Below are 72,089 nucleotides of genomic sequence, written 5' to 3'. Positions count from 1 at the left end.
TGAAGCAAAGTAGTCGCAAATCGCGACAACCAGTTGTTGATACCCCTTTGGGCCAACACTAGCAGTTGTTGCCATCACAAAGCAACGTCATCTAGACGTTAAGAGAAAATTTTGCATGCATACTTATCCTCCCGTGCACCCAGGTGGCCTTTGATGAAATAGGGATAAGAATGGATTTATATCCTTGATTGGGACTAGGCGAGAACAATGGATCCGCATTGGTGATCCATTCCTGGCATTGGATCGGAACTCCGTGGAAGCATTTCGCTCCTAAGCTAAAGGAGTATGCTGCTGAATTCTGGATGAGTACATCAGTTTCTTCTAAGCTGTTTATGTGGAACAGATATAATGCCACTGAAACAGTGGAGTAACAAATATAATGGAGAACAGATTATAGGCAGCCGCTGGCTCCTGGCTAGCTTGCTGCTTCCCAAGTACGCAGGTAAAGCCGCAACGCAAATCAACAATTGAAAACGCATGCTAACCAAGATATGGATGAGATTGCTTAACACTGAATCAAATGAGCCAGGGATTAGCACGTGAGATCCATCTCATTATATCAACAATCCGACGTTAGGGAGGTCCCAAGCTCCCATGCTTTTGCAGGGGACGGAGGAGACCTTGAGGCAAATACGTCAAGCAACATTCTCTTCTCCGGGCCGGGAACGTTCTTCTCTCCGACCGGCTCAGATCCCAGCAGCCCAACTTGTGACGGGAACTGAAATTCAGGTGGACGGACCGTGGGACAACCGATGCCATGGGGATGGGAGTACAGATGATCCCGGGAACACGACGGCGACGAAGCTTCAGGAGCTAGCCGGTAATCCGGCCGTGGCGGCGACGGCGTTGCGTACATGTGCCGGCCGGCCGGCGTGTCACACTCACACGAGATGGCCTGCATGGGCCGTAAGGCCATCCCAACGGGCCAACGTAAAACGGACTGTAATTCTATCCGCAATAATCCTACACTTACGGACTCTTTTGATTACAAAAATACCTACGGACAGACGTGGAGGAAAATGGTTGGTCCGGCTTTGATTCCTCCCGTAAGAATCGGGAACCTCCCTCCTGGCTACTGTGCACGATGTGAGTCCGTATGGGATTTCCGTAAATGATTTTTGTAGGTGTAGCATTTCCGTCTGGATCCATTTGGGGTGGGCGGCGGACAAGAAAGTCGCCCATGTCCGTTTGCGCGCTGGGAGGGAGGCCCAACGGCCTCGAGTCCGCAAAAAATAGAAACGGTGAAAAAAACATACATTTAGTCAACAAACCTGTTTAGATACATCCGTATGTAGATAAAATTGATTCTCTTTATTTAGATCGGAGGGAGTATATAATTTTGGGGCCCAAAAGTCCCTAGTTATAGACATAAAATAAAAGTGGGTAATCGCTCGCGTGATGTCGGTACTGTCAGCCGCCTAGTCCTCATCGCCGAGGTGGATGAAAACCTGCGGCGGCCACACACTGGCCCGCTGTGACGCATGTATGGCCTGGGAGATGGCCATGGTGCGCGCGACGGCTTCGTCCTCCGTAAGCTCGGGATCCCCCTCCATCGACTGGTAGTCCGCGTCATCGTCCTCCGACCGGTCCTCGCCTCCGGCAGGAACGCCGACACAAAGGGAGCGGGTCCACATAGTTGGTGTTTGCTCTGCATGGTGGTACTACAACCAGTCGGGGCAGCCTAGGCACAACATAGGGAAGATGTACCTCGGCCACAATTTTCTCTAAATCTTCATTCATGACTTGATTTTCGTCCAAAATCGATCATTTCCTAGTTTCGTAAGATCACAAGAAAAGAAAGGTTCACTGTATTTCAGCAGTTTTCCGGTTAGTTAGAAAGCGAAAACCAACTTCATTTTAGGAGTTATCACACATCCGCTGCTTAGGCACGGAACATGCGACTCGACAGAGAGTGTCCGTGTTAGCCATGCTAGACAAGTATTATGAGAATTGAGAATTAATAAACGATTTTGCTAATTTTAGTTGTTGGAGAATGTATGATTGTCATTTGACGCAAAGATAGTATGCCTGTTTTTTTTGGATGGAAGGCTTAAAATAAACCTGGTTTTGAATTAATGAAGCCATCAACTGGTTAGAAGTTACACAACACACACACACAGGGCACACACTGAAAAGAACAACAGAAGACAACACAAAAACATTATGAGATATGTTGATTCGAGAATAAAATCGGTGCAAGATAGTTTAATTTTCTAAATTCTATTAATAAATATATTTGCACCGCAGGACCAAATATGAAGTGAGTATATATGGACCTCCGTTTCAAAGAATAAGGCGCACGCGAATTCCAAGACGAACTTTGACCATAAAAATTAAGCAACAATTTTTTTATTATATTATATATAATTAGTATTGTTGGATTCGTATTGAAAAACACTTTTTGATGATACAAATTTTATACTAATAATCTTTATCTATTTGAAGTAATTTTTGATTAAACAAAAAACACGTAAAGTAAGGACGCCTTATTCTTTGAAACGGAGGCATTAGTGTACTCCACCTCTTGTACTGGATCGACGGCAGAGTCTAGAGAGAAAGAGAAGGCTACGGCAGACGCTGCTGCACTCGATCGCAGGCATGCAAAGGCTCGCGGAAGCAAAGGTGAGAAGTTGGGTTGGGAGACGGTGCAAGCAATCGACGGGACGGGTCGTCGTTAGTTTTGGAGCCTACGTCTGCGTGCGTGGTTGCATGGGGAGCTGCGAAAGGCCCACTTGCTAGTGTACTCTACGACAACACCATGAGCGTATTCATCGCTTGCAGCGTTCCACTTAATTCCTACTCTACGAGAGCAGACTTGCTTTTGCATGCGCGCCAGCCACAGTGGAGCAACGACACTTGAGCAGGCTCGGTGGCTGTAGATAGGGATAGAGCCAAGCCGTCGTACGGACCAGCCGCTAGCTGCGTGGTGCGTGGAGTGCGGAACGGGGTTTCCGTTCCGACCGATATTGCTTACCATGATCTCCTGAAATCTTCTCGCACAAGCACGAGCATGTGTACGCATTCGTACGAACCAAGTACTGGCACAAGGGACAAAACAGAAAAGCAATGTACCAACAGAACATGACGTGTAGACGTCCGTGGATAAGAAAACATGAAAAACAGGATGACACAAACGGAATGACGCACAATCAGCCCATTCCTAACCCAATTTTTTTTTAGAAAAACGAGGAGGGAAAAGTTTTGGCTCAATCTATAAATTAAGAAAAAAGAACCTAGTTAGTTAACGAAAAACCGATCAAAAACCATTACAACAACACCATATGCAAACTCAACCCAAAGTCCGCAACTCATCGATCGCCTAGGCAAAACAAACAACTCTCCCGACCTGCGTGGCCGCAAACTCTCAACAAGAAGATCACCACACACAAAGGAAACTCACTAGAAGCACAAGTGCAAAGATCAGGACATGTCAATCCTAAAAGATGAGATCATCCATCAAGCAGCCACGTATACCTTCTTTGTGGTTCCACTCTTCCTACTTTTGCCCTCGAGGAACTCGTTCACCTTCTTGGTTTTGTTACCCATATACTTCCCTAATAGAAGACACAAAATATCTTTGCTAGATCCAGGGATAGCTGTCTCCAAGCTACCGAGAAGGTCGCAAAGCTCTTTTGCAAAGATCACCTCTAAGTCAACGTTGGCAAGCGATTGACTAAGCTCTGAAGATGGTGGCATGGAAGGCACCGCCAAGGACCCAAGCGAGTCCACCTCCAAATGCTCCATCGACAAGGGAGGAACCAACTTCCCACACATCTCCTGCAACTCAGGCATGATTAGCATCAGCGGAGCTATGACCTCACTCTCAAATGCATCCAACACATGGAGCTGCGGCGGCGGGCAGTGAATGGCACGTGGGGAGAAACCACCAAAGAGGCCTTCTTCCCAAACTTCACCTGAACCGACATTGATCTCGGCTAAAGGAGAGGCTTTATGCGCAACATGGGACGTGCAAAGAGCAGTCCCCCTCTCTCACCAAGAAACACTCAACCCTCCTAGAGCGCAACAACCCGGCCTCCTCATCAAGGCTAGACCGCACATCTATTGTAGCAAGGTGATCCAGCTGCAACTGAGGTCGGTGAGGGGGTCGCTACGAGGGACAAGGAAGAACAACATTGGGCGTCTGCTCAGCATGGTGAACTTGGACCGAAGATGGACGAGGAGCAGTTTCCCCGTGCAACACTTCGTTTTGTGGCCAAATTGGGGGGAAGACTTGTATAGGATCTTCTTCTTAGGTGAGATTGTAAGATCAGATCATAAAAAGCATATTTACGAAACACAAAAAAATCAAACAAAATTATACAACATACTTATGGACTGTAGCTACAACTCCAAAAAAAATCAGCTCAAAACTCAATCTACTTTTAGAGAAACAAAAAAGATAAATTCTATTGTGAATAGTGTCAGCTTTGGGTGAATAGTATTTCACACTATTCATTCCCAGATTTATCTTTTTTGGCTCTCTAAATGTATGTTGAATTTGAAGCAGCGATTTTTTAGTGTTGCATATATAACATAGATGTATGTAGTCAAATTTTTTTGAGAATTTTTGAACATGTTTTTTATCTTCAAAAATTTGATCTCATTGATCCTATCTAAAGCAAGATCCCACCCAAGTTGTCCCCGCCAAATTGGCGACAATTGTGCACCTCAGCTGCTCAGAGCAGGTCAAAGCCCAGTGCCCAACTTCCGTGTGAATGGTGACATCTTCTGTGGAGTCAAGGAGGATGAGGAGGAGAATGTGTCTTCAAAGTTGGACATTTACGTTAAAAATACGTCTATGAGTGGGTGTGTCGCGAACAATTCGCTTATCCTCCGATCCGCCCCAAGCCAGCCTCACAGTGACCCAATGCCCGCCTTATGCATCGCCAGTAATGGCAGAGCTGTCGAGGATGTCCGCGACGATATGTAGGACGACATTGCCCTACTTGCCTACAGTTAGGAGTTGACGGTTGTAAGGGCATCTCCAGTGGCCCGACCCAAACGGATTTAAGTGACCGTTTACGTTTGCATGGCTACACCTCAGCCCAGCGGCCCAATGCAAACTGACCGGCCTATCCGTAGAGACGTATATGCGGCTCAAATTGGCACCACGAATATGTCAGGCGCTGCCGTCGGCGTAGCCTGCGCCTAGGGCTAGGCGTGGCTACGCCGAGGGCAGCCGGCCGTCGACATACGAGACCATTCCTGTAGTGAGCGCGGACGGGCCACCTGGCAGCGCCCGTGAGGCCGCAACGATTCGGAATCTTCGCTTCCGCACATGTGCGTACTGCAACCGCTCTCCCACTAGACCTCCGCGGTGACCCGCGTACGGCATCGACTCCCCCATGCGGGACGTCTACCGCCGGCACGAAATCGACAACAAGCGGCTAGTGTTGTTCCTCGGTGGCCGGGACTACAACTTCGGCCCGCCTCCAGGACCTCAGTCGCTGCCGCGTACGGCGCCAGCTCCGCTGCCCCAGGAGATGTGGGACGAAGACATATCGGACATGGTGGTTTGGAACGACTTCGACGGCTTCGTCGCTAGCGTGTTCCATGAGATTGAGATAGCACTGGAGGAGGGCGTATGCAAGGGTTAAGGTTTTAGCAGGCCATAGACTTTTTGTATTTTCATATTTTTATTTTTCACACTACCTAAATTATTTTATCAATGAATAAATAATTTTAGGAAAAAACGCGTCGCGTTGATTCGAGCACCTCCTCGGATGGAAATGGTCAGACGGTCCTTTTCAGCCAATTTTGCCAATTTTGTGTCTTCTCAACGTAAACGAACACAATGAATTTCTTTTAATGATTAAAATACATCAAATTGCTGGAAATGCCATAAGTCAAGGACGGATTGGTTTGCCACAAAACTTGTTCCACAGTCCCATACGCCAAGTCGCCCGCCAAGTTGTACTTACGTGGCTGTAGTCGACAAAGTACGGATCGATCATCGATGCGGATGCGCAGTGTGCGTACGTGGGCGCCACCCGCTGGTCCAGCGACCATGCATTGTTGTAAGGGCATCTCCAGCGGCGCGATGCAAACGGTCGCTCACTAGGGCCTGTTCCAGCGGGGCGACGCAAAGTGACCGGACCGTCCGCGGAGACGCAAACCTGGTCCAAATATGCGCCAGGTTTGCGTCTCCGCGGACGCTCGGCGGTCGCGGAAAATGTCCGCGTTGGATACATCCGGGCCCGGTCGGCGGTGACTAGGTAAGCAAAAGATTTTTTCATTACTATTGATTGGCCAAAAGGACCATCTTTACAGAGATGGTTAGTCGAGTTAACCTAAAACTACAACGGCCGTACCTACTCGCCGTCGCGCGGCCTACACCGGCCTCGGTTACTCGTAGTCGCGCGCCCTACTACTGGTCGCCGGATGGGCCGGCGCCGTCGTCGAAGCGGGAGCGCTTCTTGCACTCCGCGTGCCACGCACGCCGGCGAACGGACATCTCGTCCTGCCGCCTGCGGCGTTCGAGGGCCTCGGCCAGGGAGCTGTCCCACAGGGCCGTCACCGTCGCAACGGCCACCTTGGTAGCCGCCGCCTTCGCCGTCGCCGGGCCTCCTCCTCTCTGTCACCGCCTGGACCGCCGCCGCCGCTGGGCCTCCTCCTCCGCTACCGCCTGGACCGCCGCCGCCGCGTCCTCCTCCGCTGGACCGCCGCTCGGATCGCCGCCACGTCGGCGACGGCGGGCCCCCGCCCCTAGCCGCCGCCACGTATTCGTCCCTCGGCGGCGATGGCGACCTCCCGGCTCCCGGTTCTCTGCTCGACCCGCGCGGGAGAAGGGCCCCTACGCTGGAGCGAGTCCATGTCGGAGCACATTAACCCTCCGGCCATGGCCATCGCATAGTTGTGGGCTTCCTCCTCCGCCACCAAGCTCGGCGGCGCTGGCGTCCCCGCCCAGGGACTCGAAGGACGCGAGCGAACGAGCTGGTCACCGGCGCACTCGAAGCGCATGGGCACGGGGACGTCGTCGTCCGTGATGTCGTGGATGACGGCGTCGGCCGGAGGGCCGCGATGGCCGCCCGCGCCTCCGCGAGCTCGGCCCCCGGCGTCGGCGAGCTCGGCCATGGCGTTGGTGATCTCCGCTCTGGTCGCCGCGAGGCGCCCTTCCGCGCGCTATGCCGCCTCCGCCTCCGCCTCCGCGACCTCCGCCTCCGCCGCCACCACCTCCAGGTCCAGCTGCTGCGCCTCAACGCCGGCGGCGGCTACCTCGTCTTCCTCCTCCTCCGGGTGGAGCTGGCGGCACATCTGAACAACGTGCTCCCAATTCATGTGGTCGGCCATGGATGGATGGTAGCTTGAGGTGTGCCCGTCGCCCCCGCCGGTGTCCACCATATATAGCCACGGCGGGGCGGGAAACGGCGTTGGCGCAGGAGCGTTTCGCGCACGCGAACCGCCGCGAAACTTGCCAATGTATTGGGCGCTGCGGAACGATCGTCGCCGCGCGGGAACAGTTAATCGCCGGCGGCAGTCCTCGACGGGACGTAAAACGCCATTAGCGACCTTGACGCTGTCCCGGGATAAAATATGCGTCCGCACCGCTGGAGCTACCCCGACGCAAACGGTCGCCCTGGCCCACAGCGCGTCCGCGGGCCGGTGCAAACGGACAAATGTGTCGGCCCGCTGGAGATGCGCTAAGGAAAAGCCACACCATACCTTTATTCGATGCATGCATATGCCCGATGCATATTAGCTAGCTGCTAGCGTACACCTGCACCTGCATACAAGTATAAACAGTGCCCACATTATTCATACGCTGTACTGTGTCTGTGTACATGTGCATACAAAACTTTCCCGTGTGGAAGAAAATAGTAATAGCGGTCCGTCAGCTTAATTAACCCAGACGCAACGCAAAGGATCGACCTGCCGGCTGGTCGACCGCGCGCGACCGTGGATCGTGGACCCGGCCGAGCGGCCGGTTTCGCCGCATCGTGCAGAGTACCGGCGGGGGCGCGACGACGTACCCTCAAGCTAAGCTAACGAGCCGGAGTCCGGTGCATGAACCGGCCGGCCTGTCGCACTGATTAAATTAATTGCCGCCGCGACGCTTGCACGGCTCCTCCTCCGGTACATGATGCACCAGTCAGTCGCGATACCATCCACATCCACCCAGCATGCACGTCGCACTATGAGTCATGCTGGAGGGTTCTGGATTGATTAATTGTCGGTTTGGTTCGGGCCGTTCAAGCACGTATGGGTTGCTGTCGCCGCCTCCACGCCACCGTCGCATGCTCCAAACGGAAACAAAGGTGAGGTGGCTCACGCACACACTTGTTGCTCTAGGATTAGTGCCTACCCATGGTTCACACGGACTGACAAATTTGACGATGCTTTTTTTTTTGAACAGGACAAATTTGACGATGCGGACTATATATATGTATTCTAACCTACCCCAAAAATTTATAATCTATACTGAATAGGCACATTTCAGTGTGGAGATTTGCACGTGCACACTAGTGATCTTTTTTAAAAAAAACAAAATCATATTTTTAGTTTTATAAATTTTGAAAACGAATCCCCATGTCGTTGCTGATATATATCCCATAAACATGCAAAATATCAATTTCAAATACTTTATATTATAAGCTACACAAAAATGATAAAAGTGAAGATCTAGGTAGTACGTATATTTTCAAATCTCCAAAACATATCAGATTTTGTTATTTTTGTCTAGCAAAAAATAAAAAGAATTTAAGGTTGAAATTTTCCATGATTGTGAGATATCGATGTATCACTGGACAATCTCCAGAATTATTTTCAGATTTTTTAATAACTTGTATTTTTTCTTTTAGCTGACGAGAGCACCGGAGCTTGGGAGGCAAAAGCACTTTCTGCACATTTCAGCGCTATAGAGTTTATTAGATTTTTTGTGTGTAGTCTAGAATATAAAGTAGTTCGCATTGTGATTTTACACGTTTGTAGTATACATTATTGGCTATCTTTACGATTTTTCTTTTTAGAAATTTTGAAACTTTGAAATATGATTTTTTAATTTTTAAAAATAAAGTGTTAGATGTAGCTCGGCCCCCGTTTAGCCACTCTCTTCGACTGAGCACTAACACTACCATATAGACCACTTAGACAAAACCAGTCTGTATTTTACAAGAGTGGTTGCACCTAAGCCCACCGGGGTCAAACCCCCCATGTCTAAGCATATACTACCTCTGTTACTATGAATAAAACTTGTAAATTCAGTCAAAATCAAAGCTTACTATATATATTTGACTAAATACACGTACACACATGAATTCATTTTGAGTTTTAAGGAAGCGAAGCATGAGTAAAGATTATCCAAGAAGTGCGCCTTTTTGGCCACTGGGCTCCATTGAACATGAAATTTCTGAAGTAATATACTGAAATTGATATTTATAATTTTTTTTAGAAAAATTGTGGACATGTAAGTGACAGATGGTGCTCTTAGTGTGTATAAAGTTTGTAAAATAATACGTATGTATGTTTTGGGCTCCAAAGCATAATATAACCATGGCTGAAGAAGGCAAAAAGAAACTCAACTGTGCTCTTCATACATGGTTTGTTTTTATTTAGATCAGAAGTTCGGAACCAAGAAGATATGTCAATGAAAGATAGTAGTACGACATGTTACAAATCTTTTTGTAATTCTAAATTTGTTTCCCGGGGTTTCTTAACTTTTTTTATAAAAAAACAGAGCTCCGTGGACTCGGAATATAGCACAATATTTTATTGTTTATACCTTCTCAAGTTGGTACTGATTTTGCCAGTAGCTACTGCCAGTGTTGAAGTGTTGAAAGGGTATTCTTCTCCATGAATTATGTGAAGATTAAGCTAAGAAACAAGATGAGTCATGATTACTTGAATAATTGCATGGTTACATTTGTTGAGAGAATTATTCAACCAAGTGAAAGATGAGGATGTCATCAATCTCTTCTAAAAGAGTGCCTGCAAAGTTATATTGTAAGAGGTACTACCTCTTTCCATTGAAATTTGTTGTTGTATTTCGATTTGTATGGATTTATACACTTTAGTATTACGTATTGTACTGCAATAAATGTTATAGTCCTACTGAAAATATAGCCTATATAGCTTTTTTTTTGTGTCTTTCTAAACTTTGTAAAAATTATAGGCGTTTACTCCTGTTTTCCTTTGCTTTGAGAATATTTTTTTGGCTGGTGGGAATACTCACCAGCATTTTCCTCGCGCCGCCGTTGCATGCAGAACAAATTCTGTGATATGGTACATGCAAATGAACAGAGATCAATGTTCATCACCAGAACGTCGAAAAGTCAACCAAGATCTCGCGTGCCGGAATACGTGTATCTCCACAATGATGTTGTTTATGCTGGCATGCATGGAGTGATGGAGATACGTACGTACTCACGCTTTAGGACATCTCCAGCGGCGCGACGCATTTCGGACGCCCAAAAGTGGTTGCGAGCGTTCGTTTGCGTCGCCCCACGGACATATTTTGTCCGCGCGTCCGTTTGTGTCTGGGTGTGCTCCCAGCGGGGCGACCCATTTTTTGAATTGCAACATAGTTAAAAACATTGAAAGTAGTACATAAAAATGCATAAAAACTATACAAAGTAGATCTATAGGCCTAGAGTAGTTCCTTCCTGACGGGCCGGCACCGTCGTTGCGTCGCTCCGTCGCCTGCTTCTCCGCCTATGGCTCGGTGCGCCGTCGCGTCCTCTTGCAGGCACTGCTCCAGCCTCGCGTTGGCGGCGTCGTCCTTGAGCGTCTCGAAAGACTCGACGATGGCCCTTTGCTCCGCCGCCTTCTCCTCCGGCGTAGGCGCATCAGGGTCATCGGAGGACCAAGATATCTCCGAGTCGGAGTCCTCTGCTGCAGCGGCGGCCGCCAGCCTGCGCTGTTCCAGCTCGGCATCCAACGCCGCGTGGCCCGCCAGCTCCTCCTCTGCTTCCTGCCCCGCTAGTGCCAGGGCCGCGGCGTCCCTGACCGGGTGGAGGAGGTCGGTGCTGTCTTCGGAGTTGAACTCCTCGGAGGAGCTCGAGGCCGGAGGAGGTGGAGTGGGAGGTGAAGGTGGAGGTGGAGGCGCGGCAGCGTGGCCGCGTCCGGCGCTGCTCATGGTGGATCTGCTGGAGGCTGAGAGGAAGCGGCGCTACAACAGCGGCGGCTAGGGTTTAGTGGGGAGGAGATGAGATGCTCGCGCCTCTTTATATATAGGTCGGAGGCAGGGCGACGGCCGCGCCACGCGTGGCATCGCCATTACTACGTTCGCAGAGGTAGGCGACGGCCGCGCGCCACGCGAGGCATCGCCATTTACGCGGCCGTAGACTGCCGAAGCGACGCCTCGCTGCCAGTACTGGCGGAGAAGACGCATCGACGCTGCATCACTGCCAGGCGGGCCCGATGAAATGTCCGCCAGACGCGAGCGGACACTTTCCGCGTCCGCCGAGCCTCCGCCAGAGACGCATCCCAGGCGCATATTTGGGCCTGGTTTGCGTCTCCGCGGACGGCCCGATCACTTTGCGTCACCCAGCTGGAGGTGGTGCCAGACGCATTTCCGATCACGACGGACGAAAACGGTCGTTGAGCGACCGTTTGCATCGCGCCGTTGGAGATGCCCTTAGATGTGACATGAAATGGAAAGGGATAGTGGCTAAATGGCTTCCTGGCTACATGTAGCTTGTTTTTAAAATAATCGAAAATGTTATTTTAAAGTTTCCAAAAAAAATCGGAACAAAATTCTTGACGTATATAATAATGAAATCTACTAGTGTGCAAAAAATCAGTTAGAAATTCGTTAAATTTTTGTCTCAGCAAAAATGACAAATGTGTGGAATCTGCGTGTGATGAACACTACACAGTTTGAAAAGTTGAACATTTACCATTTTTGTGTAGCCTAGAATACAACGAATTTTTAATCGAGATTTTTCACACTGGTAGAGTTTAAAAATGTCTGCACCAAGAATTTTGTTTCCGATTTTTTCAAAACTTACAAATGCCATTTTCGATCTTGCTACATGTGTGGTTTCTGAATGAAAAGGCCCATATGGCCCCGATCAAAAACTCGAGACACGAAATCAGAAAGCACGTAAAGCAAAATCATGAAAGCTAGGATCAACCCACACCAAAGACCCATCAAACAGCCAGTCCAAATGATCGATCTGCAAGCAAATAAAGAAGAACGAAACAAGAATACATAATCTGTGAGAGATCTTCTTTTATCCAATTCAGCAGCAAAATCTGAATCCACATAGCCTACGAGTCCCTCACCAGTCTTGTCAAACTTCAAGCAAACTTTGGATGTGCCACGAAGGTACCTGAAAATCCACTGAACAACTTTCTAATGTTCTTTATCAGGATATGATTAGCCATGTATCGACTGACCAAATTCATGACATATGATAAATCACGACGAGAACAAACCATAGCATACATCAAGGAACCAACATCACTAGAATATGGAACTCGTGACATGTACTCAATATCTTCATTAGTACTAGAATATTGCAATGCTGACAATTTAAAATGAGGAGCAATATGTGTACTAACAATCTTTGCATCATGCATATTAAAACGATGAAGAACTTTCTGCAAAATCTGGAATGTTTCCCTAGACCAGAAAAATAGTAGCTTCTCAGCGGTCAAGGCAGAAGTCATACATAACCTAGCGTAGTAGCTACACCTCATAGTGATGACTTGCCCATTTTTTAAAGAAAGAGAACCAAGAAGAAGCGCTTTCCTATCCACGTGAGTGTAGTTTTGCTGACTAAGAAATAACACACTAGATTTTCTGTCTCTTGTAATTTTCATACCTAGTATTTTCTTAGCAGCGCCAAGATCTTTCATCTCAAACTCACTACTTAATTGTGACTTTAAATTAGTGATCTCTTTTTTGCTCTTGGTAGCAATCAACATATCATCAACATATAACATTAAGTATATTGGTGACCCATTAAAAAACTTGATAGAAACACAACTATCACCCCGAGATCTCTTAAACTCATGTGCAAGTATAAATGAATCAAACCTTTTGTAGCACTGTCTTGGAGACTATTTCAGGTCATAAAGGGACTTCTTCAACTTGCAAATAAGATCCTCCTTACCATGCACAACAAAACCTTCACGTTAGTCCATGTATATCTCCTCCTCAAGCTCACCATGCAGAAAATCAGTCTTTACATCTAGCTGCTCAAGCTCAAGATCATGCATAGCCACAATACCAAAGAATGAACGAATGGAACTATGCTTCACAACCGGAGATAATACATCATTATAATCAATACTTGAATATTGACTGAAACCTTTTGCAACTAACCTTTCCTTAAACCTTGGAGGCTGATTAGGAGATAATCCTTCCTTTGTTTTAAATATCCACTTACATCGGACATTATTCTTTTATTTAGGCAAGCGCACAATATCCCATGTGCCATTCTTGTCAAGCGATTGCATCTCTTCTTGCATAGCAGAAATCCACTTCACGCGGTCAACAGATGCAACAGCCTCTGCATATGTGGCAGGTTCAGTATCATGCTCCACCTGTTCAGCACAACTCAAAGCATGATGAACAAGATTCCACTCTTCAATTAAACGAGGACTTGGACTTTGTTACGCCCCGGTCTATCAGCAGCAATGGAACCATTTGTTTGCTGCAAAACAGGTGGTGTGTGCTGAACAACAGTGTTATCATTTTCAGCAACACGATTTGCTTTCTCTTCCACGTGCTCCACCTGCACGCTAATCCTCTGTTGCTCATCATTAGAAACATCAGAAACATCAATAGCATCAGAAGCATTTGTAGATGAATTTTTATAAAACATGACAGCCTCATTAAAGACAACATTCCTCAATAGGAGTTTTCTTATCAAGCGGAATACAAGGTGACCTGTTTATCAAGTAACAGGCGGTGGAGGCTGCTTCAACTGAGAAACTTCTATGCATACCGGCATTGGATAACATGCAATGAGCTTTGGACATGATGGTTCTTTTCATCCTCTCTGCCACATCATTCTGTTGAGGAGTGTATGGGATGGTGTGGTGCTTGACAATGCCTTCATCGCTACAATAATCATTAAAGATAGTAGAACAAAATTCCATGCCATTGTCAGTACGAAACAATTTAACTTTCTTTTCTATTTGCTTCTCTACCATAACTTTCCACTTTCTAAAAGCATCAAACACATCAGATTTATTGCTCAAAAAGAAAGGCCACACTTTTCTGGAGTAATCATCAATGATAGTAAGCATGTAATTTGCAACACCAAGAGAAGTCTTGCGGGAAGGTCTCCACACATCAGCATGCACATAATCTAAAATCCCTTTGGTGGTATGAACGGAAGCATTGAATTTAACTCTTTTATACTTACCAAAAACGCAGTGCTCACAGAACTCAAACTTACTCAAATTGCAGCCATCTAGCAGGTCTCTCTTGTGCAATTCTGCCATGACATGTTTACTCATATGTTCAAGATGCATATGCCACAGATTAGTTTTACCAGGTTCATCAGGAATAACAGTAGCAGCAATACCAGACAAAGTGCTACCTCTAAGGACATATAATTTTGCAGAATTCATATCACCAATCATGTGAACGAGAGAAACTTTTGATACCTTCAGAACTCCGCGAGAAACGGAGTGTTTGTACCCCTCAACATCAAGGGTACTGAGAGAGATCAGATTTCTGGCCATGCCAGGTATGTGTCTCACATCTGTCAGAATGCGTGTCATGCCATCTGATGCTTGCGCACAGTTGACGTGCCCGTTGGGAACCCCAAGAGGAAGGTGTGATGCGTACAGCGGCAAGTTTTCCCTCAGTAAGAAACCAAGGTTTATCGAACCAGTAGGAGCCAAGAAGCACGTTGAAGGTTGATGGCGACGGAGTGTAGTGCGGCGCAACACCAGGGATTCCGGCGCCAATGTGGACCTGCACAACACAACTAAATTACTTTGCCCCAACGTGATAGTGAGGTTGTCAATCTCACCGGCTTGCTGTAACAAAGGATTAGATGTATAGTGTGGATGATGATGTTTGCAGAGAATAGTAGAACAAGTATTGCAGTAGATTGTATTCGATGTAAAAGAATGGACCGGGGTCCACAGTTCACTAGAGGTGTCTCTTCCATAAGATAAATAGCATGTTGGGTGAACAAATTACAGTTGGGCAATTGACAAATAAAGAGGGCATGACCATGCACATACATGTTATGATGAGTAGTGTGAGATTTAATTGGGCATTACGACAAAGTACATAGACCGCTATCCAGCATGCATCTATGGCTAAAAAGTCCACCTTTAGGTTATCATCCGAACCCCCTCCAGTATTAAGTTGCAAACAACAGACAATTGCATTAAGTATGGTGCATAATGTAATCAATAAATATATCCTTAGACATAGCATTGATGTTTTATCCCTAGTGAAACAGCACATCCACAACCTTAGAACTTTCTGTCACTGTCCCAGATTTAATGGAGACATGAACCCACTATCGAGCATAAATACTCCCTCTTGGAGTTACAAGCAAAAACTTGGCCAGAGCCTCTACTAGCAACGGAGAGCATGCAAGATCATAAACAACACATAGATGATAGATTGATAATCAACATAACATAGCATTCACTATTCATCGGATCCCAACAAACGCAACATGTAGCATTACAGATAGATGATCTTGATCATGTTAGGCAGCTCACAAGATCCAACAATGATAGCACAATTAGGAGAAAACGACCATCTAGCTACTGCTATGGACCCATAGTCCAGGGGTGAACTACTCACACATCACTCCGGAGGTGACCATGGCGGTGTCGAGTCCTCCGGGAGATGATTCCCCTCTCCGGCAGGGTGCCGGAGGCGATCTCCTGAATCCCCCGAGATGGGATTGGCGGCGGCGGCGTCTCTGGAAGGTTTTCCGTATCGTGGCTCTCGGTACTGGAACTATTATCGACGAAGGCTTCTTATAGGCGAAGAGGTAGGTTTAGGGGCGACGCGAGGGGCCCACACAACAGAGCCGCGCGGCCAGGAGGTGGGCCGCGCCGCCCTGGCGTGTCGCCCCCTCATCGCCCCACTTCGTTTCCCTTTCGGTGTTCTGGAAGCTTCGTGGAAAAATAAGATCATGGGCGTTGATTTCGTCCAATTCCGAGAATATTTCCTTACTAGGATTTCTGAAACCAAAAACAGCAGAAAACAGCAACTGGCTCTTCGGCATCTTGTTAATAGGTTAGTGCCGGAAAATGCATAAATATGACATAAAGTATGTATAAAATATGTAGGTATCATCAATAAAGTAGCATGGAACATAAGAAATTACCGATACGTTGGAGACGTATCAGCATCCCCAAGCTTAGTTCCTACTCGTCCCGAGTAGGTAAACGATAACAAAGATAATTTCTGAAGTGACATGCCATCATAATCTTGATCAATACTATTATAAGCACATGTAATGAATGCAGCGATCCAAAGCAATGGTAAAGATAATGAGTAAACAACTGAATCATATAGCAAAGACTTTTCATGAATAGTACTTTCAAGACAAGCATCAATAAGTCTTGCATAAGAGTTAACTCATAAAGCAATAAATTCATAGTAAAGGTGTTGAAGCAACACAAAGGAAGATTAAGTTTCAGAGGTTGCTTTCAACTTGTAACATATATATCTCATGGATAGTTGTCAACATAAAGTAATATGATGAATGCAAATATGCAAGTATGTCAGAATCAATGCACAGTTAACACAAGTGTTTGCTTCTTGAGATGGGAGGAAGTAGGTAAACTGACTCAACATAAAAGTAGAAGAAAGGCCCTTCGCAGAGGGAAGCATCGATTGCTATATTTGTGCTAGAGATTTTATTTTGAAAACAAGAAACAATTTTGTCAACGGTAGTAATAAAGCATATGTGTTATGTAAATTATATCCTACAAGTTGCAAGCCTCATGCATAGTATACCAGTAGTGCCCGCACCTTGTCCTAATTAGCTCGGATTACCTGGATTATCGCCGCAATACATATGTTTTAACCAAGTATCACAAAGGGGTACCTCTATGCCGCCTGTACAAAGGTCTAAGGAGAAAGCTCGCATTGGATTTCTCGCTTTTGATTATTCTCAACTTAGACATCCATACCGGGACAACATAGACAACAGATAATGGAATCCTCTTTAATGCTTAAGCATTCAACAACAATTAATATTCTCATAAGAGATTGAGGATTGTTGTCCAAAACTGAAACTTCCACCATGGATCATGGTTTTAGTTAGCGGCCCAATGTTCTTCTCTAACAATATGCATGCTCAAACCATTCAACTCATGGTAAATCGCCCTTACTTCAGACAAGACGAACATGCATAGCAACTCACATGATATTCAACAAAGGGTAGTTGATGGCGTCCCCAGGAACATGGTTATCGCACAACAAGCAACTTAATAAGAAATAAGATACATAAGTACATATTCAATACCACAATAGTTTTTAGGCTATTTGTCCCATGAGCTATATATTGCAAAGACAAAGGATAGAAATTTAAAGGTAGCACTCAAGCAATTTACTTTGGAATGGCGGAGAAATACCATGTAGTAGGTAGGTATGGTGGACACGAATGGCATAGCTTTTGGCTCAAGGATTTTGGATGCACGAGAAGTATTCCCTCTCAATACAAGGCTTAGGCTAGCAAGGTTATTTGAAACAAACACAAGTATGAACCGGTACAGCAAAACTCACATAAAAACATATTGCAAGCATTATAAGACTCTACACTATCATCCTTGTTGTTCAAACCCTTACTAGAAAATATCTAGACTTTAGAGAGACCAATCATGCAAACCAAATTTCAACAAGCTCTATGTATTTCTTCACTAATAGGTGCAAAGTATATGATGCAAGAGCTTAAACATGATCTTTATGAGCACAACAATTGCCAAGTATCAAATTATTCAAGACATTCTACCAATTACTACATGTAGCATTTCCCGTTTCCAACCATATAACAATTAACGAAGCAGTTTCAACCTTCGCCATGAATATTATGAGTAAAGCCTAAGGACATATTTGTCCATATGCAACAGCGGAGCGTGTCTCTCTCCCACACAATGAATGCTAGGATCCAACTTTATTCAAACAAAACAAAACAAAAACAAACAGACGCTCCAAGTAAAGTGCATAAGATGTGATGGAATAAAAAATATAGTTTCACTAGAGGAACCTGGTAATGTTGTCGATGAAGAAGGGAATGCCTTGGGCATCCCCAAGCTTAGATGCTTGAGTCTTCTTGAAATATGCAGGGATGAACCACCGGGGCATCCCCAAGCTTAGAGCTTTCACTCTCCTTGATCATATTGTATCATCCTCCTCTCTTGATCCTTGAAAACTTCCTCCACACCAAACTCAAAACAACTCATTAGAGGGTTAGTGCATAATCAAAATTCACATGTTCAGAGGTGACATAATCATTCTTAACACTTCTGGACATTGCACAAAGCTACTGAAAGTTAATGGAATAAAGAAATCCATCAAGCATAGCAAAACATGCAATGTGAAATAAAAGGCAGAATCTGTCAAAACAGAACAGTCCGTAAAGACGCATTTCTAAGTGGCACCAGACTTGATCAAATGAAAATGCTCAAATTGAATGAAAGTTGCGTACATATCTGAGGATCACTCACGTAAATTGGCAGAATTTTCTGAGTTACCTACAGAGAATTCAACCCAGATTCGTGACAGAAAGAAATCTGTTTTTGCGCAGCAATCCAAATCTAGTATGAACCTTACTATCAAAGACTTTACTTGGCACAACAATGCAACAAAATTAAGATAAGGAGAGGTTGCTACAGTAGTAAAAACTTCCAAGACTCAAATATAAAACAAAAGTGCTGTAGTAAAATCATGGGTTGTCTCCCATAAGCGCTTTTCTTTAACGCCTTTCAGCTAGGCGCAGAAAGTGTGTATCAAGTAGTATCAAGAGACGAAGCATCAACATCATTTTCACAATTTATCCCATTAGGTATCTTAGATGCTCCTTTTTCTATAGTGGTATTAAGAGCTTTATCAATTTTAGGCCTATAATAGTTTTTTTTGGTTTAGGCACCTTAGAGACATACATGAACTTTTGCTCCTTACCCACATAAGCTTTCTCTCTAAACTTAATAGATGAAAAAGTTGAACCCAAGGTTCCCATAGCTTCTTCAAGTTCACTAATCCTTTGGGTTTGATTATCATGAGTAGCACAAGCTTCTAGGATGGCGATTCTCTCATTAATTCCACCTAGAGATTTGTCAAGTTTATCAGTGCTATTAAGTAATTCTCCCAGTTTAGTCTCAATACTTGGAAGGTTTTGCTCTATGGTTTCCAACTTTTTCATGACATCTTCAAGAGAGATTTCAATTTTAACTTCATTAACAGGTGGTATTCCAAATAGACTCTTAATAATGCAACTAGCTTCTAAGGCAGGAGTACCTAGGAAGTTACCTCCCGCGAGACAATCAAGAACATACCTATTCCAGCTAGAGATACCAACATAAAAATTCCTGAGTAGGATAGTGGTGGAGTGTTTCTTAGTGCACCTATTATGGGCATCACTAATTCTATACCAAGCATCTTTTAAACATTCTCCCCCTTGTTGCTTAAACGAACGAACTTCAACTTCAGGATTACTCATTTTAGCAATAGTAAATAAAGCAAACTGGATAAAGTAAATGCAAGTAACTAATTTTTTTGTGTTTTTAATTTAGAGATTGCAAACAAGACAGTAAATAAAGTAAAGCTAGCAACTAATTTTTTTGTGTTTTGATATAATGCAGCAAACAAAGTAGTACTCCCTCCGATTCATATTAATTGACTTCAATATGGATGTATCTAGAACTAAAATATGTCTAGATACATCCATATTAGAGTCAATTAATATGAACCGGAGGGAGTAAATAAAATAAAGCAAGACAAAAACAAAGTAAAGAGATTGGAAGTGGAGACTCCCCTTGCAGCGTGTCTTGATCTCCCCGGCAACGGTGCCAGAAAAATCTTGATGCTTGCGCACAGTTGACGTGCCCGTTGGGAACCCCAAGAGGAAGGTGTGATGCGTACAGCGGCAAGTTTTCCCTCAGTAAGAAACCAAGGTTTATCGAACCAGTAGGAGCCAAGAAGCACGTTGAAGGTTGATGGCGGCGGAGTGTAGTGCGGCACAACACCAGAGATTCCGGCGCCAACGTGGAACCTGCACAACACAACCAAATTACTTTGCCCCAACGTGACAGTGAGGTTGTCAATCTCACCGGCTTGCTGTAACAAAGGATTAGATGTATAGTGTGGATGATGATGTTTGCAGAGAACAGTAGAACGAGTATTGCAGTAGATTGTATTCGATGTAAAAGAATGGACCGGGGTCCACAGTTCACTAGAGGTGTCTCTGTAGGATAACGTTGCATAGAAAACAAAAATTTTCCTACCGCGAACACGCAATCCAAGCCAAGATGCAATCTAGAAGACGGTAGCAACGAGGGGGTATCGAGTCTCACCCTTGAAGAGATTCCAAAGCCTACAAGATGAGGCTCTTGTTGCTGCGGTAGACGATCACTTGCCGCTTGCAAAAGCGCGTAGAAGATCTTGATCACGATCGGTTCCGGCGCCACGAACGGGCAGCACCTCCGTACTCGGTCACACGTTCGGTTGTTGATGAAGACGACGTCCACCTCCCCGTTCCAGCGGGCAGCGGAAGTAGTAGCTCCTCTTGAATCCGACAGCACGACGGCGTGGTGTCGGTGGCGGTGGAGAAGTCCGGCGGAGCTTCGCTAAGCTACGCGGGAGATATGGAGGAGAGGGGGCGGCTAGGGTTTGGGAGGGGGTGGCCGGCCACTCAAGGGGGGGCGGCCAGCTTGTGGTCTTGGGGTGGCCGGCCTGTGGTCTTGGGGTGGCCGGCCCCCTCCCTTGGCCCCTCATTATATAGGTGGATCCCCAAGTGTTGGTGTCCAAGTCTTCGAATAAGACCCGAACCAAAAACCTTCCATAAGAGGGGGAAACCTAGCCCAACTAGGACTCCCACCAAAAGGTGGGATTTCCACCTCCCATGTGGGGGGTGGCCGGCCCCCTAAGGGGGAGTCCACTTGGGACTCCTCCCCACCTAGGGCTGGCCGGCCATGGAGGTGGAGTCCCATGTGGACTCCACCTTCCTTGGTGGTTTCTTCCGGACTTTTCTAGAACCTTCTAGAACCTTCCATAGAACCTTCCGCGACATTTTAATTCACATAAAATGACATCCTATATATGAATCTTATTCTCCGGACCATTCCGGAACTCCTCGTGATGTCCGGGATCTCATCCGGGACTCCGAACAAATATTCGAACTCCATTCCATATTCAAGTACTACCATTTCAACATCTAACTTTAAGTGTGTCACCCTACGGTTCGTGAACTATGTGGACATGGTTGAGTACTCACTCCGACCAATAACCAATAGCGGGATCTGGAGATCCATAATGGCTCCCACATATTCAACGATGACTTTAGTGATCGAATGAACCATTTACATATAATACCAATTCCCTTTGTCTCGCGATATTTTACTTGTCCGAGGTTTGATCTTCGGTATCACTCTATACCTTGTTCAACCTCGTCTCCTGACAAGTACTCTTTACTCGTACCGTGGTATGTGGTCTATGAAGTTCTTGACGAACACATCCTCGAAACTTTCCCAGCTGTCGATGGATCCTGGAGCGAGTTTCTTTATCCAAGATCGTGCGGCTCCACTCAAATGTACCTGGATGCTTTGCATAGCTGTTGCCCTGGTTCCTCCTGTCAGCTTCACCATCTCCAGATAGTCGACTAGCCAATCCTCTGGATCTTGGAGGCCGTCGAACTTCTTGAAATTATCGGGTAACTTGAATCCTGAAGGGACTCGAGTTTTTCGGACTCTCCTCGTGAAGCATGGCAAGCCGCACATATCTTCGTCGTTAAGCTCCGGAGATTGCCGATGATCCCTTCTGCTTTGTCGTGCTCTGTCGACTCTTGCTTGTGCTGCCGTATCTCTTGCTCCACTTGGTCCTTCAGGGGCTGCCGCCGTTGCTGCTGCAGGTCGTGGACTATTTTGCCTTGCTGTTCCTTCGGGAGGCGTTGAAACGAACGCTGTCCCCATAGCTCCAACTCCTGCTATCGCCATATTGTATAGTGTTTCCCTTGGATCACCTGGAGGTGGTTTAGACGCGAGGATAAAAGCTTGTGTCGCCATATACCCAGCTTCTGGTGTCTTAGGGATGATGTTTCCTCTTGTGTCTATCGACATAAAGGACATGTCGAGGTTTTGAACCAAGTGCTCTCTTTACGCCGGGTATGTGTTGTAACCTTGATCTTCCTCTGCTCCGAGAGCCTCCCTGTGGCTATCACCGAAGTTCTAGATTGTCGACTCAGATCTGCCCTTCTCCTGTTTGGATCACGAAGCTACTTCCTTTCTCCCTGTTCAACTCTTTGTCTGTTTTTCCAATTCCCTGGCAGCTCGTGCGAGCCTATATTGATATGCTTGCAATTCTTCTGGTGTGGCTGTGGTAGCCATTGGTTCTGTGCCGTTCATAGCTCTCGCGGCTCTGTCCCACGCTGCTTGTGAAAGTTAAACTCTATCTCGCGGCTCTGGCCCGACGTATTTGTTGCCCAGGCCTTGTCGCAGATTGGAGGGATCGACGTATGGATTTCCCAGACTGTCGAAAGCCTCAGATGTCTCCTCTTGATCTTCAATGGCGTAAATCTGATGATACTTTGTACTCAGATCTACGTTGGGTTTGGTGACATCATCGTTGAGATTGATGAAGACCTTGCCTTTGTGATAGATTTGTCGATGAAGTCGTAACTGTCGACATTGCTTGAGCCATCGCTTATATATGAGTCCGCAGATGACTCAAACGACATGTCGTTGAAGATCTTGGCGAGTTTCTCTCTTGTTCTGGTGCTGATGTAGCGTGTCGCCGAAGTTTCTTCTTCTCCTGGCTCGGTTAACGACGCATAGCTCGAAAAATCGGAATCGACCTTCGACGATCCCGACGAAATCGGAACCTCGACACGATACGATCCTTCCTTCTCGACGCGAAAGTGAAACCTTCCGAACGTCATCTCCATGGGCTCCGCCAGATACGCATATGCATCCAAACGGGAGGGTGGGTGAGGAACAAAATCGACAAGACCAGCAGCGATCTGTTTACCTCGATCCATTGTGTTGCTTGCGGTTGACGATGTCGAAGATCTTGAGCGTGCCATCGAGATCAGATCCTTACGCCTCTAATTCCCACAGACGGCGCCAATTGACAAGGTATCAACTTGTCAATGCCTATGGATTGTAGGCTAGGGTTTAGTTAGAAGTAGAGGGTAAGTAGATCTCGAAGGTTTCAGCCGAAAAGTACTCGACGATTATAAAAACTAGGGTTTGTAGACAATGATTCGATTCCTTCTTCGTCCCTCGACTCCCCCTTTATATAGGAGGTGGAGCCGAGGGATTCGTGCTATACAAGTTACAGAGTCCGGGACGGTTTTTAACTCATCCCGCCAGATTACAGATAACACTTCCTATTACAACTCTTGACTTTCCTTGATATATCTTGGGCTCCCGAATCTTCTTATTCTTCGGGTAGTGGGCCTTCAGTAAACCCCGGGTACTATCTTCGGCAGGCCCATTTGGGATGCCTATGTCACTTATGAACTCATTCATATGCTTGCAAGACATTAGACGACATTCCACCGAGAGGGCCCAGAGTATATCTATCCGTCATCGGGATGGACAAATCCCACTGTTGATCCATATGCCTCAACTCATACTTTCCGGATACTTAATCCCACCTTTATAGCCACCCATTTACGCAGTGGTGTTTGGTGTAATCAAAGTACCTTTCCGGTATAAGTGATTTACATGATCTCATGGTCATAAGGACTAGGTAACTATGTATTGAAAGCTTATAGCAAATAACTTAATGACGAGATCTTATGCTACGCTTAATTGGGTGTGTCCATTACATCATTCACACAATGACATAACCTTGTTATTAATAACATCCAATGTTCATGATTATGAAACTAATCATCCATTAATCAACAAGCTAGTTTAAGAGGCATACTAGGGACACCTTGTTTGTCTACATATCACACATGTACTAATGTTTCGGTTAATACAATTCTAGCATGATATATAAACATTTATCATAAACATAAAGATATAAATAATAACCACTTTATTATTGCCTCTAGGGCATATCTCCTTCAGTCTCCCACTTGCACTAGAGTCAATAATCTAGATTACATTGTAATATACCTAACACCCATGGCATTCTGGTGTTGGTCATGCTTTGCCCTAGGGAGAGCTTTAGTCAACGGATCTGCTACATTCAGATCAGTGTGTACTTTGCAAATCTTTACTTCTCCATCTTCGATGTACTCGCGAATCGAGTGGTAACGCAGCTTGATATGCTTCAGCCTCTTGTGTGACCTTGGCTCTTGTGCATTGGTGATGGCACCCATGTTATCACAGTAAATGATTAATGGGTCCAATGCACTAGGAACCACACCGAGCTCTACAATGAACCTCTTCATCCATACCGCTTCTGATGAAGCCTCTGAAGCCGCTATGTACTCTGATTCTGTTGAAGACTTCGCCACCGTGCCTTTGCTTCGAGCTTGCCCAGCTTACTGCAGCACCATTCAATATAAACACGTACCCAGATTGTGACTTAGAGTCATCGGGATCGGTGTTCCAACTTGCATCGGTGTAACCGTTTACAACGAGCTCTTGGTCACCTCCATAACAAAGAAACATATCCTTAGTTCTTTTCAAGTACTTCAGGATATTCTTGACCGCTGTCCAGTGCTCCATTCCTGGATCACTTTGATATCTGCTAGTCAAACTAACAGCATGTGCTATATCCAGTCTAGTACATAGCATGGCATACATGATAGATCCTCTTTGCCCGAGGCATAGGGGATATTACTCATCCTTTCTCTTTCTTCTGCCGTAGCCGGTCCTTGAGTCTTACTCAATACCTTCCCTGGTAACATAGGTAAGAACCCTTTCTTACTTTCGTCCATTCTAAACTTCTTTAGAATCTTGTCCAGATATGTACTCTGTGATAGCCCTATTAGGCGTCTTGATCTATCTCTATAAATCTTGATGCCTAATATATACGATGCTTCACCAAGGTCTTTCATTGAAAAACTATTATTCAAATAACCCTTAACAACTTTGCTTAATAGTTCTATATCATTCCCGATCAATAATATGTCATCTACATATAATATCAGGAATGCTACGGAACTCCCACTCACTTTCTTGTAAATACAGGCCTCTCCATGACCTTTGTATAAACCCGAAGTCTTTGATCACCTTATCAAAGCGTCGGTTCCAACTTCTTGATGCTTGCTTCGAGTCCATAGATTGAACGCTGAAGTTTGCATACTTTGTCAGCATTTTTAGGATCGACAAAACCTTTGGGTTGTACCATATACAACTCTTCCTCAATGTCTCCATTAAGGAACGCTGTTTTGACATCCATACGCCAAATCTCATAATCGAAAAATGCAGCTATTGCTAACAAAATCCTCACAGATTTTAGCTTCGCTACGGGTGAGAAAGTCTCATCGTAGTCAACTCCTTGAATTTGTCGGAAACCCTTTGCGACAAGTCGAGCTTTATAGACGAGTAATATTACCATCGGCATCTGTTTTTCTTTTGAAGATCCATTAATTCTCCACAGCCTGTCGGCTAACAGGTAACTCTACCAAACGCCAAACTCTGTTATCATACATGGATCCCAATTCGGATTTCATGGCTTCTTGCCATTTGTTGGAATACGGGCTCATCATCGCTTCTTCATACGTCGCGGTCCTCATCATTGTTATCCACAATCATGACATTTAGACAAGGATCATACCAATCAGGAGTGGCACGTTCCCTTGTCGATCTGCGAGGTTCGATGGTTTCCTCGTTCGAAGTTTCATGATCATTATCATTAGCTTCCTCTGTTGCCGGTGTAGGCGGTACAGTACAACTGCAGTGCTGCGCTACTCTGATCCAGCGAGTATAGATTCATCAATCTCATCGAGTTCTACTTTTCTTCCAGTCACTTCTTTAGTGAGAAATTCTTTCTCAAGAAAGGTTCCGTTCTTAGCAACAAAGATTTTGCCTTCGGATCTGTGATAAAAAGTGTACCCTATAGTTTCCTTAGGGTATCCTATGAAGACGCATTTCTCCGCTTTGGGTTCTAGCTTGTCCGGTTGTAACTTCTTTACATAGGCTTCGCAACCCCAAACTTTCGAGCAACGACAGCTTAGGTTTCTTATTAAACCATAATTCATACGGTGTCGTTTCTCACGGATTTTGATGGTGCTCTATTTAAAGTGAATGCGGCTGTCTCTAATGCATAACTCCAAAATGATAATATGCGGCAAATCAGTAAGAGACATCATACTACGAACCATATCTAAGAGAGTTCGATTACGACGTTCGGATACACCGTTTCGTTGAGGTGTTCCCGGCGGTGTCAATTGTGAAAGTATTCCGCATTTCTTTAAATGCATGCCAAACTCATAACTCAAATATTCACCTCCACGATCAGATCGTAGAAATTTGATCGTTTTGTTACGTTGATTTTCTACTTCACTTTGAAATTCCTTAAACTTCTCGAAAGTTTCGGATTTATGTTTCATGAAATAGATATACCCATATCTACTCAGATCATCTGTGAAGGTTAGAACATAACGATAACCACCGCGCGATGCTACGCTCATTGGTCCACATACATCGGTATGTATGATTTCCAATAAGTCAGTAGCTCGCTCCATCATACTGTAAAATGGAGTCTTTGTCATTTTTCCCATTAGACATGCTTCGCATCTATCAAGTGACTCAAAGTCAAGTGATTCAAGTAATCCATCAGTATGGAGTTTCTTCATGCGTTTCACTCCAATATGACCAAGGCAGCGAGTGCAACATATAAGTAGAATTATCATTCAATTTAATTCGCTTAGCATCAATGTTATGTATATGCGTATCACTACTATCGAGATCTAACAGAAATAAGCCATTCTTTTGTGGTGCTCGACCATAAAAGATATTATTCATAAAAATAGAACAACCATTATTCTCAGACTTGAATGAATAACCGTCTTGCATTAAACAAGATCCAGATATAATGTTCATGCTCAACGCGGGTACAAAATAACAATTATTTAGGCTTAAAACTAATCCCGAAGGTAGATGTAGAGGAAGTGTGCCGACAGCGATCACATCGACTTTGGATCCATTTCCAACGCGCATCGTCACTTCATCTTTCAGTAGTCTTCGTTTATTCTTTAGTTCCTGCTTCGAGTTACGAGATATGAGCAACCGAACCGGTATCAAATACCCGGTACTAGTACGAGAACCGGTGAGATAAACATCTATAACATGTATATCAGATATACCTTCTTTCTTCTTCTTGACAAGGCCGCTCTTTAGATCAGCCGAGATACTTGGAGCAATTACGCTTCCGGTGTCCCGTCTCCTTGCGGTAATAGCACTCGGCATCGGGCTTAGGGCCGTTCTTAGGTTTCATAGGAGGCGTGGCAGCTTTCTTGCCACCCTTCTTGAATTTTCCCTTAGACTTGCCCTGTTTCTTGAAAGCGGTGGTCTTGTTGACCATCAACACTTGGTGCTCTTTCTTGATCTCAATCTCAGCAGCTTTTAGCATGCCAAAGAGTTCAGGTAACTCCTTGTTCATGTTCTGCATATTGTAGTTCATCACAAAGTTCTTGTAACTTGGTGGCTGTGATTGAAGGACACGATTAATCCCCGATCTATTAGGAATCACTATTCCCAAGTCAGCGAGTTTCTTCGCATGCCCGGTCATGGTGAGCATGTGCTCACTAACGGAGCTGCCTTCTTCCATCATACGGTGAAGAAATGTTTCGATGCTTCATAGCATTCCACGGCCGCATGAGTCTCGAATATAGCTTTCAGCTCATTCATCAACTCATGAGGATCATGGTGCTCAAACGTTTTTGAAGATCGGATTCCAGAGCGCACGGGATGGCACACCGAACTTGAGAGTACCGAGTTTTAAGTCGCGTAAACAGCTTTTACTTCATCGGTTTCATCTTCTGCAGGAGGGTCACCTAGCGGTGCATCAAGCACAAATTGCAGATTTCCGCCAGAGAGGAAGATCCTCACATGACGGAACCAGTCGGTGAAGTTGCTACCGTTGCTCTTAAGTTTCTCTTTCTCTAGGAACTGATTAAAATTGATTGGGGACGCCATCTCTACAACATATATTTGCAATAGTTTAGACTAAGTTTATGACAAATTGAGTTCAAATTTTAATTCAACATAATTAAAAACCTAAGTGAACTCCCACTCAAAACAATATCCCTCGCATTGTCTTAGTGATCACACGAACCAAATCCACCGCACCTATGTCCGATCATCACGAGACAAGGTGTGATTTCAATGGCGAACACTCAAAATGTTCATCATATCAACCATATGATTCATGCTCTACCTTTCGGTATCACGTGTTCCGAGACCATGTCTGTACATGCTAGGCTCGTCAAGGCCACCTTAGTATCCGCAGGTGCAAAGCTGTCTTGCACCCGTTGTATGCACTTGTTGATTCTATCACACCCGATCATCACGAGATGCTTCGAAACGACAAGTCTTGGCAACGGTGCTACTAAGGATGAACACTTTATTATCTTGAGATTTTAGTGAGGGATCATCTTATAATGCTACCGTCTTGATCTAAGCAAAATAAGATGCATAAAAAGGATTAACATCACATGCAGTTCATATGTGATATGATATGGCCCTTTTGTCTTTGCGCCTTTGATCTTCATCTCCAAAGCACGGACATGATCTCCATCATCTTCGGGCATGATCTCCATCATCGTCGGCGTAGCGTCAAGGTCAATGGCGCCGTCTTCATGATTGTCCTCCATGTAGCAACTATTACAACTACTTTGAAATACTACTCAACATGAAATTTAAAGACAACCATAAGGCTCCTGCCGGTTGCCACAATACAATAATGATCATCTCATACATATTCATCATCACATTATGGCCATATCACATCACCAAACCCTGCAAAAACAAGTTAGACGTCTCTAATTTGGTTTGCATATTTTACGTGGTTTAGGGTTTCGAGAGATCTAATCTACCTACGAACATGAACCACAACGTTGATACTAATGTTTTCAATAGAAGAGTAAATTGAATCTTTACTATAGTAGGAGAGACAGACACCCGCAAAGCCTCTTATGCAATACAAGTTGCATGTCGAACGAGGAACAAGTCTCATGAACGCGGTCATGTAAAGTTAGTCCGAGCCGCTTCATCCCACTATGCCATAAAGATGCAAAGTACTCAAACTAAAGATAACAAGAGCATCAACGCCCACAAACCATTGTGTTCTACTCGTGCAACCATCTATGCATAGACATGGCTGCGATACCCTTTGTAGGATAACGTTGCATAGAAAACAAAAAATTTCCTACCGCGAACACGCAATCCAAGCCAAGATGCAATCTAGAAGACGGTAGCAACGAGGGGGTATCGAGTCTCACCCTTGAAGAGATTCCAAAGCCTACAAGATGAGGCTCTTGTTGCTGCGGTAGATGATCACTTGCCGCTTGCAAAAGCGCGTAGAAGATCTTGATCACGATCGGTTCCGGCGCCACGAACGGGCAGCACCTCCGTACTCGGTCACACGTTCGGTTGTTGATGAAGACGACGTCCACCTCCCCGTTCCAGCGGGCAGCGGAAGTAGTAGCTCCTCTTGAATCCGACAGCACGACGGCGTGGTGTCGGTGGCGGTGGAGAAGTCCGGCGGAGCTTCGCTAAGCTACGCGGGAGATATGGAGGAGAGGGGGCGGCTAGGGTTTAGGAGGGGGTGGCCGGCCACTCAAGGGGGGCGGCCAGCTTGTGGTCTTGGGGTGGCCGGCCTGTGGTCTTGGGGTGGCCGGCCCCCTCCCTTGGCCCCTCATTATATAGGTGGATCCCCAAGTGTTGGTGTCCAAGTCTTCGAATAAGACCCGAACCAAAACCTTCCATAAGAGGGGAAACCTAGCCCAACTAGGACTCCCACCAAAAGGTGGGATTTCCACCTCCCATGTGGGGGGTGGCCGGCCCCCTAAGGGGGAGTCCACTTGGGACTCCTCCCCACCTAGGGCTGGCCGGCCATGGAGGTGGAGTCCCATGTGGACTCCACCTTCCTTGGTGGTTTCTTCCGGACTTTTCTAGAACCTTCTAGAACCTTCCATAGAACCTTCCGCGACATTTTAATTCACATAAAATGACATCCTATATATGAATCTTATTCTCCGGACCATTCCGGAACTCCTCGTGATGTCCGGGATCTCATCCGGGACTCCGAACAAATATTCGAACTCCATTCCATATTCAAGTACTACCATTTCAACATCTAACTTTAAGTGTGTCACCCTACGGTTCGTGAACTATGTGGACATGGTTGAGTACTCACTCCGACCAATAACCAATAGCGGGATCTGGAGATCCATAATGGCTCCCACATATTCAACGATGACTTTAGTGATCGAATGAACCATTTACATATAATACCAATTCCCTTTGTCTCGCGATATTTTACTTGTCCGAGGTTTGATCTTCGGTATCACTCTATACCTTGTTCAACCTCGTCTCCTAACAAGTACTCTTTACTCGTACCGTGGTATGTGGTCTCTTATGAACTCATTCATATGCTTGCAAGACATTAGACGACATTCCACCGAGAGGGCCCAGAGTATATCTATCCGTCATCGGGATGGACAAATCCCACTGTTGATCCATATGCCTCAACTCATACTTTCCGGATACTTAATCCCACCTTTATAGCCACCCATTTACGCAGTGGTGTTTGGTGTAATCAAAGTACCTTTCCGGTATAAGTGATTTACATGATCTCATGGTCATAAGGACTAGGTAACTATGTATTGAAAGCTTATAGCAAATAACTTAATGACGAGATCTTATGCTACGCTTAATTGGGTGTGTCCATTACATCATTCACACAATGACATAACCTTGTTATTAATAACATCCAATGTTCATGATTATGAAACTAATCATCCATTAATCAACAAGCTAGTTTAAGAGGCATACTAGGGACACCTTGTTTGTCTACATATCACACATGTACTAATGTTTCGGTTAATACAATTCTAGCATGATATATAAACATTTATCATAAACATAAAGATATAAATAATAACCACTTTATTATTGCCTCTAGGGCATATCTCCTTCAGTCTCTCCCATAAGATAAATAGCATGTTGGGTGAACAAATTACATGTTGGGCAATTGACAAATAAAGAGGGCATGACCATGCACATACATGTTATGATGAGTAGTGTGAGATTTAATTGGGCATTACGACAAAGTACATAGACCGCTATCCAGCATGCATCTATGGCTAAAAAGTCCACCTTCAGGTTATCATCCGAACCCCCTCCAGTATTAAGTTGCAAACAAAAGACAATTGCATTAAGTATGATGCGTAATGTAATCAATAAATATATCCTTAGACATAGCATTGATGTTTTATCCCTAGTGGCAACAGCACATCTACAACCTTAGAACTTTCTGTCACTGTCCCAGATTTAATAGAGGCATGAACCCACTATCGAGTATAAATACTCCCTCTTGGAGTTACAAGCAAAAACTTGGCCAGAGCCTCTACTAGCAACGGAGAGCATGCAAGATCATAAACAACACATAGATGATAGATTGATAATCAACATAACATAGCATTCACTATTCATCGGATCCCAACAAACGCAACATGTAGCATTACAGATAGATGATCTTGATCATGTTAGGCAGCTCACAAGATCCAACAATGATAGCATAATTAGGAGAAGACGACCATCTAGCTACTGCTATAGACCCATAGTCCAGGGGTGAACTACTCACACATCACTCCGGAGGCGACCATGGCGGTGTAGAGTCCTCCGGGAGATGATTCCCCTCTCCGGCAGGGTGCCGGAGGCGATCTCCTGAATCCCCCGAGATGGGATTGGCGGCGGCGGCGTCTCTGGAAGGTTTTCCGTATCGTGGCTCTCGGTACTGGAACTATTATCGACGAAGGCTTCTTATAGGCGAAGAGGTAGGTTTAGGGGCGACGCGAGGGGCCCACACAACAGAGCCGCGCGGCCAGGAGGTGGGCCACGCCGCCCTGGCGTGTCGCCGCCTCGTCGCCCCACTTCGTTTCCCTTTCGGTGTTCTGGAAGCTTCGTGGAAAAATAAGATCCTGGGCATTGATTTCGTCCAATTCCGAGAATATTTTCTTACTAGGATTTCTGAAACCAAAAACAGCAAAAAACAACAACTGGCTCTTTGGCATCTTGTTAATAGGTTAGTGCCGGAAAATGCATAAATATGACATAAAGTATGTATAAAACATGTAGGTATCATCAATAAAGTAGCATGGAACATAAGAAATTATCGATACGTTGGAGACGTATCACCATCATGCATCTTGATATGAACGGAGCCAATGCCCACGATCTCACATGGGTTGTTATCTCTCTGATGACCCACAAGTATAGGGGATCGCAACAGTCTTCGCGGGAAGTAAAACCCAAATTTATTGATTCGACACAAGGGGAGGTAAAGAATACTTATAAGCCTTAACAACTGAGTTGTCAATTCAGCTGCACCTGGAAAAGCACTAGTAATAGGGGTGATGTGAAAGCAACAGTAATATGAGAGCAGTAATGTGATAACACAGCAGCGATATCAGTAACACAGGAGCAATGGCACCAGAAAATAGTTGATACTACTTCCAATGACATATAGAACGAGTATATGATGATGAGAGATGGACCGGGGTTCCCAGCGATCTACACTAGTGGTAACTCTCCAATAACAAGTGACAAGTGTTGGGTGAACAAATTACAGTTGGGAAATTGATAGGATTGAAATAGCATTAAGACAGAACATCAAGATTATTAATCATGTAGGCATGTTTTCCATATATAGTCATACGTGCTCGCAATGAGAAACTTGTACAACATCTTTTGTCCTACCAGCCGGTGGCAGCCGGGCCTCAAGGGAATCTACTGGATATTAAGGTACTCCTTTTAATAAAGTACCGGAGCAAAGCATTAACACTTGGTGAAAACATGTGATCCTCATACCTACGCCTTCCCCTCCGGTTGTCCCAATTTCTGTCACTTTGGGGCCTTTGGTTCCGGACATAGACATGTGCATACAACTTGTAGATACAATCTAAGCAATAATTATAGAGCTTAAATCTAAGATCATGCCACTCGGGCCCTAGTGACAAGAATTAAGCATAACAAGATTACAGCAACAATAACTTCACAAACTTTATAGATAGACTAATCATAATGTATCATCCATCGGATCCCAACAAACACAACAGCGATTACATCAGATGGATCTCAATCGTGTAAGGCAGCTCATGAGATCATTGTATTGAAGTACATGGGATAGAGAATACCAACTAGCTACTGCTAGAACCCGTAGTCCATGGGGGAACTACTCACGGAGCATGATGGAGGCGATGACGTCGATGGAGATGGCTTCCGGGGGAACTTCCCCGTCTCAGAAGTCTTAGGAACAGAGACTTCTGTCCCCCGAATTGGAGTTTCGCGATGGCGGCGGCGCCCCTGGAGTCTTTCTGGAGTTTCGTCGATTAGTCTCGAGGATTTAGGTCGCGAGGGGTTAAATAGGTGAAGAGGCGGTGCAAAAGGGTTTCTGGGGGGCCCACACAGTAGGGGGGCGCGCCCCCCCCTTGGCCACGCCGCCCTGTGGGGTGGCCCCCCCTGGCTCCCCTCCGACTCTCCTTCGGTGTTCTGGATGCTTCCGGGAAAAATAAGATGTTTGGCGTTGATTTCGTCCAATTCCGAGAATATTGCCCGAACAGCCTTTCTGGAACCAAAAACAGCAGAAAACAGAAGCTGCACCTTTGTGGCATCTTGTTAATAGGTTAGTTCCGGAAAATGCATGAAATCATCATAAAGCGCAAGCAAAACATGTAAGTATTGTCATAAAACAAGCATGGAACGTCAGAAATTATGGATACATTGGAGATGTATCAGCATCCCCAAGCTTAGTTCCTACTCGTCCTCGAGTAGGTAAACGATAAAAAGAATAATTTCTGTAGTGACATGCTACTTACATAACCTTGATCATACTATTATAAAGCATATGAGATGAATGAAGTGACTAAAGGCAATGATCTATAGTTGCTAACATATAACAAAACTTTTCATGAAGAGTACTTTCAAGACAAGCATCAAAAGCCTTGCATAAGAGTTAACTCATAAAGCAATAAATTCAGAGTAAAGGCATCGAAGCAACACAAAGGAAGATATAAGTTTCAGCAGTTGGTTTCAACTTTCAACATGCATATCTCATGGATAATTGTCAACATAAAGTAATATGATGAATGCAAATAAGCAAGTATGTAAGAATCAATGCACAGTTAACACAAGTGTTTGCTTCTAAGATGGAAGGAAGTAGGTAAACTGACTCAACATAAAAGTAAAAGAATTGCCCTTCGCAGAGGGAAGCAGGGATTAAATCATGTGCTAGAGCTTTTCAAGTTTTGAAATCATATAGAGAGCATAAAAGTAAAGTTTTGAGAGGTGTTTGTTGTTGTCAACGAATGGTAGTGGGCACTCTAACCCCCTTGCCAAACAGACTTTCGAAGAGCGGCTCCCATGATGTAGTTTATTTTTATTTTTGGGTGACACTCCTTCCAACCTTTGCTTTCACAAACCATGGCTAACCGAATCCTCGGGTGCCTTCCAACAATCACATACCATGAATGAGTGTCTATTTTATTTTAGTTTTATTTAGTGATGACACTCCTCCCCACCTTTGCTTTCTCAAGCCATGGCTAACCGAATCCTCGGGTGCCTACCAATCATTCACATACCATGGAGGAGTGTCTATTTGTGATTAATTGGGGCTGGGAACCCCATTGCCAGCTCTTTTTGCAAAATTATTGGATAAGCGGATGAAGCCACTAGTCCATTGGTGAAAGTTGCCCAACAAGATTGAAAGATAAAAACACCACATACTTCCTCATGAGCTATAAAACATTGACACAAATTGAGAAGCATTTTGAATTGTTTAAAGGTAGCACATGAAGTATTTACTTGGAATGGCAGGAAATACCACATAGTAGGTAGGTATGGTGGACACACATGGCATAGGTTTTGGCTCAAGGTTTTGGATGCACGAGAAGCATTCCCTCTCAGTACAAGGCTTTGGCTAGCAAGGTTATTTGAAGCAAACACAAGTATGAACCGGTACAGCAAAACTTACATAAGAACATATTGCAAGCATTATAATACTCTACACTGTCTTCCTTGTTGCTCAAACACTTTTACCAGAAAATATCTAGACCTTAAGAGAGACCAATCATGCAAACCAATTTTAACAAGCTCTACAGTAGTTCTCCACTAATAGGTTTAAACTACATGGTGCAAGAACTTAATCATGATCTACTTGAGAGCTCAAAACAATTGCCAAGTGTCAAATTATCCAAGACAATATGAGACATTTTCTGTTTCCAACCAAATAACCATAAATGCAACAGCTTCCAACTTTTATCATTGAACATTAAAAGTAAAACGAAGAACAAGTGTTCATATGAAAAAGCAGAGCGTGTATCTCTCCCACACAAGGATTGCTAGGATCCGAATTTATTCAAACAAAAACAAAACGAAAATAAACACACAGACGCTCCAAGTAAAGCACATAAGATGTGATCGAATAAAAATATAGTTTCAATAGAAGAAACCTGATAAGTTGATGAAGAAGGGGATGCCTTGGGCATCCCCAAGCTTAGACGCTTGAGTCTTCTTGAAATATGCAGGGATGAACCACGGGGGCATCCCCAAGCTTTGACTTTTCACTCTTCTTGATCATATATCATCCTCCTCTCTTGACCCTTGAAAACTTCCTTCACACCAAACTTCTCATAAACTTCATTAGAGGGGTTAGTGACAAGGTATCAACTTGTCAATGCCTATGGATTGTAGGCTAGGGTTTAGTTAGAAGTAGAGGGCAAGTAGATTTCGAAGGTTTCAGCCGAAAAGTACTCGACGATTATGAAAATTAGGGTTTGCAGATAATGATTCGATGATCTCCTCGTCCCTCGACTCCCCCTTTATATAGGAGGTGGAGCCGAGGGATTCGTGTAGTACAAATTACAGAGTCCGGGATGGTTTCTAACTCATCCCGCCAGATTACAAAATAACACTTCCTATTACAACTCTATCTTTCCTTAAATACATCTTGGGCTCTCGAATCCTCTTATTCTTCGGGTAGTGGGCCTTCAGTAAACCCCGGGTACTATCTTCGGCAAGCCCATTTGGGATGCCTATGTCAGTAGCCCCCGAGATTTTGCTTGAATCGTAGAGTCAGGGAAAATCTCCACTGTTTATTTTTATTCAAAAGCTTTAACCTTTTTATACTTCTTCATATAAAATTCTATATTGTACAGGGATAATGGTAGTTGGGGCTAGTTCATCGACGGATCGGGTACTAGTTAAGCTGCTCTGTGGCAATCCGCAAAAACCTACTTCAAGATCACGTCCCTGGACATGATCTCGGGATCTTGGTGTAAACGTCGACGGGTGCCGCTTAAGGTCTTACCATTACGTCGAGTCCCGGTCAAATTTATCGGGTACCTAACGCGTCCGTTAGGATTTTTCTTCGTATCTGTTGATACGGATAAAAACGACGAGCGCAGTCTTTGGCGATGCCACGCCCAGCAGAACGGATCTGGGGTCTTACCTTCGCAAATTTGCGGCATTCAGAAATTGATCGCAACTTTGGCGTTCTGAGAATATATTGTCGAGTGCTTTTCCGGCTGTTGGAATGGCACATTTTATCGAGTCAATTTTGACTTATATTGTTCTCCCGATGGGAGTATATGTAGAGTTAATTATAACTCGAAATATACTCTCTTGCTTTTCTATCTTTTATTTTTGAACTTCATCGAATGCGCGAACAGCGTTCCCGATGGGAGTAACCCCGAGGCTACAGCCAAGAACTTGTGCTTGGTTGTAGTCTCAACATTTTAGTCCACCTTGTAACTATATTGTTATTATGTCCCAATATGATCTTCTCTTTATCTCTCGGGTGCGCGAACAGCGCTCCCGATGGGAGTAGCCCCCGAGGCTACAGCCAAGGACTTGTGCTTGGTTGTAGGCTCAACATTTTCTATATTGCCATACTCGAAATTTTACTTTTTGTCAAGTAGCCCCCGAGCATTTGGGCAAAAACTTGTATTTGGTCAAAGGCTCCCGAAGTATTCAAATAACTCCTCTTGTCGCCAATCTTTTGAATTCTTGTCGGCATGCTTCAAATTTACTTCATCTCTGTTTAACGGTCGTGATTTTTCTGCCTGTGGGTCCATTGCTTCTTCCACGTTGACACGTCGTGCAAGTGGGGACACACGTCCTCCGCTTTTCTGGCGCACGTACGGTAACGCTTATGTCGATAAAAATACCTTTTTACCCTTTTATCTAGAAGATTTGCTTTGTCACCACACGATTTCTTCATCCAACGGTTCATCGCTTCACCCGATTCTTATATAAACCTTTCTTCAACCTCCGTGCACTCCCTCGCTTGCGCCGCTGTCTGTTTCTCTTCGCAAAGCTTCCCTGCGCCCAACTCTCTCTGTTCTTCCACACTCACGATCACTTTGCTTTGCCCATTGCCGTTGATGCCACCGCGCACACGACTTACTCGCCACGACACGCGAGAATCCAAGATGGCCGCCGAAGATCTTGAGTGGGAGAGATCCAAGATCTCCAACCAGGATGTCAATACGCTGAAGAGGCTTTGCCTCATGAAGAAAGAAGACGCCATCCGCTTTCCTAGCGAGGAGAGCTACCCCAACCCTCCAATGGAGTATCGGGTTAGTTTCGTTGATCACCTTATCCGCGGCTGTCGGCCCCAATTCATGATTTCCTCCGCGGCCTTCTTTTCGTTTATGGGATTCAAGCTGCACCAGTTGACCCCCAATTCCATCCTTCACATTTCCATTTTTATCACACTTTGCGAATGCTTCCTCGAATTCCTCCTAATTGGATTACGTGGAAACGCATTTTCTGCCTCCGCCGTAATGGCTCTCACAACGCCACCTATAACATAGGCGGCGTTGTTATCTGTGTCCGAACTGATGTCGATTATTTCGACGTCAAGTTTCCTGATTCTGTCCAAGGATGGCGCAAAAGATGGCTCTACATTCACGAAGAAAGTGCCAACTCTGTGGAGCACAACATAATTCCTTTCGACGGAAGTGCCAAGATCCAGCGCCGCCGATCTGGGACGCTGAAGCTTCGAAGAAGAGAAAAAGGCGACAGAAGCTCTTATGTCTCGTATTCATCAGCTCCAAAATACTCGAGGCAAAGAACTATCTGGTGTTCAAATCACTGCCTACTTCCTTAGGATTAGAGTGCAGCCTCTTCAGGCTCGCAAAAATCCCCTTTGGACGTATTCTGGTGAAAACGACGCCAACAGAATCTCCAACGATCTTTCTGTAAAGGACTTGGAGAAATTGGTTCGAAGAGTTTCTCGACTAGCCAAGAAGGATCCTATTCCCTCCTCTTGTCGAGTAGAACCATACAGTGCTTCCAATCCTCTTCCCGAGGTATTTTGTCTTTCTCGAGTTTTTGTCTTGTTCTAAACTTTTCCTTGCATCTCATTGTATTGGTATCTCGCTAATTTTCTTTTGTCGCTATTTTCTTGCAGAACCATCCTACTATGGCTTCCCTTCCTCCTCTTCCTGAGGATGGAGAAGTCGAAGAAAGGACCATTGTCACGGATGATAATCAGGAAGCTCCATCTTTTGTGAACGAACCCGTGGATTCTCGAAAATCTGCGGGTCATTCTGAAGATACTTTATCGGCACAATCTCCTCCCCCCGCTGTCTCTCCAAGAGGCAAAAGGAAAAGGAACGATGTCGAAGATTCCGGCACTTCCAAAGCCGAAGAAATTGATCCTTCACGTCAGAAGGCAGCTTATGATCCTTATCTTGGATCCTTCGTCAGCTCGTAAGTCCTTTTTACTTTTCTTCTTATTTCTGTACTCGAAATGTTTATCTTGTCTTGATTTTAAGCTGTCGATTTTTAACCAACAGTGATGACGAGGAAGAAGTACCAAGTGTTGACGTGGCTCCTCGAACAAGCACGTCACATATTGTACTTGCCTCAGACACGCTAGTTGAAGGAGAAGAATCCTCGCCTCCTCAACAAAACGTCGTCACCACAACTCCGCCAGGAAGCCCCCTTGCTCCTTCACCAAAAAGGACAAGGGTTGAAAAGATTGTTGAGCCTGCCCCTCAATTGGGCAGTTCGTCGACTCTGCTCTTGGATGATGTAAGTTTGTTGATATCTGTGTTTCCCCTATGTTGCTTTTTTTACGTCTTCACTCTCTTTTTCATGTCGGTGCTTCTTTCCTGCGTTCTTCTTTAATAGCCCATGATCAAAGAGCTTCTCCGCATTGGGTCCCAATTTATTGGGTACCGTGAGTATGCTAGCAGAGCCGAAGGTAACAACTTTTATACTTGCCGTTTTTCCTTGACTTTTTGCTCCTGTTGCTTGTCGCGATTTTTGATCTTTCCTCTCTCTCTTTTTTATATCTCGACAGAGAAACTTGCAGAGGCCACCAAACGTGCCGACGCGCTTGCTCAAAAACTTGAGCAAAGTGAGGCGGCTCGTAAGAAAGCCGAGCTTGTTGCTAGTGAAGCCAAAGCCGAGGCTGATGACGCTAGAGCAAAGGCTGCTAGTGTCGAGGATTGCGAGAAAAAACTTGAGGATCTTTGTAGCGCCTTAGACGAGCACAAAGCTGCACAAGCTTCTCGTGAACAAGGAATCCTCAAACGTCTGAAATCCCAAAGTCGACGCACTTTCAGTAAGTTTTTGATCCCTTCTATTTTTACGAGAGTCACTGTTTTTTGTTGTTTGACCCACATTTTATTTCCTTGGCAGACCAAACAAACCAGGAATTTGATCTGTCGAATCCTGTCGACGACCCTCTCATTGATGCACTTTCCTATATGGAGCTGAATGGGTCCTAAATTCGTGAAGGCGTGGCCAATGCTAATGCAGGAATGTCGGCGTTGTTCCCCTACTTCTTCCCGAAGAAAGAGGAGCCCTCGACTTTCCTTAATCTCGCCAAGATGTTCAATTCATCAGAAGACCTTGGGTGAAGATGCGCCAAGAAAATATGAAAATTGCTGTCGAAAGCACTGTCGCTTTGGTTGCTGACAGTCAACAGGCTGTTGATTGGACGAAAGTTGGCGACACCGAGCAGATAGAGCAATCAAGATGGAGGTCGTTGATTAAGGCAGCCAAGCCCAACACGAAGAAGATCTTGGCCTATCTCGGGATCAAACCAGCGTCGACTCCTAGCTCATCAAGGCCGGAGGTCTAGTTGCATGCCTCTTTATTTTTCTTTCTATGTTTCTTTTGCTCTTGTCGCCAAAGTAGTCATTTGGCGACACGTACTTCCTTAGCTCCACTGTAATGCCTTTGTAATTATTAAGAGATCAATGAAAACTCTATCTTTGTTTGTTGTTTGATGTTGTCTTGTCTAAATTTCAGTTGATATTTGATAACTATACTCCGTCTGCCGCTCCTTCCAATATTTCGCCCTCTTCTTCTCGCTCGAGGGGAGCTTTTGCTGGTACTGCACCTGTCGAAGATACCTTGTCGCAAGAACTGGACGAACTTCGACAGCAACTTCAGTATGCGAAGAAGCAAACACTTGTGATGATGGAAAAGTCTCATAAATCATCTGAAGCCGAAAAAATTGCACTTCAGCAAGCTCGCGAGGCCGTGGCTGCTAAGGAAATTGCTGCTTCCGAGGCTGAAAAGGCGACTACTCGAGAAAATTTCATGCTCGAGTTAATGAATGAAGCTTGATCTTGATATGTCGGGTATGCTTGTTTCATCCTCCGATATCTTTTATCTTCATGCTACGTCTCTTGAAGTTTTTCTGCTCCTTTGCTTTAACAGGTTCCTTTACTGATACTGTTGCGGAAGAAGAGAGGGTAAATACTAGGACGAACCTCCTTGTTAACCTTTCCCTTGATCATGGTTCTTTGTTTTGGGCTACGCCAGAAAGGACCCGCAGGTTGTCGATTTCAAGATCGTGTTTCTCAAACTCCACGATTTCCTTGATTTCTGTACCAAGACCACTGTTCATGGTTTACAATTCCATGTTCCCTCGGAACGTTCAACTAAAAACTCTTCTGAGGTAATGGAAAAATTTAAGGACGCTCACAAGATCCATGATTTTGTCAAAGCTCAAGCGGTGGTGGCGCAGTTTGCTCTTATCATGCTTCGGATATGCCACTCGAAACTTGACCTGACCGAAGTTGTTGCGAAAGTTCATGAGAAGGTAAAGCGCCGAAGAGTTGGTGTCGACCGAATTAACACGAAGGTTTCGCCTATAGCCGAGGAAATGATTGAAGACCTTCTTCGGATGGATGCCGACTTTTTTGCCGACGGTCATTATGCTGACTTTCTTGGCGCTGCTCCCGAAGAAGGCAGAATTACCCTTGATGACATCTTGCATCGGGGTAATTATTTTCCTTTTGTAGATAACTCTTCTTTTTAACCTATGACTTTGATTATATATTGTGAAGCAAACGTCGTATTTCTATATTTGACTAGCCCCGAGTATTTCGGTGGCTAGTTGTTGCGAGGTTTTTGAACCAAGGCATTCATTATGGTGAATATCAGCCCCCGAGCGTTTTTATTGAGTACTATTTTGTATTTTGATTGACTCGCGAGGTATTTTTAATACCAAGGCGATGCTTTTTTCTTTCGACGAACTATATTGAAATTTGTCGGGTTCGAGACTTTGAGCATGTCGATGAAGAAAAAGTTATATTGACACTATCTTTATTATATTGCAGCACCGCGAGCCCGCCTCATTAAAAACCTTTCCCGGCCCCACTCGGTGCCCGAAAAAGGAAAAGAGTGCGTCTGAAAACTCGCGGGCGTTTCGGTACATTGAAGTTTCATAAGGACTGTATTTCAGCTCTAGGCATAGAAACGCACGAGTTGCGCCACGTTCCAAGGGTTTTGCTCCTCCACCCCTGTCTTCTTGTCCTTTATTACGTATGCTCCTCCTCCGATTACTTACGTGACGATGTAAGGGCCAAGCCATGGTGACTCGAGTTTTTCATGACTTTTTTGCGTGAGCCGAAGAACTAGGTCTCCCACACGAAAAGACCTCGGCCGCAAACGTCGGCGTGGTAGTTTTTCAAGTCCTGTTGGTATTTGGTTACCCTTGATAGTACTTCGTCTCGAGCTTCATCGAGTGCGTCGACGTCGTCCTCCAACGCTGCCGTAGAAGTTTCTTCATTATATTCGGTGACTGCAGGGGAGTCGTGCTCTATTTACGTTGGCGATGCGCCTCTGCTCCATGGACTAGAAAAACGGGGTCTCTGTGTCGCCGTATTTGGTGTTGTTCGGATGCTCCACAACACACTTGGTAGTTCTTACGGCCAGGTATGCCGAGCTTTTCCGAGTGGTCCTAACGGCGTTTCTTGATGCCGTTGCAAATGATGCCATTGGCTTTCTCGACTTGCCCATTGGTTTGAGGATGTGCAACTGATGCAAAGTGCAGCTTGATACCTACTTCCTTGCAATAATCTTTGAATTCGTTGGATGTGAAGTTACTGCCATTGTCTGTGACGATCTTGTGGGGTACTCCAAATCTGAAGACGAGGCCTTTTACGAATTTTCTGCAGATGCTCCGTCACGGTGAATTTATCGGCTTCGCTTCTATCCACTTTGTAAATTTGTCGACAGCTACTAGCATATACTCCTTTCCTCCTGGCCGGGATTTGTGTAACTTGCCTACCATATCAAGTCCCCATTGGGCAAAGGGCCATGACAATGGTATTGGTGCTAGTTCTGTACTGGAGAGTGGGGTTTTGCGGCAAACCTTTGACACGCGTCGCAAGTTCTTACTATTTCCTTAGCGTCCTCGATTGCTTTGTCAACCGGTAGAATCCTGCCCGAAAAACCTTGAGCGCAATAGCTCGACTACTTGCGTGGTGGCCACAGATTCCTTCGTGTACATCCTTCGAAATTATTCTTCCTTCTTCGGGTGTGACACACCTTTGCGGGGCCTGAAATACTCCGCTTGTATAATTCCCCTTTGACTACCGTGAAGGCTTTGGAGCGTCGAATTATTCGCCTTGCCTCGGCTTGGATCATCGGGTATTTCTTTCCTGAGGATGTATGATATGAACGTCTGCATCCATGGTATACGTATCACCATGACCAGGTCTTGTTCTTCTTCTTCTTCCTCTTGCTCTTCCTTGGTAGCCCCAGGGTTTCTTCTCCTTCTTTTTTGACTTTGTTGATTTGGTGGATCTCTCTGTTATCTCTTCCCAGAATACACACAGCGGGACCGCAAGGCATTGCGACCCGATATTTGCAAGAACGTCGGCTTCGTCGTTGCTCAATCTACTAATATGATTTACTTCGAATCCATCGAACAACTTCTCGAGCTCATTGTACACCTCCTTGTATGCCATCATGCTATCATTGACTACGTCACATTGGTTCATAACTTGCTGAGCCACCAGTTGTGAGTCGCCAAAGATTTTTAGTCGAGTTGCACGCAGCTTTCGCCATCTTCATCCCGTGTATGAGAGCCTCATATTCTGCTTCATTGTTAGATGCGTTAGGGAACGTCATCCGAAGGATGTACTTCAACTTATCGCCTTCGGGTGATATGAGCACTACTCTGCGCCAGCCCCTTCTAGTCTTTTGGACCCATCAAAGTTCATGGTCCAGGTTCTCGACAAGTCTGGAGGTCCTGTGTTTTGCAGCTCCATCCACTCTGCGATGAAGTCTGGCAAAACTTGCGACTTGATTGCTTTTCTTTTTTCATACGTGATGTCCCGAGGGGAAAGTTCTATTCCCCAAAGGGAGACACGACCCGTAGCTTCTGGATTGTTTAGTATATTTGACAAGGGAGCTTCATTGACCACTATGATCGGATGTGCCGAAAAATAGTGGCGCAATTTCGTCTGTTGTGAACACTCCATATGCTAGCTTTTGGTGCGAGGGTACCTTTGTTTTGAGGCGACAGAACTTCGCTCACGAAGTATCTTGGCCTCTGCACTCCATGGATTTTGCCTTCTTCTTCTCTTTCGACTACTAGCACCGTGCTAACCACTTGAGGTGTGGCTGCAATATACGACGGAGAGGTTCCTTTTCCTTTGGTGCCACCAAAATTGGTGGTGTCGAAATTTTGCGTTTCAAATCCTCGAAGGCTCTATCGGCCTCTTCGTTCCATTGGAATTTATCTCCTTGCTTTATCAAAGCGTAAAATGGTAACGCTTTTTCTCCTAGCCTGGCGGCAGATACGCTCAATCTTTGCGACTCGCTTGAGTTAGCTGCTGTATCTCTTTCAACTTTGTTGGCTTCCTCATTGTTACTATAGCTTGTATTTTGTCGGGATTTGCTTCGGTCCCTCTTCTTGAGACTAGGAACCCCGGGAGTTCTCCTGGCAGGACACCGAAAGAACACTTCGTCGGGTTCAACTTTAGGCAGAATTTGTCGAGGTTGTCAAAAGTTTCTTTGAGATCCTCGATCAGCGTTGCCCCCTTTTTTGACGTTATGACGACATCATCGATGTATACTTGCACGTTTTTCCCGATCTGTGTTGCTAAACACTTCTGCATCATCCGATATGTTGCTCCCGTATTTTTTAGACCGAAGGGCATTGTCTTGTAGCAGAACACGCCGTAAGGTGTAATAAACGCTGTTTTGGCTTCATCATCTTCTTTTAATCTGATCTGGTTATAACCAGAGTATGCATCCAGAAAGGAAAGACGTTCACAGCCTGCCGTGGAGTCGATGATTTGATCGATCCTTGGGAGGGGAAAGTGATCCTTAGGACAATGTTTATTGAGACACGTAAAGTCGACGCACATGCGAAGGACTACCGTGTGTTTCTTCGGCACCATCACTGGGTTAGCTACCCATGTAGCTTCTGTAGATATCTCTTTGATAAAACCAGCCTCCTCGAGTCGATTTATTTCGGATAGCATGGCTTTGCGGTTTGGTTCTGAAAAACGCCGCAAAGGTTGTTTGATTGGTCTTGCTACTGGATCCAAGTTTAGGTGGTGCTCGGCAAGTTCCCTGGGTACTCCTGGCATGTCAGCTGGACACCATGCAAAGATTTTCCAGTTCTCACGGAGGAACTTGACGAGCGCGCTTTCCTATGCGATATCCATATTTGTTGCAATGGATGTCGTTTTTTTCGGGTCTGTCGGGTGGATTTGCACCTCCTTAGAATTTTTCTCGGTATTGAAAGTTGACTCTTTATTTGGCCTTCCAACGTACGCGATACGTCGTAGTCAGTCATGCTTTTTGACGCCAAATACTCAGCTTGCATCCCGAAACTTTCTGATAGCCGATGAAAATCCTTGTCGCATTTATCGGCTAAAGCGAAGCTTCCTTTGACTGTGATTGGTCCCCTTGGTCCAGGTAGCCTCCACAACAGGTATGTGTAATGTGGCACTGCCATAAATCTAGCGTATGCTGGTCGTCCCAACAAAGCGTGGTACTGCGACGGAAAATCTACGACTTCAAATTCCAGCCTCTCGATTCTATAATTCTCTCGGGTTCCAAACTGAACGTCGAGATTGATTTTTCCCAGTGGATAATTTGGCTTCTCTGGTGTGATACCGTGGAACCTTGTGTCTGTTGGCTTTAGGTTCGCTAAGGATATGTTCATCTTCCTCAATGTATCTGCATACATGAGGTTTAAGCTGCTGCCGCCGTCTATGAACACTCGAGAGACGTCAAACCCTGTAATAACTGCTGGTAGAATAAGTGCTGACTGCCCTGGTCGAGGAACTTGTGGCGGCTGATCTGCTATGGTGAACCCACTATCTTGCCACGACCAATTAAGATACTCGACGAGTTGGTGGAGGCATTTTTTCTGCCATAAACACTTGTTGTGAGATTACTTTACGAGCTCTATTTGATGGCCTTGCCTTCGAATCATCGACACCGCTCCATGAGAATTGGGATCAACGTAAGGTGGTGGTGGGGGAGTCTGCTGCTATTCTGAGCTGATGTCGATTGTCGTCTGTGATTGCGGGAGGTGGTGGCAGGTGGATCTCGCTCCTGGGTTCCCGAGGATTGTTTGTCTTTGCTCGAGCATTAGCGTGCTCTGCATGCCTTAGCATTGCCTGAAAATTTCGACAGTCTTTCTGCAAGTGCCCTGTTGTCTTTTACCGTTGTTGTCAATGAAAAAGTGCATCTGACACGGCCCGTTCATCATCTCTTCAGGGGACATGAAAGGCCTTGGGAACCTGGGCCCGCTATTTTGTCTGTTGTTGCGAGAATCATCCCTGTTGTCGCTTCGCTGCTCACTGCTTCTCTGATAATCATCTCTGTTGTTTCCTCCTGTATTTGTTCGAAAACCTGCCGAGATTTGTCCTGGAGCGTCGTAATTCTGGTACTGCCGAGGAAACCGTCGCCTTGGTTGATAGTTTCGCCCCCGGTCCTCTTACGGCGACTGTGTCGTTTGTTATAGACAGCATCTTCTCCATCTGCCCATTTGTTTGCTATCTCCATTAACGCAGATACTGTTCTTGGATTGGTTCTCCCCAAGTCCTCAACAAAATCTCCACGCCTGATTCCTGCAACAAACGCATCTATTGCTCTCTCGTCAGATATATTTTCTGCCGAGTTTTTGATGATATTCCATCTTTGGATGTATTTTCTCATTGACTCATCTGGCTTTTGTCGACATGCTCTCAACTCCTCTAACGACGCAGGTTTTTTGCACGTGGATCTGAAGTTCTTGACGAACACGTCCTCGAAACTTTCCCAGCTGTCGATAGATCCTAGAGTGAGTTTCTTTATCCACGATCGTGCGGCTCCACTCAAATGCACCTGAATGCTTTGCATGGCTGTTGCCCTGGTTCCTCCCGTGAGCTTCTTGTCTCCGGATAGTCGACTAGCCAATCCTCTCGGATCTTGAAGGCCGTCGAACTTTTTGAAATTGTCGGGTAGCTTGAATCTGAAGGGACTCGAGTTTTCGGACTCTCCTCGTGAAGCATGGCAAGCCGCACATATCTTCGTCGTTAAGCTCCGGAGATTGCCGATGATCCCTTCTGCTTTGTCGTGCTCTGTCGACTCTTGCTTGTGCTGCCGTATCTCTTGCTCCACTTGGTCCTTCAGGGGCTGCCGCCGTTGCTGCTGCAGGTCGTGGACTATTTTGCCTTGCTGTTCCTTCGGGAGGCGTTGAAACGAACGCTGTCCCCATAGCTCCAACTCCTGCTATCGCCATATTGTATAGTGTTTCCCTTGGATCACCTGGAGGTGGTTTAGACGCGAGGATAAAAGCTTGTGTCGCCATATACCCAGCTTCCGGTGTCTTAGGGATAATGTTTCCTCTTGTGTCTATCGACATAAAGGACATGTCGAGGTTTTGAACCAAGTGCTCTCTTTACGCTTCGGGTATGTGTTGTAACCTTGATCTTCCTCTGTTCCGAGCCTCCTGTGGCTATCACCCGAAGTTCTAGATTGTCGACTCAGATCTGCCCTTCTCCTCTTTGGATGCGAAGCTGCTTCCTTTCTCTGTTCAACTCAGCTGTCTGTTTTTCCAATTCCCTCGCAGCTCGTGCGAGCCTATATTGATATGCTTGCAATTCCTCTGGTGTGGCCGTGGTAGCCATTGGTTCTGTACCGTTCATAGCTCTCGCGGCTCTGTCCCACGCTGTTTGTGAAAGTTGGACTCTATCTCGCGGCTCTGGCCCGACGTATTTATTGCCCAGGCCTTGTCGCAGATTGGAGGGATCGACGTATGGATTTCCCAGATCGTCGAAAGCCTCAGATGTTTCCTCTTGATCTTCAATGGCATAAATCTGATGATACTTTGTACTCAGATCTATGTTGGGTTTGGTGGCATCATCGTTTAGATTGATGAAGACCTTGCCCACTGTGATAGATTTGTCGATGAAGTCATAGCTGTCGACATCGCTTGAGCCATCGCTTATATATGAGTCCGCAGATGACTCAAACGACATGTCGTTGAAGATCTTGGCGAGTTTCTCTCTTGTTCTGGTGCTGATGTAGCGTGTCGCCGAAGTTTCTTCTTCTCCTGACTCGGTTGACGACGCATAGCTTGAAAAATCGGAATCGACCTTCGACGATCCCGACGAAATCGGAACCTCGACACGATACGATCCTTCCTTCTCGACGCGAAAGTGAAACCTTCCGAACGTCATCTCCCTGGGCTACGCCAGATACGCATATGCATCCAAACGGGAGGGTGGGTGAGGAACAAAATCGACAAGACCAGCAGCGATCTGTTTACCTCGATCCATTGTGTTGCTTGCAGTTGATGATGTCGAAGATCTTGAACGTGCCATCGAGATCAGATCCTTACGCCTCTAATTCCCACAGACGGCGCCAATTGACAAGGTATCAACTTGTCAATGCCTATGGATTGTATTCTAGTGTTTAGTTAGAAGTAGAGGGCAAGTAGATTTCGAAGGTTTCAGCCGAAAAGTACTCGACGATTATGAAAATTAGGGTTTGCAGATAATGATTCGATGATCTCCTCGTCCCTCGACTCCCCCTTTATATAGGAGGTGGAGCCGAGGGATTCGTGTAGTACAAATTACAGAGTCCGGGACGGTTTCTAACTCATCCCGCCAGATTACAAAATAACACTTCCTATTACAACTCTATCTTTCCTTAAATACATCTTGGGCTCTCGAATCCTCTTATTCTTCGGGTAGTGGGCCTTCAGTAAACCCCGGGTACTATCTTCGGCAAGCCCATTTGGGATGCCTATGTCAGTTAGTACTCGAAAAAACTTTAATCCACCTTAGTCCTGTAGTGACACATTGCAAGAACTCAATAAAACATTAGCTACAGCTCTCCACGTCTAGAAAGCCTCACTTAAAGTCCACAAGAGACAATGCAAAAAACAGAGACAGAATCTGTCAAAACAGAACAGCCAGTAAAGACGAATTTTAAAGAGGTACTTCCGTTGCTCAAAGCAGAAAACTCAAAACTAATGAAAGTTGCGTACATATCTGAGGAACACGCACTTAAATTGGCAGATTTTTCTGAGTTACCTACAGAGAATAATACCCAGATTCGTGACAGATAGAAATCTATTTCTGCGCAGAAATCCAAATCTAGCATCAACCTTCTATTAGAGGCTTCACTTGGCACACCATTGCAATAAAATAAAGATAAGAAGAGGTTGCTACAGTAGTAACAACTTCCAAGACACAACAAAACAGTAGCAAAATAAACACATGGGTTATCTCCCAAGAAGTGCTTTCTTTATAGCCATTAAGATGGGCTCAGCAATTTTAATGATGCACTCGCAAGAAATAAGAGTTGAAGCAAAAGAGAGCATCAAAAGGCAAACTCAAAACACATTTAAGTCTAACCCACTTCCTATGCATAGGAATCTTGTACACAAATAAATTCATGAAGAACAAAGTGACAAGCATAAGAAGATGAAACAAGAGTAACTTCAAAATTTTAGCATGTAGAGAGGTATTTTAGTACCATGCAAATTTCTACAACCATATTTTCCTCTCTAATAATAATTTTCAGTAGCTTCATGAATAAACTCAACAATATAACTATCACATAAGGCACGTTTCTCTTGATCCATAAACACATAATTTTTATCAAGTTCAAGAATAGTGGGATTAAAACTTTCAAACACACTTTTATCAATAATATAACAAGATGATTGATCAATCTCAAGAGATATGGGACTCATAGATAAAGTCAAGAACTCTCCAATCCCATTTTCATTAGTAGTACAATTAATATTATCAAGTAACATAGGACCATCATCTAGAGCTTTATCATAAACATTTGCTAGTTCCATGCATTTCGACATCAGGCACAAACAAAGCATTATCATAAGATTTATCAAAGTAGCATGGATTATCATAAATAACAGTAGCATAATTATTCTCACAAGTATTACTCATAGGTACTATTTCAAGAGAATCCACAGGAACATAACTGTGGCACCCCCGGGATCAGGGTTAGACAAATACCAGATCATCGTCTGATATAAGCCTAACCTAGAGCTCGAGAGACTACAGTGGGAGAATCGGTAACACAACAGTGACTCTACGACTCAAGAAGTAATACAAGCTCATAACTGAGCGAAGAACCAAAGTATTACAAGCAGAGGTCACTGACCTGACATTATATCAATCAACGGAAGCAAAGTTATGCTATTAGACATAGCAAGATAGCAAAAGGCCTAAGAGGCCAGGAGCATAACGGCGACGTCCCAGCCCATAGATTCCAGGCTGCCACCTGGGAACCCCAAGCTACTCGTCGATGTCGACTAGAAACCACCATCTGTCGGAGAGACTTCGTCTGAAATAAAAGCATGCAAAGCTGAGTACAGGGACTCAGCAAGACTTAGTACAACCTTTTAGCAAAGCTGGTATGCGGGCTTTCTGTAGAGCTTCTTTTGCGTAAAGCCAGTTTTCCTTTGTTAAACAAGAGGGAGAAGAAGATCGACTACTCAGAACCTTTTAAAAGGGATAAGAGAGCGACATCTCTAGCTCTACTGATCATCATATCGTATCCACCAATCTTCATCATCTCGAACCACTATCCTCGGATTACCCCCTCAACACCCGAAGAAGGTATCCGTAAACACACATTGTTTGCCAAGTTTTACGATTAGGTTAAAGTTGTCTATGATCACAGAATCCATTCCCAAGTCGTCCGTAACCTTGGACACGGCTTTTCGAAAAGATTTAACCCTGCAGGGGTGCACAACTTTACCCACACATGCCAACCGACTCTTAATGCCAGAATCATTAGCTCTCTTCCTTGGAAAGCCGGCAGAGGGTGGTTGACCACGACCTTTACCTTGCTGTCGCCGAGACCATGAGTCACGCACTAAGGATTATTCCGCCGTAACGGGTCAAGTCCCGAAGTCGGTCCTTAACGATGTGAGCCGAGGTGGGTTTCCCCAGAGGCCGCAACCCCCAGCCACCACGACCACGCTTACCTGCCTGTTATGTACCTTTACCCCCAAGCAAAAATGCAATGCATATGACCAGGTAACGCGCAAACTATGTGACTCATGGAATCTACTAGGCAAGTTAGTGAGTCGAGAGGGTACCATAATAGGGCCTCGTGTGGTTGTACGCTCAGTCTTGGTTCAAGAGGCGAGAACTCGGTTCCTAGGGTCGGCAGAAACGAAACAACCCACCACATCCCAATGTGGCCTCTCGTCTGAGCCTTTAATCATGTTTATCATCATCTCTATACTTACCACGTCAACCTGTCATGCTAGATTCATTTCATTGTAAGGCTACAGTCCGAAGACCGGAGTAGTAGCGTAACAAACTAAGCATGGCTAAGCATAAAGAGATAAAGGCTCTCGCGACGCACACATGCCAAACCTAGTTATGCTAGGAGTAGTGGATCAGGGTATCGAGGCTACAAAGGTCGGACATGCAACAGATAGGGTAACTCTATCTATCGATAAAAGACAGTTGAATCGTATGCGATATGTAGGAACCACAGATAAAAGCATTTCGAAATCATAGATGAACCAGGTTAGGGCTTGCCTTGTCCGTGATAAACCAATATGGATCTTTGATGTATGCTTGACTTGTTCGTCGGTGGAGAAGAATTGATCTTCGGTGTTGTCGTTCTTCATCGTCTCGGACTCGTGCTCTATCGATCGCGAAGAAGCAAATACTAGAAAGAGAGAAATAACAATCAATACATGGCATAGATGCAATGCGCATACAAAAATGATGGTATGACATGTTAAAGGTATGGAAACTAACCCTAATACATCATTCTCAAATTAAATGGAATTTCGAATGCATAAAACATTGCATTTCGATGACTTCCATAAAGTGGTATTTCGTTATTCTAACAAAATTGTTAATTGAAGTTGTTTAACTATGCATTATGATAGCATAAGTAGGTAGGTTTCATTTTTCTGAAGATTTTGATATATTTATACACCTTTTTCTGATTTAAAATGAATAAGTTATGAATTTTACAAGATTTATTCAAATTCTGGAATTTCTGGAAAATAATAAAAGTCTGACATGCCGGACCCACTGTCAGTGTTTTATTTATTTCCTAAATATTTACGAAATGATTAAATGTCTGACAGACGGACCCCACCTGTCATGGATTTATTATTTACAGAAAATACAAAACAAAATAAAAGAAAAAGAAAGGCCACCTAGCCACCGGGTCCCACCGGGTCAACCGCCGGTGGTTGACCACGGCGGCCGGCGGCAGTGGCGAGCGGAGCCGCCGCTCCCGTGCTCGCCTGCACGCGCGAACGGGTGCGTTGGATGCGCGCGAGCGGGGCGGTTCGAATGGTGGTGGCGCCGCCCGCGTATGGTCGCCTGAGCGACCACGACGGCGAGGCCGAGCGGCGGCCAGTGGTGGCGCACGGCGTGGAGGTGATACACAGAGAGAGGGAGAGATTGGAGAGGCGCAGGAGGACCGGCGGCTCACCAGCAGCGCGATGGTGGGCTCACACGAGGCAAAGGAGGCCGGACGACGACGCCATGGTCGTCGGAGGCGGCGGCCGGAGCTCGGGAAGGAGCTCGATTCGGGCGGCAGGGGGCTCCCCTTCTTGCGCGCGTGGGTGGAGGAGGACGAGGGAGTCCGGGCGGACCCAGTGGCGGCGTCGGCTGGGCGTGGGGAGGCTCAGAGCGGCGGCGACGGCGAGCTGGCCGACGACGTCTGGGAGGTTAGGGTTTGGTTCAGAGCGAGCAGAGAGGAAGAAAGAGAGGAAGAGGAGGCGTGCCGGGGTTGTCCTGCGGCGGCGGCGAGCTTTATAGGCCGCCGGGGGCGGCGGAGCTTGGCGCAGCTATCCTGGCCGCCGGCGGGATCAGCGGCAGGGAGAGCTCCACCGAGCTGCTTCCAGCTGGAGGAGGAAGAAAGGGGGTTTTTGCGAAAACCCCCCTAGCTGATTTTAGGGTTTTCTCTGGAAATTTTAAAACAGGGTTAAAATCAGTTCCATTTGGTTATTTTGAACTCTTTTGCAACCCCAAAAACACTCTAAACTTTACAGAAAATATTTAGGACACTTCCTAAGATAATGGAAGGTCCACATATTTTTGTGTTGAGGTTTCAAACATTTGAACAAATTTCAAACAGAGGTAGAAACTTTGAAATTTAGGGTTTTCCACTTTATTTTATTTGCAAAATTTTCTTAATGCATTTTACATGATGCTCATGAATGCACAAACAACCTCCTAATTAGGGTTTAGCAAAACAGGGATGTTACAACTCTATCCCCCTTACAAGAATCTCGTCCCCGAGATTCCTAAGGTAGGAAGAGAGAAGGTAACAAGGACTACACCGATCTTCAACGATCTGGTCGACACCACGACAGTGTTCCTTCTTGAAGAGGTTGATCCACGACGTCATGAATGAAATTGATCCACAACACCATGAATGAAGCGCTTCATTTTCTTTCTTTCAAGTTGTTGCTCAACTGCACCTAAAGGAAAGAGGGAATAACACTGGACGGTGGATCTTTACAAAGATCGAGTATCTCATGGTCAACTCATGGAAGGAGTGTTTAAAAACAACTCTTGAGCTAACAAACATGAAACACATCAAGGTAACGGAGGAGACTGAAGAAGTTTCAAAGTTGGTAGGCAATTGCTCCACACTTGAGAAGAATACAAAGGGACAAGATAGCGAAGAGTTTGTTTCCTTTGCTACCATAGCGAGGCACTCTAAGGAAGGGTGACTCGCAGAAGCACAAATGATTATCCAACCAAAGAAACTTTGGATTTAAAACTCATAGTTACTTTTCCGGTAAGGGTACATGAAACGATTGAAGTGTGTTCAAAAGGCGGGGGACCATAGATGGCTGACGATTTCACACAACATGTGAATTGATTAGAACTTCAGGTACAACCAAAGGAAGGGGAAAAGCATTGTCGATCGACGTAGCAAGGATCATCGGGGAGTGAAATTTCTTCGAACGAAGTTGTTGTCACCGGAGAAATGATTTCGAGGGATTGACCGAGAGACATTTAGCAACTCTGCTTATAAGGTTCTCCTTGATGTTCTAAACACCAATATTAGGCTGTTGACTAGCCTTCAATAGGTCATCAAGTCAAGGTCATACTTCGGAATTGAAAAGACATCATAAGGGCAACTCCTAGAATAAGTCGCACAAGATCCTTATGGAGAGTGGTTATTCTTGTTAATTCAAGAGATTATGACATTAGGCATTCCGACTAATTGTGTTAACCACGACATCAATTCTTGCCGAATTTCCAAAGAGACCTATGTCGATAATCCTTGAGAAACACTAATCATCATTGCCGCTTGAGATTCAGCTTAGGTTAGGTGTAAAGATATTTCAGACTTAGCATGTCCAATTAGAAATTCTCAACAATTACCACCAAGGTAAAGTCGCTAGACTCTCAAGACATGGACCACAATGTCTAGCTCCAAAGGATTGAGCTAGTTTGCGTAATACATGTGGTTGCGACTGTCAAAGACAATTGCGTGCACATGAACTTGCAATGTAACACAAGTGAGTCCTTATGGGGACATCAAAGAGAATATCAAAGCTATTAAGATTTTCTCTATCTTGAACAAATCAGTCAGTGGCTTAGGGTGCATAAAGGAACGTTTCAAGGAATGGAGGTAACAACCTTCCATCTCAAGAATACTTCGCACATGCCTGACCGACTTGCGATGCTTCCCGAGGAAAACAAAGGGAACTCTACTCGAATCCACGGCGACATCTTTCAACAAGTGCACATGAACCAGAGAAGGCCACTTCCAACATCCAGAACACATACTTCATGATAACACGAATATGGTTCTCAAAAGTTTCCAACATTAGTGCCAAACGTCCAATATGGATCTCTTTCAAATATGGAGGAAATAAGAATGCCATCGATGGGCTCAACAGCAAACTTATCATGATACTCCAATGAAGGACTCATATTCTATATGGACTCGACAGAAATATTGGTCAGACCAATGGACACGAAGGTATACTCAGACGAGACATCATGGGTATAAACATCATCAAGATAGTCCTTGGAACTGAGTTTGATTTGACGATAGCCCAAACTCAAATCAAATATGGGGAAGATAGTATATCCATAGAGGAGATACTTTCTGACTTCAACACAAGCAAAACTAGACATCCTTTAAAAGGAATCAAGTTGGATAGAGCTCTTGTCTTTCAACTCTCCAAATTGTTGTTTAAGCTCAACCAATTAGTCTTGGATATCTAGTACGGTTTGTTGGAGAATGAGTGATTCAGAGAACCAGCTTACTCATGGACTCGACAACATACACAGTCATGTAACAACATGGCGATACTTCTAGAAAGACATCCAGCATATCACGAACAACCGGTATATCACTGAATTCAAGAGGGCATCTTGCTTTACAAAGCAAACGATATGGTCTTGAGAGCTTTGGGATTAACCTAACTCTTTGACCGAAGGAGGAGCGCCTGAACAAACAGACTTGGCAACACAGTCAAACTTCGCTTAATAATTGGCGAACCAATTATGCTAGGAATGACATCAATGTCCTTGGATTTCAAAGAAATAAGAATTTCTAAGAATCTCGGATAGCCACATCAATAAATACACCCCAACATTCCCAAGAACGCACAGCTCGGAGGAAGGGCGAGTGAAGACGTGCAAGAGAATCACTTCATCAATAAGGCCATGATACAAAGCACGACCCCATGATATAGAAGAGGGTGATACTCCAAGGTAAAACAGAACAGGAGCTAACTAGTCTTCTTAATCTGTGGATTACAATACTTTGACCAAGTCTTAGAAACGGATGAGGTACTGGAGTTTGTTTCTCCTATCATACTGAAGCGGAATGTCTTGATGAACCACAAGAGTAATATACACTGGAGACACCAATGCACATTTACACTTGGCTCCTAACTAGCAGACAAAGGTCGAAAAGCGACTAAAAAGGAGGAACAAAATCAGGGTCAGAATTCATGAGAGGTAGATGCACAAGTTAACACTCTTGGGAAACTCATGCTGAAAAGGGAGGTGTGATAGAGTCACAGGCATAAATATGAGACTCTCAAAGAGCACACTTGTCGTGATCCATTTGGTTCAATGAGAGAACCTCTGCGATAGCTAGTGGAAGGGGAAGATCTTTATTGCCGCAGTTCAACACGACAATAACCACAATCTTGAAGGATAGCTTCATTTGAATTTATCCAGCCCGATGTAATGTTTGAACATTAACACCAGTGTTTAATGGAATGGATCTTGGGTTAAAGGCCAGCTTCATGTACTGAGATTCATTAGAATCCAGCACAATCGGGGACCTTCTGTTCAAGTCCAAGGGTTAAAACCCGAGAAAGAAGTAACCAATAGAGGAGTGACACAGAGGACACTGCGAGGTAGTAACAACAAAGTAACTTTCAAGAAGCCATACCAAGCTTCAGAAGTACCCAAGCAAAAGAAAAGAGGCATCCAAGGTGAAAGGAAACCTCGAAGCCTAGAACAGAATGATGTGGAACCCACAAAATAGAGAGATCATGATGGACAGGAATCTCTCTGTTGAAACAAAACAAGGAGGATGCAAAGAACACACACAACTCTAGAGAACTCTGCACTAGGTCATCTGGTTTAGAAACGACCTGCCTTTGAGGCACCTAAGTTTGAAAGACTAGAAGAGATAGACAAACTTTCAAATCAACACAAGGTAAGGCACCTTAGAATTAGAACGATACCAGATAAGGAGTAAAAAGAAGCCTAATCAGATTTTCGCAAATACCTTTATCTTTCAAATATTTTTCACAAACACTAGACTCAACATCGACCGGTAGAAAGGGTTTTCCTACAGGCAGTCCTGCTCTGATACCAAAATCCGTGGCACCCCCGGGATCAGGGTTAGACAAATACCAGATCATCGTCTGATATAAGCCTAACCTAGAGCTCGAGAGACTACAGTGGGAGAATCGGTAACACAACAGTGACTCTACGACTCAAGAAGTAATACAAGCTCATAACTGAGCGAAGAACCAAAGTATTACAAGCAGAGGTCAACGACACGACATTATATCAATCAACGGAAGCAAAGTTATGCTATTAGACATAGCAAGATAGCAAAAGGCCTAAGAGGCCAGGAGCATAACGGCGACGTCCCAGCCCATAGATTCCAGGCTGCCACCTGGGAACCCCAAGCTACTCGTCGATGTCGACTAGAAACCACCATCTGCCGGAGAGACTTCGCCTGAAACAAAAGCATGCAAAGCTGAGTACAGGGACTCAGCAAGACTTAGTACAACCTTTTAGCAAAGCTGGTATGCGGGCTTTCTGTAGAGCTTCTTTTGCGTAAAGCCAGTTTTCCTTTGTTAAACAAGAGGGAGAAGAAGATCGACTACTCAGAACCTTTTAAAAGGGATAAGAGAGCGACATCTCTAGCTCTACTGATCATCATATTGTATCCACCAATCTTCATCATCTCGAACCACTATCCTCGGATTACCCCCTCAACACCCGAAGAAGGTATCCGTAAACACACATTGTTTGCCAAGTTTTATGATTAGGTTAAAGTTGTCTATGATCACAGAATCCATTCCCAAGTCGTCTGTAACCGTGGACACGGCTTTTCGAAAAGATTTAACCCTGCAGGGGTGCACAACTTTACCCACACGTGCCAACCGACTCTTAATGCCAGAATCATTAGCTCTCTTCCTTGGAAAGCCGGCAGAGGGTGGTTGACCACGACCTTTACCTTGCTGTCGCCGAGACCATGAGTCACGCGCTAAGGATTATTCCGCCGTAATGGGTCAAGTCCCGAAGTCGGTCCTTAACGATGTGAGCCGAGGTGGGTTTCCCCAGAGGCCGCAACCCCCAGCCACCACGACCACGCTTACCTGCCTGTTATGTACCTTTACCCCCAAGCAAAAATGCAATGCATATGACCAGGTAACGCGCAAACTATGTGACTCATGGAATCTACTAGGCAAGTTAGTGAGTCGAGAGGGTACCATAATAGGGCCTCGTGTGGTTGTACGCTCAGTCTTGGTTCAAGAGGCGAGAACTCGGTTCCTAGGGTCGTGAAAGCGAAACAACCCACCACATCCCAATGTGGCCTCTCGTCTGAGCCTTTAATCATGTTTATCATCATCTCTATACTTACCACGTCAACCTGTCATGCTAGATTCATTTCATTGTAAGGCTCCAGTCCGAAGACCGGAGTAGTAGCGTAACAAACTAAGCATGGCTAAGCATAAAGAGATAAAGGCTCTCGCGACGCACACATGCCAAACCTAGTTATGCTAGGAGCAGTGGATCAGGGTATCGAGGCTACAAAGGTCGGACATGCAACAGATAGGGTAACTCTATCTATCGATAAAAGACAGTTGAATCGTATGCGATATGTAGGAACCACAGATAACAGCATTTCGAAATCATAGATGAACCAGGTTAGGGCTTGCCTTGTCCCTGATAAACCAATATGGATCTTTGATGTATGCTTGACTTGTTCGTCGGTGGAGAAGAATTGATCTTTGGTGTTGTCGTTCTTCATCGTCTCGGACTCGTGCTCTATCGATCGCGAAGAAGCAAATACTAGAAAGAGAGAAATAACAATCAATACATGGCATAGATTCAATGCGCATACAAAAATGATGATATGACATGTTAAAGGTATGGAAACTAACCCTAATACATCATTCTCAAATTAAATGGAATTTCGAATGCATAAAACATTGCATTTCGATGACTTACATAAAGTGGTATTTCGTTATTCTAACAAAATTGTTAATTGAAGTTGTTTAACTATGCATGATGATAGCATAAGTAGGTAGGTTTCATTTTTCTGAAGATTTTGATATATTATACACCTTTTTCTGATTTAAAATGAATAAGTTATGAATTTTACAAGATTTATTCAAATTCTAGAATTTCTGGAAAATAATAAAAGTCTGACATGCCGGACCCACTGTCAGTGTTTTATTTATTTCCTAAATATTTACGAAATGATTAAATGTCTGACAGACGGACCCCACCTGTCATGGATTTATTATTTACAGAAAATACAAAACAAAATAAAAGAAAAAGAAAGGCCACCTAGCCACCGGGTCCCACCGGGTCAACCGCCGGTGGTTGACCACGGCGGCCGGCGGCAGTGGCGAGCGGAGCCGCCGCTCCCGTGCTCGCCTGCACGCGCGAACGGGTGCGTTGGATGCGCGCGAGCGGGGTGGTTCGAATGGTGGTGGCGCCGCCCGCGTATGGTCGCCTGAGCGACCACGACGGCGAGGCCGAGCGGCGGCCGGCGGTGGCGCACAGCGTGGAGGTGATACACAGAGAGAGGGAGAGATTGGAGAGGCGCAGGAGGACCGGCGGCTCACCAGCAGCGCGATGATGGGCTCACACGAGGCAAAGGAGGCCGGACGACGACGCCATGGTCGTCGGAGGCGGCGGCCGGAGCTCGGGAAGGAGCTCGATTCGGGCGGCAGGGGGCTCCCCTTCTTGCGCGCGTGGGTGGAGGAGGACGAGGGAGTCTGGGCGGACCCCGTGGCGGCGTCGGCTGGGCGTGGGGAGGCTCAGAGCGGCGGCGATGGCGAGCTGGCCGACGACGTCTGGGAGGTTAGGGTTTGGTTCGGAGCGAGCAGAGAGGAAGAAAGAGAGGAAGAGGAGGCGTGCCGGGTTGTCCTGCGGCGGCGAGCTTTATAGGCCGCCGGGGGCGGCGGAGCTTGGCGCAGCTATCCTGGCCGCCGGCGGGATCAGCGGCAGGGAGAGCTCCACCGAGCTGCTTCCAGCTGGAGGAGGAAGAAAGGGGGTTTTTTGCGAAAACCCCCCTAGCAGATTTTAGGGTTTTCTCTGGAAATTTTAAAACTGGGTTAAAATCAGTTCCATTTGGTTATTTTGAACTCTTTTGCAACCCCAAAAACACTCTAAACTTTACAGAAAATATTTAGGACACTTCCTAAGATAATGGAAGGTCCACATATTTTTGTGTTGAGGTTTCAAACATTTGAACAAATTTCAAACAGAGGTAGAAACTTTGAAATTTAGGGTTTTCCACTTTATTTTATTTGCAAAATTTTCTTAATGCATTTTACATGATGCTCATGAATGCACAAACAACCTCCTAATTAGGGTTTAGCAAAACAGGGATGTTACAATAACATTCAACCTCTTTCGGTAAGCATGGAGGACAATCAAATAGTGTAAGAGATAAAGAGTTACTCTCATTAGAAGGTTGGCATGGATAGCTAATCCATTCTTCCTCCTTTTGTTCATCACTCTCCTCTTCTTTTTCATCCAATGAGCTTTCCAGTTCATCAATTTCCTCCTTTTTTTCATCCAATGAGCTTTCAGGTTCATCAATTTCTTCTTCCACAAGTTCCTGCAAATTGTGAGTGCATTCTTGTGCATTAATGAGTCTCTCTTTATAATCAATGATATAAGGATTATCACTATAACTTTCATTGCAAAATTTAAGGATAGAAGAGACATAATCTTTAAGGTCCTTACAAACAACACAAGTTTCATAATTTTTAGCCATGAAGGATTCTATCTCAGAGGCTCCCATAAATAAGACAAATTGTTCTACTTCTTCGAACCCAAGATGAATATAGTTATTCCAATTATAGTTCTTAATTAAAAATTCTTCACTAAAGCCACATTGAAATTTCAGATGTTTAGTATCCTCTTTAGAGCAACAATTTATGTCATGGCGTTTAAGCAAGATTTTAGCAATTGTATTCAATTTTTCTATCATAGCACTCATTACTTTACCCGTTCTTGATTCTCTATAATTATTATAATATTCTATAAGCTCCAAATAGGTTGTGGGTTCTCCCATAACAACAGTTTTTAATTTTTAGGTTTTTCAAATTTTTATGGATTTTTGGGTATATAAGAAAAGTAAAACAAGACAAAAAGAAACTAAGCAAAAGTAAACTAAGAAAAATAATACTAGAAAGAAATAAACTAAGAACAAATAAACTAGACAAAAGTAAACTAGGAAAAACAAAATAAAATAAAACAGAGAGAGAGGTAGAGTGTACTCCCCAGGTGAACTTATGAGTAGAGCTATGCCTCCCCGGCAACGGCGCCAGAAAACAGTCTTGATGACCCACAAGTATAGGGGATCGCAACAGTCTTCGCGGGAAGTAAAACCCAAATTTATTGATTCGACACAAGGGGAGGTAAAGAATACTTATAAGCCTTAACAACTGAGTTATCAATTCAGCTGCACCTGGAAAAGCACTAGTAACAGGGGTGATGTGAAATCAACAGTAATATGAGAGCAATAGTAACAGTAACACAGCAGCGATATAAGTAACACAGGAGCAATGGCACCAGAAAATAGTTGATACTACTTCCAATGACATATAGAACGAGTATATGATGATGAGAGATGGACCGGGGTTCCCAGCGATCTACACTAGTGGTAACTCTCCAATAACAAGTGACAAGTGTTGGGTGAACAAATTACAGTTGGACAATTGATAGGATTGAAATAGCATTAAGACAGAACATCAAGATTATTAATCATGTAGGCATGTTTTCCATATATAGTCATACGTGCTCGCAATGAGAAACTTGTACAACATCTTTTGTCCTACCAGCCGGTGGCAACCGGGCCTCAAGGGAATCTACTGGATATTAAGGTACTCCTTTTAATAAAGTACCGGAGCAAAGCATTAACACTTGGTGAAAACATGTGATCCTCATACCTACGCCTTCCCCTCCGGTTGTCCCAATTTCTGTCACTTTGGGGCCTTTGGTTCCGGACATAGACATGTGCATACAACTTGTTGATACAATCTAAGCAATAATTATAGAGCTTAAATCTAAGATCATGCCACTCGGGCCCTAGTGACAAGCATTAAGCATAACAAGATTGCAGCAACAATAACTTCACAAACTTTATAGATAGACTAATCATAATGTATCATCCATCGGATCCCAACAAACACAACACCGATTACATCAGATGGATCTCAATCATGTAAGGCAGCTCATGAGATCATTGTATTGAAGTACATGGGATAGAGAATACCAACTAGCTACTGCTAGAACCCGTAGTCCATGGGGGAACTACTCACGGAGCATGATGGAGGCGATGGCGTCGATGGAGATGGCTTCCGGGGGCACTTCCCCGTCCCGGCAGGGTGCCGGAACAGAGACTTCTGTCCCCCGAATTGGAGTTTCGCGATGGCGGTGGCGCCCCTGGAGTCTTTCTGGAGTTTCGTCGATTCGTCTCGAGGATTTAGGTCGCGAGGGGTTAAATAGGCGAAGAGGCGGCGCAAAAGGGTTTCTAGGGGGGGCCCATACAGTAGTGGGGCGCGCCCCCCCCTTGGCCGCGCCGCCCTGTGGGGTGGGGCCCCCTGGCTCCCCTCCGACTCTCCTTCGGTGTTCTGGATGCTTCCGGGAAAAATAAGATGTTTGGCGTTGATTTCGTCCAATTCCGAGAATATTGCCCGAACAGCCTTTCTGGAACCAAAAACAGCAGAAAACGAGCGGCACTGTGGCATCTTGTTAATAGGTTAGTTCCGGAAAATGCATGAAATCATCATAAAGCGCAAGCAAAACATGTAAGTATTGTCATAAAACAAGCATGGAACATCAGAAATTATGGATACGTTGGAGACGTATCACTCTCATACGCAAAACATTTCCACTCTGCCCAAAATTCATAAGAACTGAACCAGTCTTTGTTACAACAAATATGAAATGAACATGCGGAATATGGATCCACTCATCATTACCAGAAAAACAACCAGCAAACACAACTAGGCAATCACCATCAGAATTATCACTGGAAACAACAACAACCTTACCATCACCCTCAGATTTGTTTTTCGGTTGATAAGTTCCGTTTCTTTTTTTCTTTGTTCTGCAACTTCCAGCAATCATCAATATTGTGGTTAGTTTTCTTACAATACTTGCATAACTTACCATCTCGTCCCTTAGACTTTGAGCGACCTCTGTCGGTCTTGCTCTTATCTCTGTTGTAGTTGTTGTAGTTGTTTTTTCTATTTTCGGCCCTGCCTCGGACCTGCAGTGCTTCTATCTTAGATGATGAACCCTTTGCATGTACCATAGATTTTATCTTTTCCCTCTGCTGGAGGGCCTCATAAACTTCGGCAAGGGTTAGTTCATCACGACTGTATAACAAGGTGTGTCGAAAATTCGCAAAAGAATTAGGAAACGAGACTAACATTATAAGAGTGAGATTCTCATCCTCATAACTTACCTCCATGGACAACAAATCAGAAACGATCTCTCTAAAGATCGATAGGTGATTCATCAATGATGCACCTTCTTGCAGCTTGTGTGAGAGCAACTTCATATTCATGTGCATCTTACTGGTTAGATCTTTGGACATGCAGATCGATTCCAGTTTCAACCATAGCCTCGCTGCGGATTTCTCAGACAACACTTCCTTCAAGATATTGTTGGATAGATGAAGTTGAATTAAAGAAAAAGACTTACGGTCTTTCCTCTTCTCATCGTCGGTCCAGGTCTTGGCATCTTTCTTGCCAAATCCATCAAGAGCTTCATCCAGATCAGAAGATTGGGTAAGGATCACCCTCATCTTCACTTGCCACCAAAAAATCTCGTGGTGTAATCTAGCTGCGGTAGATCGAACTTCAAGGAAGACATGTCACCAACCCTAGGTTGAAACCTAGGCTCTGATACCACTTGTTATAAACATGACACGCAAATAACGAAGAACGAAACAAGAACACACACAGGAGACACACGATTTTAACGTAGAAAACCCTCTCTAACAAAGAGAGGTAAAAACGACGGGCGCCAGCCAGCAAAACTTCACTATACCGGGGAGTGTTTACAAACGCCGTGAGATATCTTATAATCTGATAACCCTAGCCGGCGGCTTACAAGATGTATATATAGGCGGTGGCAACGATCGGCTCAAGCCTACTAGCGACGGGTTTTGCTCCGCTCGTCAGAAGTTAGCCTCCCTTTAGAATGAATTTGGATCACAATACAACAAAGCACATCTACAGCGGTCCGACCGAGGATGAAATACTATGTTTTGTTTCGTTTAGGTCGAATAGTGAACATATTAGGGGAGCGCCTATACACCGATTTGGTCGGCGTGTACGGGGCACTGCACACCCGAGCGACCAGGTTGGTTGGTTGGGCATGACACTACTCAATACCTTAGCCCCGGCAAGACTCCACATAGCCACCTCTTCCTTTATTTTGATAACTAGCATATTTGAGGTAGAAACTTCATTTCGAAATACGCGTGCCTTTTTTTCTTTCCAATTTTCCCAAGAAATCAACATAGCAAATGATGCCATGGCCTTCTTGGATTGTCTGTGCTTGTGCACCCCCTCCATCCACCACTCTTTGACAGAGCACAATGCTTACCAATCACTTATGTTCACCTCGTTTAGCCCGAGCCAAGACTTAACTTTGGACCATATCCGGATGGTGAAACAGAATTTGAAGAGTAGATGGGAGGCGGTTTCTTGCACTTGATTGCAAAGCTTACACATACCGCAATTTGGCCATCCTCTTTTTTTGGAGCCTATCCGACGTCCACACTCTATTTTGAATGATTAACCAAGCGGAGAACTTGCATTTCAGCAGTGCCCAAGGTTTCCAAACAATGGAAGGCAAGGTTAGAGCATGTCCAACCACGTCCCCCAAACGGCGTCAGATCGAGCGTTTGGGGGGCGTGTTTTGTTCGTGCCTCATCCCCCAAGCGCCGCCCCAAACATTTTTAAACATTAAATACTCTTTTTTTTGTTTTTTTTTTGCATTTTTTTCAATAGGGAGAAGAAACATTCCACAAACTAATACATAATTGGGAACATGGTTTACACAAACTAAGACATAGTTTGGAACATGGTTTCCACAAACTAATACATAGTTTGAACCATGGTTGACACAAATTAAAATATTGAAAAATGAGGAAACCTAACTAGTGTTGGCATCTCAGATTTCTTGTGTTTGCTGCCAAGAAAGAACACTCCGAGGCACTCCCAGTCACCCAAACTGGAAAATCCAGCTGGTGATGATAGACTTGTTGGTCCTTTCGAGAAAGAACGTCCAAAAACATGCGTGCCTATTTTCGCTGCGAAGAAACAACACTCAGTCGTCCTCCTCACCGGTGTCGCCGTGGTAGTGCCAACGAAGAAACAACACTCAATCGTCCTCCTCATCGCTGTCGCCGTGGTAGTGCCAGCGAAGAAACAACAGTCAGTCGACCACCGACAATAGTCGTAGGCAGCCTCCCGCAGATGCAGCGAGGTCGGCTCGTTGCCGGCGACGAAGTCGGCGAACTTGTTCGGTAGCCTCTGGATGCCGAGTGGGTCGCCCTTGAGGATGACGACGAACTCGAATAGCACTTCCCGCTCCTCCTCATATAGGTCCGATGATGAAGACGATGGCGTCGCAGGCGACAGCAAGCGTGCATCTCTACCCGCGGCCACGACCACAACCACGGCCGCGACCTCAACCTCTGCCTCTACCAGTCATGGCGTCGACTCTTGAGATGGTAGCGGCTAGGGTTGGGGAGAGAGGCGCTAAGGTTTGTGTGTGAGGAACGATGAGAGAGCGACCCTTTTTACAGGCCGGAGGGAGGCGGGGGAGCGGTGGCGCTCATTAACGCCGCGCGCAAAGCTAGGCGCGACGAGATGCTTCGCTGCACCTCTGCAGGAACTGCATCGTCGCTGCGCGCCAATAACTTTCGTCGCGAGGTAAGCGATGGTTAGGTTAAACTTGATTGTGCCGCTGACGCGGCGGGCACGCGTCTCCTCGCCTCGCTTTTCGTTGTGTCCGACGTGCCCAGAACATCCCCTGTGTAGCGGCGTGCTGGACACCGTATTGGGCTACGCCGAACAAAAAGATGCTTTGAGGCACGCAGCTGGGAACATTTTTTTTTCCAATGCGCTCTAAATTTCTCTAGGAACGCTTTGGAAAACGCCGCTGGAGATACTTTTAGACGGCTATGGATTGCTTTCGGAGCGTGAAATGGCAAGCAGGTGCTCCATCTGGCAAGAGCCTCAGGGTTGGTTGGGCTGGGCGGGCATCCTGGTTTGCCGTCATTATTGCATGCATGCTGGAGTGGAGTAGAGTGCTCTCTTGGTCCCTGTCCATGCCGGGCTGTTCGACGCCACCTCTCGCTCGCTGAGTCGCTGCCCACCCCGGCCCGAGCCGAGCCAAGCAGCTTTCAGTTTCATAAAGGATGGAAAAAACGGAGAAAGAATCGGAAGTGAGGATAAGGATCGATCTGGAAGGCTGTGGGGTATACGTGGCCGGCGGTGGCTAAACTGAACAAGGGCATGTGGTGCTGCGGAGCGGGGAGCAGCCGTATGGCTTCAAGCTACCCATCATCCAACCCAACAGAAAAGTCCATGTTCCCCCCCCCCCCCCCGGCCCTTTGATTTTTCTCAGTCTCCTGCTAGATCGTGCCATATTGTCCATGCATGATTGTTTCCAACCTAATTAGTCCCTCTCCATCTTGGTTATTTTGGCGACCTTTTGCCCGCCTCTCCCTTGTCTAACAGCATGTCTAGTGGCTGTAAAAGCCGATGTACCCATATTTTTCCGGCCGTTTACAGGCTGGGGGTCGAAATGGCCAAATAGCAGAGGCCGTAAACGGCTCAATCCGTATCGAAAATTTACAGGGCCTGCGAACAGCCCACCCAAATCTTTATTAATCCCGGCCGCGGGTGCGAGTAGGGGTCTGAACCCTCACTCGCAACTGTAGCGCCACGGAGATTTCGCCCACGCCGCCACTTACTTCGACGAGCAATTAGTTAGCCACTGGCATCGCGGAGCGCGAAGTATCCACCATGAGCTCATCTGTTGGTTGATGCGGACTAGGGTGGCGATGGCGGAGGCGCTGGCGGCCACGACAAGGTTCGCCGCTCGTGGATCCGCTCCGTCAGACCGAAGCGCTGCGCCGCGCGGAAGTGGATGAACTGGGATCTCGTTCCCCCACCATCTCTGCGCGACTACGCTCCCGACGGCGCCTACTACGACGAGATGCCGGAGATGCCCGCGGACTACGCTCCTCCGCCGGCGGACTACGGCGAGGGTAGCGCAAGCGGAGCTGCACGCGGGAGCAGCGGTGCTATGCTACGCGCGCGACGATGAGGAGAAGCACGCGGCCATGGCCATGTCGGAGGCGTCGTTCGCTGACGAGCTCGAGGCCAAGCGCCAGGAGGCGGCCCGCGCCATCACCGCGGTTGAGGCCTTCGAGGCGGCGACGCGCCGGAAGATTGTCTCCTAGAATAGGTGGAGACGCCGAAGCGGCGGTAAGCAGCAGTAGATCTAGGTGTAGATCCTAGTTCAAATGTACAGGTTTGCATCACGATCCTATGTATGATCGGTTCTCCGAATGTACGAACAAGTTTGCATCCGTGCAAGAATTTCTCCCACGTTTCTTCGATTTTAAATGTACCGGTCAGGTTTACAAGTTCTGATAAATGGGAAGGAAAAACTAAGCTAGGGAGAAATGTGAGTTCAGTGTCGAACGAATACACTGCTAGACATGCTCTAATCGATCTTTGAGTGCTAGCTTTACTGTATATAGCCACGGAAGCACGTGAGCGGGCAGTTCCGAGCGGCGACTGCGGGGTGCAGTCGTACCGGTCGGGAGGCAGCGTTTTTATTGGCAAGCATGGGCGAGAGATGGACCTTGCATCAGTTGCATGGTAATGGTACCCTATCTAGCTTCATTGCACTATTGTACATATCGATGTGCTGTGCACCCGTAGGCGTAACAACTGTTGGCAGCATCGTAAAACCTGCTCGTCATCTAACTCCACTTGTATGCTTCCGGCCGCTACCTAGCATCGTGTGACTTTAATTCACTTGCCATAGGGGGTATCTATCATCAGAACGTTCTTATCAGGCACATCCGGTTCGGACGGATCACATCACTACAGGAATGGGAGGCTATGCCGAGGGCCAGGCTATACGCCGACGGCCAAAAGTCGGGGCCGTCGGCGTATGGCCCGGCCAGGCCAGCCTGCCCTTTCAACACTCGGCGAAACGTGGCCGTCGGCGTAGCGACCTCTACGCCGAGGGCAGCCCTCGGCATATCTTTGGCCCTAGGCGTAGACAGGGCTACGCCGACGGCCACCCTCGGCGTAGGCTATTTTTCAAATTTGTCTAATTTTGTAAAAATCATAACTAATTCATAGGATGTCAGAAAAATGCGTATGAGGTATCAAAATGTTCAGAAAAACATCCTCTATCCGTTTATGTCAAAATCATGCATATTTGAATCATGTATAATAACATGTTAACATAGAAACAATTTAATCACTTTCTTATATGTTCTCAGGTTCCCGTTTTAGCCAGATGACAATTTAAACGAAGTCAGAATATCTCGCGGAGCCGCATGGCATCATTTTATGTGTCCTAGTAACCACTCCAAAAGATGGAATTGGGATACGACAATTATTTTGGAAAACCCTTCACGAACAGGGCTATCAAGTCCGGATTTCTATGGCTTTTAGGGCAATAAGTAGGAAACGGCCCGTGACACCGCATAGTTTGTCGGAACGAGACCATATTTGGCACGTGCGTGGTCCCTGGGATGGGAAGCAAGGCCCCGGGAGCGAATTTCCAATCCGACCCATGGGCGATGGTTTTTTCATTTTCGGGGTGCCAAAACGGGTTTTTTTGTGAAGGAACTACATGGGGCGTATTTTAGTATTGCGCGAGACCTCTGCGTAGTGGTAGGACACCGCCTTCGCACCCCATATCACATGCCATATGTGCGCGCTAGCTATCTGGGAATCCATGCGGCTTCATGCGGTGTCATTGAATCATTTGGAAAGTGACCGGATTTGAACTAGGGCTACACTTTCCTTCGCTCAATAAATTCCGCAAAAATTGTTTTTAGGTCTATGACATATCAGTTTATGTGCTAATTTTTGTCCGTTTAGCGCGATGGTAAATGGGTGCACCAGCGCGCCCGGTACGGCCATACCGCATCTCCGTGGGGGCCCCTTTTGGCCAAATGACAATTTAAACAAAGTCAGAAAATCCCGCGGAGCCGCATGGCGTCATTTTATGTGTCCTAGTAACCACTCCAAAAGTTGGAATTAGGATACGGCAATTATTTTGGAAAACCCTTCATAAACAGGACTATCACGTCCGGAGTTCTATGGCTTTTAGGGCAAATGAGTAGGAAACGGCCCGTGACACCGCATAGTTTGTCGGAACGAGGCCATATTTGGCACGTGCGTGGTCCCTGGGATGGGAAGCAAGGCCCCGGGAGCGGATTTCCAATTCGACCCATGGGCGATGGTTTTTTCATTTTCGGGGTGCCAAAACGGGTTTTTTTTGTGAAGAAACTACATAAGGCGCATTTTAGTATTGCGCGAGACCTCTGCGTAGTGGTAGGACACCGCCTTCGCACCACATATCACATGCCATATGTGCGCGCTAGCTATCTGGGAATCCATGCGGCTTCCTGCGGTGTCCCGCCGAATCCGCTGGAAAGTGACCGGATTTGAACTAGGGCTACACTTTCCGTCGCTCAATAAATTCCGAAAAAATGTTTTTAGGTCTATGACATATCAGTTTATGTGCCAATTTTTATCCGTTTAGCGCGATGGTAAACGGGTGCACCAGCGCGCCCGGTACGGACATACCGCATCTCCGTGGGGGCCCGTTTTGGCCAAATGACAATTTAAACAAAGTCAGAAAATCCCGCGGAGCCGCGTGGCGTCATTTTATGTGTCCTAGTAACCACTCCAAAAGTCGGAATTAGGATACGGCAATTATTTTGGAAAACCCTTCACAAACAGGGCTATCACGTCCGGAGTTCTATGCCCAAATGAGTAGGAAACGGCCCGTGACACCGCATAGTTTGTCGGAACGAGGCCATATTTGGCATGTGCGTGGTCCCTGGGGTGGGAAGCAAGGCCTCGGGCGCGGATTTCCAATCCGACCGATGGGCGATGGTTTTTTCATTTTCGGGGTGCCAAAACGGGTTTATTTTGTGAAGCAGCTACATGGGGCGTATTTTAGTATTGCGCGAGACCTCCGCGTAGTGGTAGGACACCGCCTTCGCACCACATATCACATGCCATATGTGCGCGCTAGCTATCTGGGAATCCATGCAGCTTCTGCGGTGTCCTTGAATCATTGAAGCCGACCGAATTTGAACTAGGGGTACACTTTCCGTCACTCAATAAATTCCGCAAAAAATGTTTTTATGTCTATAACACATCACTTTATGTGCTAATTTTTGTCCGTTTAGCGTGTTGGCGAACGGTGCACCAGCCCGCCCGATACGGCCATTTCGCATCTCGCGAGGGGGCTATTTTGGCCACATGGCAAATTGGGTGTCATATTTGGATTCCTCTAATTTTTAGGTTCAAATGATGATATGTATATTATATTTAGATTCCTCTCATTTTTCTGATCGATTTAGACATATTATTTGTGGAATTTTGATTTTCCGATTTAAAGATATTAATTATTCAATATTAAATAGAAAAAAAGACCAAAAAATAAAATCATTTTATTTTTATTTGAATTCAATATTATTATTACTTATATATATTCATTGTTGTCTACTTAAGTAATTGTTTGGGATTCAAAAATAAAGAAGTGTGCATCACGGTTCAAGGGTTAATAGGGTTGATATGCTATTATTATCAGCAAGAGGTGTCAATTCTATAATGGAAGCTCATCCGAATGGAACCAAGAAGTTAAGCGTGCTGAGGCTAGAGTAGTATGGGTGACCGACTGGGAAGTTTAACCATGATTGTAATTTGACATAAGATTAAGTGTAGTTAGAAATAAAAGTGTATTGGGTGAAAGATAAACAAGTAAAAAAAGAAAAAAAAGAAAAAATTGTGTAAAAGAAATTAAAATTTTAAAATTTTTAAATGTCTATGCCTAGGGTTTTGCCCTCGGCATATAGAAAAAAATATTTTTTTTCGAATTTTTTTTTTTGAATTTTTTTGGAAACGGAAAATTTGAATTTTTTAAAAGTCTATGCCGAGGGTTTTGCCGTCGGCGTAGCGTGCTACGCCGAGGGCCGGGCTACGCCGACGGCGATAGTGCCTTTGCCGAGGGACTTACACGCCGAGGAGCTATGCCGAGGGCGGCCCTCGGCATAGCCTACGCCGAGGGCCAAAGCATGCTACGCCGAGGGTTCCCGGCCCTCGGCATATAGCTCCATTCCTGTAGTGGTAGGCAGTAGCACAATCTCCATCTATCTATTATCTATTATATATTAAAAGCAAAATAAGGATGTTTAATAGAAACACCACGTTAAGCCACACGATCTAAATTATTTTAACTGTTAGATCTAAAATCAGTGGTTATAATTTAATAAAAAATTATCAATTACGTAACTTTGTAGGTCCAGTTGACACGTTATATACTTACCATGAAACCTGACTCTAAAACTGATACAATGATTACAAAATATGTTCAAAGCTGATACGTGATTATGACCTTGGTCACGTTTGGGTCCCCGCAAGAAAAAGAAAAGAAGGATTTAAATGAAGAACCACGTGTGCAGCTAAAACGAAACTCACAAACGAACTTGGTATGATCCACCGGAAAATGGAAACTAAGCACAACACGATTCGCACGACATGTACGTACATGGTACACCATCCCATCTAACAAATATTGGATACGATATGCATGGATTTCACTAGACTCTTAAAAGTGGTACCTAAAACATAATAGTTGCTAGGACACATCATACGTATTTTTAATATGATTTTTATTTGTCTAGAATCTATGTCAATGATAAACAAGATGAATATAATTTTTTAATGACATATACAGATATTTGTGTGCCGACGTGTATAACTACCCCTCCGCCCACAAGTAAGTGTATGTTTAGCTTTGTGTTAAGTTAAATTTATTAGCTTTAACCAGACGCCGCGGGATATGACGATCGTACAACAGGGAGTCGGACGGGATGCTACGCAGTCTGATGCCTGAGCAGTTGCGTGACCCCATCGTGCACAGATCATATGAAAAAGATTGTACATTAGTAGGTCTAGAAAATAAATAAACAAGTTCTCGGAAAATAAATATAGTTTTTCATTCAATCTTATTACATTTATTAATAGTAGAACAAGTACACAGACACGGGTTGTT

The sequence above is a fragment of the Lolium perenne genome, chromosome 2 (assembly GCF_019359855.2).
Source record: "Lolium perenne isolate Kyuss_39 chromosome 2, Kyuss_2.0, whole genome shotgun sequence".
Classification (NCBI taxonomy): domain Eukaryota; kingdom Viridiplantae; phylum Streptophyta; class Magnoliopsida; order Poales; family Poaceae; genus Lolium; species Lolium perenne.
This window is presented reverse-complemented; position numbering follows the sequence as displayed.